The sequence below is a fragment of the Etheostoma cragini genome, chromosome 14 (assembly GCF_013103735.1).
Source record: "Etheostoma cragini isolate CJK2018 chromosome 14, CSU_Ecrag_1.0, whole genome shotgun sequence".
Classification (NCBI taxonomy): Eukaryota; Metazoa; Chordata; class Actinopteri; order Perciformes; family Percidae; genus Etheostoma; species Etheostoma cragini.
Window position 1 is genome coordinate 8,362,468 of NC_048420.1, and position 65,931 is coordinate 8,428,398.

Genomic DNA, 65,931 nt, shown 5'->3' on the forward strand with positions numbered 1-65,931 from the left:
AAAGCTGTTTTATGTTTCTTTTTACATTCTTATGGTGTATAAGGTATTTCATTTAAGTATTTCATCATTATTTTTCCTACGTGCTTGTTAATTGTTCTATTTCCAATATTTCTCTGACGTTTTGCATATCGTAAAAATATGTAAGCGTGTTTTGTTAGTACACAATAAAGTTATGATTAAAAAAAACTAAAAGATAAAAAAAACGGTCGAATCGGAAGCTGCGTCCCAACAACGTAACGATCTCTGTTGTGTGACGTCAGGACGTAATGTTGGTATACTTCTTTCCTCTCAGCTACTGCTCTGCTAGGCTAGTTGGCATGTGCAGCCTAGAATATAAAGCTTAATTTAAAATTTGCATTATCAGTAAATTCACCTTGTAATATTGACATCGACGGCGGCAGCATGAGCACGTTATGGATGGGAAACGTGAGTTGTTTCCAATTTATACTACACCACATTATTTAGCCGTGTTTGCTACACGTTACACAGCGTTAACGATATCTCAACATTAGCCTTAAGTAAGTTCTACGTTGTTTGAATGTAAAATAACTCAAAACTCCCTTTGAAAAACACAAACTTTTACATTGTAGGATACATGTAACGTTATGTATCGAGTAGCTGAAAGACTAGTAGTTAATTAGGGTTACTGGGCACAGCAGAAATGCAACACGTAGCTTCCTTTCATGTGAAGACGAGGTGTTTCCTCTCCGCTGCCGTTATGATACTAACGCTAGGCCCGGACGGGGGAATGCTACCTCCCTACCGTGATGGACTAACTACACAAGGATGAATTGGGGTTGAAGCGAATGTTAAGGGAAACCTGTGGAACTTTTTATTCAATTTGTGAAAATAAATGTGACATCGTTGTTTTGTTTTTTCTCTCCATAGAGACTGGAGACCACAAACTTACCAGGTCTACATTAAAATCCACTGTGCTTATATTTGTCAAACCTAGACTAGATTAGCATGGGGACTGTATAAAACCCCTTTTAAGATTGAAAACGGTGATTTTATTAAGATCGGCACGGTATATTAGATAAAACAATGAAACAGACCTTTTTCTGTTTTTACACATAGAATAAAGGTTTTACAAAAGGGAATCTTGGCTTTTAACAGCATTAAGCATGTTCCTATTAGGCCTAGAACTTGTTTCACAACTTGAAGTGACGTAATGATAGAGAATCAATCAGCTGAAATTGCAAATCAGAACTTGTGAAGCGGAAGCCATCCCACCCCTAAACACTGCTCTTTGTTTTTCTGCTGGTCTGTAGCTTGAGGCCTACATGGATGAGAAGTTTATCACCAGATCCTTTTCCACCATGGGGGAAACGGTGGTTAATGTGCGGATCATACGCAACAAGATGACAGGGTGAGAATTAAATCCACAGGCCGTTGTCCATTTTTGGAGTTGTGCTACTCTTGAGTTAAACAGTGTGTCGTCCCCCAGGGGGGCTCTGGGCTACTGCTTCGTGGAAATGAGCGACGAGGCCACAGCGGAGAGGTGTCTACGCAAAATCAACGGGAAAGCCTTACCAGGAGCCAATCCGGTAAGTGGATTGTTTGAACAGTAGCCATGTTTGATTTTCTTGTCTCCGTTAAAGAAAACTGCTGAGAAATGACATGGACAATCATTTTTCTTTCTCCCAGCCAACAAGATTCAAGTTAAACCGAGCCACCTTTGGGAAACAAGACAGTGGGTGAGTCCAAATGGAGAAGCCAGATATCCGACATGACTTTGACAAATTGATGAATGCTTCCTCTTTTAATTGAGCCATCATGTGTCGTTGTGGCTTTGTTTTCTTCCTCTTGTTGTAGTCAGATGTATTCTCTGTTTGTGGGAGATCTAACTCCTGAGGTGGATGATGGGATGCTTTACGAGTTCTTTTACAACCGCTACCCTTCCTGTCGGGGAGGGAAAGTGGTGCTGGACAGCATGGGCAACTCCAAGTGAGTATTTACACGTCTCCACACAACATGGAGGAGACATGCAACACATGAACGTCTGTATTTTTGGGACTGCTTTGATGTAGATGTGTTCCCGCCTTCTTTAAAATGTCTCTTAGAGAAGGGATTTAAGTCTTGACTTCCATGCTTCTCTGAACTTTGAGCCACCTGATGTGCTCACTGAGCCTTTCAGCAGTATTTATCTGACTAATGAGTCTGTGAGATGAGATTCCTTCTACAAAGTAGGTTCAACTAAGTTATCAATAAGATAACACTCTGCGTGATCTGACACAGCAGAACCAGAGTTATCGTCTTTCTTCTATCCCGTGCATCCCTGGTTCCTGTTAAAATCCAAAGTGCTGTGGAGTAAGGCCTGGCAACACTACAGATGCATTCTGGGATACGAGATAGGTTTTTTTGCATTTCTTGAAACCAATCACAATGGTCTTTGGCGTTGCTAAGCTTCAGACGTAGCAACAGTGACTCTGTTAAATAGTCTCCGGAAGGAACTTGTTTTGGTGGAATATTTGCACCCCGCAAAATAAAACACTGCATACAATATTAAATGACGTTAACTGTAGACACAACCCAATATTGTTAGCTAATTAAATTAGCTGATTTATGGTCAAACCTCAATATCTCTTACCAGTGGATCTTGGTGCGTACTTCATCCACACCAATCAGTCCCAATGTCCCAGTTAAAGAAGAAATGCTCTAAACATATTCTTGGTTAATCTTTACAATCATTCCCCGTAAGAACCAGGCAGGCCTGCTTTGTTGCACCATCCACATTTTCTTCAAAACTTGACATGTACAGCGTGTAGCTTGACAACACAGAGAGAGGAAGGAAAGGGACAAAGCCTGACGTCGGGCTTTCTGGTTATTGTCCTATACCAGTACTGATCTGATACCAGTGTGTTTAAAAAATACATATATTTTACTTTGTCTTAACAGCTGTATACTACTGTCCCTGTATAGATGTCTTATGATTCTATCTTTGTTGTTAAACTCTTTGAAAAACATGAACAAACACAAACCATGAACTCCACAGAGCTTCCTCTTATTATCCAGTTTGACAGTCAGTCATAAGGGAATTAAATCACTACTTTCAGATACCGATACCAGCATTTATATACCAGAATCAGAGGCTTTTTCTGATCCAGTATCAGTATTGTAACGGCTCTAGGTCCAACTAGCTGTACTCATCAAACACAGTACAGAGATCTGGTCAGCTGTTTTTTCCAGGGCGCCCTCTTTAAACACTGGCTGTTTGTGTCTGGCTGTAGGGGCTGTGGCTTTGTTCAGTTCCCAGATGAGCGGCTGCAGAAGCGGGCTTTAGAGGAGTGTCAGGGCGCGGTGGGACTTGGCGGTAAACCTCTGAGACTGAGCCTGGCTGCTAACAAGTGAGTTCTCCTCACAAATTCTTCTTTTTCTTCCTTCCCAGCAACTGGATATCTTAGTGGTAGGAGCACAAGCTAAGTGATTGGAGTTTAACGGTGTTTCTCTTCCTTCTCTTGAGTCTAAGGAACAGGCAACAGCAGCAGCAGCCTTCGGAGCACAAATCCTGGCAGTCCAACTCAGGATACAGACCCAGCTATGATCAGTACAGCCAGTACCAGCAGCAGGCCTACCCGGGCTACTACCCCTCCTGGGGCTACGACCAGACAGGAGGAGGCTACGGCTACAACTACCAGCTGCAGTATGATTACACCCAGTACCCCCCAGCACAGGTCAGCTGTCTCTGACACACATACACACACACACAGACAAACACCGACAGCCACTGGCCACACCTTGCACTCTTCATCACAGCAGGCATTCTAACGTGTGTCTGTTCTTTTTAGGAAAGTGAAGCTGTTCCGGAGGATGATGGACTTGAAGGTTGGTATTGGGATTAGGGATGGTAAATGACTGTTCTTTGCATAAAGGAAAAGTTCAACATTTGGGGAAATAACTTTAGAGTGAGACGTTCAGATGGACATCAATCTTATGTCTGTCTTAAGTATGGAGCTGAAGTCAGGCCATGGTTAGCCTAGCTTAGCATAAAGACGAAGCAGGGGGAAACTACTAGCCTGACCTACTAACGGCTCTATAGCTCACTCAGTGTCTAATTTATTTAGTCTAATATAAAAATTATGAAGTGTAAGATTTTTAAACTCTTAAGACATTTGTCATGCAAAATAAGTATATTTTTTGACTAATTATCACGTCAGGTCCAGATATTTCATCCTATATTCGATTTAGTTATTTTTCTGAATGCCATGTATTTACAGTTGTGTTCAAAAGAATAGCAGTCTAACATCACTAACTCAATAAATCATGTTTTGGTAGAAGGGATATTTCTACATGGCAAATAATTTACTAGTAAGTGTTGTTGAGTTATAGAAAACCAACAGACCAAAAACTCATGTCATGTGTGCTGCTCATTCTGTGTAATTGAATCTGTCATTGAAAGGTGTTCAAAATATTATCAGTGTTGTGTTCCATTAGTGAGGTGCTTGATTCTGTGAAGAAACGGGTGTTAATTATGGCCCATATCTAGGAAGGAAGGAAATACATGCTGTTATGGCGCATTTCACACTGAAATACTCAAAATGGGTCGTTTCAGACATTGTTCTTATGAACAGCGGACTTTAATTAAAATGTTGATTGGAGAGGGGAAAACGTAAAGAAGTGCAGCAAATTATAATCTGCTGAGTTTAAATGCCTTGAAATGGCAACCATAGCCTGAACGATGTGGGGGAAAATGGCGCAACATTCTGTGGACTGATGAGAGAAAAATTGTTCTTTTTGGGTCTAGGGGCAGCAGACAGTTTGTCCGACTAACCCCCCCCCCCCCTTTGTGCACTGACTTCAAGCCATAGTACACTGTAAAGATGGTAAAGCATGGTGGTGCAAAAATCATATTATGGAAATGTTTCTCGTACTGTGGTGTTGGGCCTATTTATGACATACCAGGGATCATGGAACAGTTTCAATACATCAAAATATTTCATGTTGCCTTATGCTGAAGAGGAAATACCTTTTGAAATGGGTCCTTCAACAAGACCATGACCCAAAACACACCGGTAATGGAGCAAAGTCTTGGTTCCAGATGAACAAGACTGATGTTACGCAGTGGCCGGCCCAATCCCCGGACCGCAATCCCATAGAACACAAAAATGCTGTTTCTGAGGCAAAACCCAGTAATGCAGAGGAATTGTGGGATGTAGTTCAATGGTCCTGGGCTGGAATACCTGTTCACAGGTGATAGAAGCTGGTTGACTCATGCAACACAGATGGGAAGCAGTTCTCAGAAATATTGGTTATGCAACTAAATATTAGTGCAGCGATTCAAAGTAAAGCAAACCCTTGAGACATTTTTCAGTTCATATAGTAAATGTTTTAGTTTGTAAAGAAAAATGAAAATACTGCTATTTTTGAACATCCTAATATTCCTTTTTCTTCACGTTCTGCAAAGGTAGAACACAAACTTGATCACTGTTGGTCATGTTTTGATTTGGAATTGAACATGCAGTGTTCCCGATGCATTAATAATATGGAATTAAAAGGTATTCTTAGTATTTTGAGCATCATTCACTTTTTTAAACACACTGCTATTATTCTGAACACAACTGTATTTGGTGTGCTGGGGGAAGCCAGTTGTGTCAGTTGATGTGATGCGGTGCGTGTGTGTTGCAGACCCTAGCCCCGAGCTGGATGTGGTGGAGGCCAACAGGAAGTTCATGGAGCTCAGTGAGGAACTGTACGACGCTCTGATCGAGTGTCACTGGCAGCCGGCAGACTTATCCACACAACAGGACCATACGACATCCAGCCTGCCGGAGCCCATTTACTGCTGAAACTCTGGACTTATCTGTACCTCGCTGGGACATTTATTTACTGTTGCCAGTTTTGACAGAATGGACATGAAGGAAATAAGTCATGGTAATGGATCTTACAACCAAAACATATTTTTGATTTACCGGTATGTAAGCCCCACAACACACACTGAATCCAACGGATAACATTTTTGTGTGGAGTCTTATGTTCAACATTGTCCCAAAAGGTTATGATGGACACAAAATGTGTAAAGTGAAATTAAACAAATTGTAAAAACTACAATGACATCAATATAAACCAAAACAATAGACATTAATTGTTGCTTTGATAACACTACACGGGTTTGTCAGTGTTTCTTGGCTATAGATGCAACACAGTAAGTCAGCAGCTCCACTTACTGAAGACCAGAGGCCTGTACTACGAAGCAAGATTTGCCGTTAACAAGGTAACTTCAGGTTCAACCCGGGATTTTGTGTATCACTTGTTACCGGGTTAAATCACTGGTAACTTATGCTGAACACCTAACCTGGTTGGGAGCAGCTTATATTGAAGAATAGAGATCAACCGGTTTAAAAGCACCGCCTACTGACCAATCAATATTGGCGTCAAGAGAGAGAGAGATGGGGAAGTGATATTGATAAGTGTAGTGATTTACACTTTTATATCATCCACTATTTCTTTTTTGCCAGCGTTCCTTCCTGGGTTAGCAAGCAGTAACTATTGCATTTTGCCTGTAAAACCGTGTCTATTAGCTTCATATTTATATAGAGTTATAATTTAAAATAGGCAGCTCTGTTTGCTGTGCAAACTCTGCCTCTTTTATGTTAACACGGGTGTCACTGGATTGGGAAACCCTGGGTAGATTGAGCTAGTTGTTAAAGGAGATTTCTGGCCAATTTGTTTTCATGTTAATCTTAATCGCTATAAATTTGTGAGTACAGTTGTAAAAAAATAAAAATTTAACGAGCCAAATTGGTGTGGCCGACACAGAGTAGCTGCAGCTATGTCCAAGAGCTTCTACTGAGCTAAAACAGCAGTTGTCGGGGCAAGTTTTAGAATGCCTTTGTGCCTCTTAACAGACTTAAAACGTCTGTGCAACATGAACAGGGCCCTTAGGTAACAACAAGGTGTTTTGTCTCTATCCTATCTGCTAGCTGCTATTGATAGGTGTGTTCAGCCAGGCTTTTGTGAAAATCATAAAGCAGAATTTCCGTGTGTATTTGTAGCTCATCCATTTTGTTTGTGATCGATCTGGTGTTAAGTCAGAGGCTTGACTATGTCCATTTTTATTTTCAGTGCTGTCCCACATGCCTGTTTCACATCTAATTCACTTATGGAGTCACTTTTTATGAGCTGTACATGATACATGCTCCAATTTACATGAGTATTGCATTGTGGAACAAAAGTGTTTATCCATTAAGAGTTAGTATAGTCTACGTCGAGTTAATCAACATTTTGAGATACTAGGTCAAATGGATGACTTGTCATCACAAGATAGTAATAATAAAACACATGAGAAAGTATTCTCATTTTACCAGGAGGAATTTCATCCAGTTTCCAGAAGGTGGTGCTGCTGCCGCCATCACAGATCCTATCAGCTGTGACACTGTGATGCTGTCAAACTGCCAGCAGTATGAAGAGATCTAATGTTCCAACTCGATGGAAGGACTGTCTGCAGCCGCTGAAAATGAACTTTGTGCAAGGCTTTATTTACACTGTGTGTCGTCCCTTGGCACCCATAGGTGGAGACAAATAGCCATGTCTTTCTCTTGTGACTGTTGGGATTGGTTGTGTCTATAAAGTTATATTCTATAGAAACACACTGAGCTAACTGATAACACACTAACGTTTCCCAGTTGGAAATCTATCTATCTAATTTGTCCATTCTATCTAATTTAATTCAATCACATTATAAATGAAGGGCTTAGTGTCTGTGTGGACAGAAAAAGAGTCAGATTTTTCAATTATCTATCTAAGAATTTGGTCAAGGTGGATTTTTAACAACATATAGGCCTACCAGTAACTTTAGATTTCAGGTAAATAAAGTGGAGTAAAAATTAAAATATTTTCCTCTGAAATGTAAGTAGAGTATAAAGTAAATAAGTGTAATATTAGCAAAGTGCAACTGCCTCACACGTGTACTACAACAGGCATCATCTTTTCTTTTTGAAATGTATGTGCGCTCGCTGACCAGATAGTGTGTGATTCCCTTGTTAATGTCCTCGTAACTTTAACATAGTTAATGTCAGCCATGAGCTCCCCAAATGCAGACCGTTATACTACAGTCAGCAATGCATATCCCATGGTCCCCTGCGCTGCACTGGGACACTCGGACCACGCCATGGAGCAACTGATTCCCTCATACAGGCAGAAACTAAAACTTCTTAAACCTATAATGAGACTGACATTTAAGAAGTGGACCAGTGAAGCTGTGGTGGACTGCACAGACTGGGTGGTCTACCACCAGTCTGGTCCAGTACAAAGAGGCTGTGACATCATACATCAGCCTCTGTGAGGACAGCTGTATAGCATCACGTGCTACGAACGGGTACAAAGACGACAGCTAAGGTTGCTGAAGGAAGCGGTGTTCAGGAGTGGGGACAGGGACTGGTTTAAAGAGTCAAAGTACAAGTTTAGCAAGGCAGGACGAGATGAGAGGATGGGAAGAACAGTTTTCAGCGTATCAGTTTCTGTCTTTAAAAGACAATGCTGTCCAACAGACCGTGCTTAAAGTACTTAAACAGCCAATTTGTCTATACTTCATTCTTTCCTTTATTACCTCACATTTAGACTACTGCAACTCCCTACACGCAGGCCTAACCCAATATAGCCTAATATAAACAGACTCCAGTTAGTCCAGAATGCTGCTGCAAGACTCCTCACTGGCACTATGACCACATGTCTCCCGTTGAAATTCTGAATTTTAAAGTTTTGCTTTTTGTTTTTAAAGCACTGACAAAGGCCCTCTGAATATTTTCGCTCTCCTGTTGACTTACTCTACCGCCAGGACCTTCAGGTCTACAACCCAACATCCTGTCATCTCTGGAATTCCCTCCCGCCCCATCTCAAGTAATAATCCTGTAATACCATTGCCAGTTTTAAATCAAATCTGAAGATGCATTTTTACTCTCTTGCTTCTAACTCCCCTTGATTCAGTGATCAACAACAACTTCAACAACTCTCTCCATTCAGGAAAGAAAAATCAACAGACAAAAAACGAAACCCCCTCAAAGCAGCTGGACTAGATTCTGTGTCTCCTTCCACCCTGAAGCCCTGTTCTGATCAGCTGTCTCTGCTGTTCACAGACGTCTTTAACACCTCACTGGAGACATGCCACCATCATCCCTGTCCCCAAGAAAACAAGGATCACAGCACTGAATGACTACGGGCCGGATGCCCTGACCTCTGTGGTTGTGAAGTTTTTTATGCCCCTTGTTCTGGTTCATCTCAAAACCCTCACCAACCCACTCCTGGACCCCCTGCAATTTGCATATAGAGCCAACAGGTGGGTAGACAATGCAGTCAACATGGCTCTTCATTTCATCCTCCGGCACCTAGACTCCTCAGGATCCCACTCCAGGATCCTATTTGTTGACTTCAGCTCTGTCTTCATATCCTCTCTTCCATTTACTCCGGAGGACGTCCCACGGCTTGACGTAACCTTTGATGGCCATTTCCTTCTCGACTTCCTGATAAATTAAATTCTCTGGGTAAGTCTCTCGTGTCCTTGCCCGTCCACTTACATCTGTCTTTAATGACACCCTCCACACGTGCAAACCGAGCAGAAATAGGTGTTGATATGGCTTTCCCTGGGAAAGGGAAGTTTGGGGTCCCCTACTGGAGCTGCTGCCCCCGCGACCCGATACCGGATAAGCGGATGAAGATGGAGAATGGAGAGCAGAAATACTAGGCGGAAATTAACTAAAACTCGTTTTGTGGTGGGTTGCAACCATAAAATCACCTAAAACTTATTTACAATTCATTATTTATTCGGCAAATAACGTTTCCATCAGCTTTTATCGCACAAGCCGTATTGATCAAAACAAAATTCAATGAGCCCAAACGTTTTTGTTTCAAGTCAATATTCATGAAATTTCATTGAATTTTTCTGTTTCCACAAGGCATTTTTCCTTTGATATCACTTAATTCGGATAAAAACGTGTGGATGGAAACATATTTTATGATGATGCACCTCTTTACTCAGGTAGGGTGGTATCTCCACGTAACTACGTAGCTACGTAGGCTACCCACAGTACGAAGAAGCATAAATTGGCCTTTATTCGTACATCCTGCATGAGGCCATACAGACTACCTGTCCTTTCTCCGACTTTTATTTTGAAAAACACCGTGTCTCGAGTGGAGGTATTAGTTGCTGCTGGCTTGACTGCTGGTCCATTTGAAGCTGGCGGCAGCAGACAGACTGCGGAGCGGGGCCATATGGAGCATGCAGCGGGAAGAAAGGAGCTTTCTGTCGGGCTGTCCGGAGGAGTTGGTGAAGACAGCGTATGATAGCGGTTGAGCAGAGTTAACATCTGGGTCGTGCACAGCGTGGAGACTATTCGCCACAAATGATCAGGATGTTATGTGTTCTCCAACTATGAACAAGCTGCAACAGGATCCGAGGAATACAGGCAAGTTTCCGAAAGTCCCCGGTGCAGGTTGTTGGGTTAGAACCAAGATTCAGCTGCAGTCCCACTGCTGCCGGACATCAACTCGGTTATTACTGGGACTTTCAGTTTAATAAATGACTGTGTGTGTGTGTGGGTGTGTGTGTGTGTGTGTGTGTGTGTGTGTGTGTGTGTGTTGTAGAGGAATGCAGCGGCACGTCAGTCAGACACATTCCTGTCTGTGTGTAGCCTCCATACAGCAGACACAGTTTTAGGAGGTAGTCCGGCACGGCTCGGCACGGCGCGGCAGTCCATCGTCAAGGTAAAGATAAAACGCCTTATTCCTGTCGAGTGAATAAGCTATAACCTATAATCTGATTTTTGACAACTGAAGCCTTGAGTGAAAATGATTTCAGGTGTCTGCCTGCCTCTGTTAGGGTTCATAAAAACAATTGCGGCTGGCTTGAAGAAAAAGAGACATGGGTATAGTAGGCTATGGTCCCACCCTCCCACAGCCTGCTGGAAGGGTGTACACGCATTATTTCCAGACACTTTATCTATTCCTATCGTGAAGCCCAACTTGTGGCTTCCCAGGAGTGAACTGGCACCAGTCCAGCTTCCTCTGCTGCTGGGTACCAGATGGACAGCATGATGATGGGTCAATGCAGTGGTGTTTTTAGGTATGAAAATGGCGGGGTAAATATGACTTTGGACACATGCAAAACTAAAAAAAATACACAATTTTGATATAATTTCCCATTTCCCACACAGTTTAACACCGGGGATAATCAGACTGGGCTCATACCTCTGCCCGTTTGTATGAGCTGTCAGTTTTGGTAACGTTAGGTTTGCTCCACTTTTACTTGCTTTCATTTTTGATAATCAGAAAAATGCCAAAGATCCTGAAATGCTCTTCTTGACCTCAGACTGTCTAAAGACTCTAAAGATGGCTGACACGTCTCCACTTCCTCACGCTGTAGAAAGTGAAGCCCAAAGCTCCCGGATACGGGCGCTGCCATCTTATAATTTTGGAGCCATAAGCTGTGTTCCAAACCATTCCCTCATTCCCTCACTCATTATTCCTCATTATTAAATAGGGAACTATATAGGGAATGGCCAAACCAGATTTTCGGACACTCACTGAAAACACATGGTTGCATCAGTAGATACGCCGGTGGTTTGTCTGACGGAGGCATCATGTAAACAAACCGGAACTAAAATACGTCTCAGGAGCACTCAGGAGTAAAGTAAAAGGTTGTATGTACAGAATGTTGCATGGTACATTTCCACTGTTAAGAAAGAAAAGTCCCCTCCATTTTTCCTTTTCAGTTTCCATGGGTCCTTCTGCCTTTTTTCCTCTGGGAAAACACAACCACGTTGCATTGTGGGATACGGGAGTAACATGTTGGGGACATCATATGTACACTCAAATCAACTGTGCATTGTTGGTGTTTTTAGTGGACAATATAGTGAATGAAATTAACCAAAGATGTGGAACACTGCTACAAAATGGCAAACACACTACAGTGAAAAGTATTTGATCCGCTGATTTTGTACCCATTCCCACTGACAAAGAAATGATCAGTCTAAAATTTTAATGGTAGATTTATTTGAACAGTGAGAGACAGAATAACAACAAGAAAATCCAGAAAAACGCATGTCAAAAATGTCATAAATTGATTTGCATGTTAATGTGGTTTTCTGGGTTTTGTTGTTGTTATTCTGTCTCTGACTTTTCAAATAAATCTACAATTATAATTGTAGACTGACATTTATTTGTCAGTGGGCAAATGTACAAAATCAGCAGGGGATCAAATACGTTTTTCCCTCACTGTATAGGGAACGGTTTCAAACGCAGCTATAGTCTGCGCAGTAGTCATCGGGCGGTGAAGCTGCGGGATCTAAGACCCGCCCATAGAAACACGCACAACGTATCACAGAAGAGTCAATCATAGATGTCAATCATGACGTCTCCATTGTTTTTATAGCATTAAGTAACTAATTAAACTAAACAGATCTGAAAAATGATATTTGGGAAACATTTATTTGATGTGTACTTTGATTTCTTTGTTTGGTGCATCCACTAACATGGAGCCAGCCACCAGGGGTGATCCAGATGTTTTGAAGAAAGAGGCATACTTTATTGAGCCCCTTGGGGCAAATTAACACATTTTTCATGACTTATACAGTCTATGCGGCTATGTCTATGTTCTTGAACCGATACCATCCCTTTCCAATAACACACACATCAGAAACAGCATTGTCTCCCAAGCTAGTTAGCCAGTGGTTACTGGTGGGCACTCAGGTGGTTTATGTGTCTAATGACGTTTTTCCATTACATGGTACCTGCTTGACTCGCCTCGACTCTACTTGCCTTTTTGGTTTTTCCATTATGAAAAAGGAAATTTCCTGCGGCGTCGCTATGACGACCAGCCGCGCTGGCCTCACACATGGCGGTACTAAATCTCCAATGGAAAGTGGAGCAAGGGGCACCTCGGTCGAGTCGAGCCGAGTAGAGCTGGCACTAGCAATGGGTAAGCGCCATAAGATAATCCAGATGGTTCATGGTGACCACAGTTACTATCTTCTCTTAAAAAAACTCAACTATGAGATATTGACAACAAGAGTAGTTGGAAAATTAGCCAATCAAATTGCAGTTGGGCAACAGGCAATCAGCCCCATTCTGTTTCCTTTTCTTTCCAACCGGGACATCAACCACGATCTAAAAAGCTCTGATTAAAGCCGCTGAGGCCCAGCCTCATCTGGACACGAATATTTACACAAGGAAGATGGAGAAATGAGCGAGCTGAAAGGCGTCTGACAGTTTACACTCAGGACCTCCCACAAACTGTTTTTCCATGTTTATGACCATGTGAGATCTCCAGAAGAACAGCACATGTGAGAGTGTTTCTAACTTTAGTGTGTACCTAATTTAATTTACAAGCTCCCCACAGACATAGAAGGTTTGGACCAGTTTGAGGAGTTTCACTCTAATTATTTTTAGTAGTAAACAACGTTGGAAACGACCTGTGCGTGGTAAACAGCCACTCGCTAAGTGGTGACCAATGTGAGTTAAGACGAGGCTAAATACGCCTCGAGTCCAGACATCTACGTCTGGTGTGCCGTGATGACAGATAAAATACATTAGAAGGAAAGTATTTGGTTGTATCAGCAGACTCCTTTTCTAAAACCAGATGTTTGCTTCTAGTTGATTGGTGCAGAGGCTTTGCTCCGGAGCTCTGTCAGGGAACGGTGAATTTAGCAGCAGATCACGACAGAGATACAACATGGAGACCACAAGAACTGATTGGTAGAGAATGTTATGGAAGGCAACATCCAGCAGTCTGAGAAACACTTATCTGCTTCTTTCAGTAACACACGAAATACAGTAAATCTATTTCCAGTACAAACATCTCCTCATTGTTATTGTCTCTCTTTATCATTAAGTTAACATGAATATACAAATGAATATATTGAATTAGGGTTGGAACGGTTCACAAAATTCATGGTTTGGTTCGTATCACAGATTTTGTTTTTGTTTGGTACATTGCCAATTTCAACATGTTTTTGATTTATATAACTGTTTGCCTTAACAAATAATGGCTAAAAGCATAAGAAACATTTCTTTATTATCAAATCTTCATGAAAATAATAGGTTTTCTAATTAATTATTTTCAAATGCAAATGGACACATTATAGACTGAATCACTGGGCTGTAACATGTCAGTTGTTAATGGAATTGTTAGTTTGTCCACATAAAGTTAAAGTGCAGTCTTTAAAATACAATGAAAGGAATATGATGGGATTTTTTTTTCATCAAAAAGAAATGCCACAGTGAAAAATAGAAAAAATAAAGCTATCAAGTTATCTATCAAGATAAACAAAACACACACTGTACACTAGGGATCGATCGCTATGGAGTATTTTCTTGTCATTAGCCTTAGCCGATGGCCGACGCGGGCTGCTGATTTTCTTGAGCCGATATTTGGAGCCGATACTGCTTTTGCTCCCTCAATTCACATCATAAAAATGTACAAAAACACAGATGAGTGTCACTTCTGCAATCATCTTAATTCCTATCACCCAAATGATGTGTGCACTGTGTATCATATGGATGGGTGCATTGCATGCGGTTAACTGTGCCAGGGTAAAAGGCTTTCATCAACATCTACAACACTTGCTTGCTGACATATAAGACAAATATAATCAGGTCATCACTAAATGTCCTTGTCAACGCATTTAAATTATCAGCGAATGCAGTAGCTGCGGATCAGCTGATACACGTAAAAACGCAAATATTGGCCCGATATATGGAACGGCCGATAAAATCGGTCTATCGCTACTGTACACTGTTATTCTATTTTCATGTTCCACTGCAAGAATTACACTTGGGTATTTACTGTGTTTCTGAAATGTCAGCGTGAAGGAATAGTATAATGCGGCTCATTTAATGTTACTTTAATTATATGATGAAATCTATGGAAAATAACAGCTGAACTGCTGTCTGCTCCGATCCACCATCTCTCTCTCGCTTGACCACACACTTGCTACTATTACAACAGGGTGGATTATACTCAAAGCATTTCCCCAGTAGCACTGCCAGCTTTAAAGCTGGCGTGTGACATCTTACAAGCAGTTCAGTGGTCTTCTGTTCTCAGTGGCATATTTCCCGGGCAGCGTAGAGCAGCATAGGGCACCTAAAGACCACGGGGCCACGAGTTTCCAACCCTCGCTGGGTTATAAAATGGGTTACAAAATTGCTACTTTTGGATATTAAAAATTTTGTTCTAGTAAATTGCAATATTGACTTGAATTCCAGTAATTGTTCAGCCCTACCGCTACCAATATTTTCTACAATTTGACATATACTGACATTGCAGAAGATTTCAGAACATCTCTATAGTTGCATTTTTCTTTCCTTTCTTTCTTTACAGCACATGGATCCTTGCAATATTCTCTTTGATTGAGTGATTGAATCATTCCATTCAAAAACCAATTCAAGGGACAAAAAGGCTAAACATTAATTAATAACATGGAAGATGCAGAAATACACCTTTAGATAAAGCCTGTAAAGATCTACAGTTTGTATAGAAGTTAAAAACGTTAGGCTTTGACTGATGTATTGTGCATTGTTATATTCAGACGTGTATGTATTTGTGTTAATAGATGCAACATGTAGATACACTGGTATTAAATCTTAACATTCCCTCCCTCCCATAGTCCTCTGACAGGGTGAGCCAGGAGTAGCAGCTCAGGACTGACCGCTGCCATGACAACGCAAAAGGCCCGAGGTGTAGCTCCAGCTTCCCCTCCTGCCCCGCGGAGGTCTCGCTTCACCTTACGTGGCCGGAAAAAGAAAGACGGGGTAATCCAAGGCAAGCTTCGCATGCGCTCCATCCCCGGAGCCTTCCTGCTGCTGGGGGTCTTGGTGGTGGTTGTTGGCACCGCTCTGGCCGTGGCAGGATACTGGCCCTACCGGATATCCAGGTCCTCCATCCTGGGAGCTGCAGAGGGGGAGAGTATCTCTGAGTCGCAGACTTCTGGCTGGAGTCTGGGAGCTAAGGGCCTCCTGTCCTCAGCAAGCCTGGTGCACAGTGACCGGATGAAGCTGCTGGGACCAGTCATCATGGGGGTGGGGCTCTTCATCCTCATATGTGCCAACACAGTCCTGTACGAGAACCGGGACAGAGAGACTCAAATGCTGCTGGCTCAGATGCGCAGTGTCCTCTGCTCTGTGTCGGCGGCTGTTCCCTCAGCCGACTTTCAAGAAATAGCAGTAGCCAACTCTATGGCCAGACACTACCAGTGGGTCAACAGTTTACCAGCTGCTCATCTCAACATCCTGTGTGTGCAGCAGCTGGCCAGCTCGGAGCCCCTGCTCCGTACCACACAGCCCGGAGAGCAGGAGGACAGGGTCTACCAGCAGGCTGTCCTCCAGACAGAAGCCCTCCACCACCAGGAGTCAGATCCCTCACCTTCCCTCTACTCCTCCCACTCCAATTCATGTAACTCCAGTCAGACGGACTGTGACACACAGTGTGGTGCTGAGCACGGGGGTCAGCAGCCGGCCAACAGCTGCCTGCTGTCTGCCAGCTCCATGTCCACCCTGGACCAGGGGGATGTCCCAGCGGTCCAGCCGAGGCGCTGCCACAGTCTGAGCTACAGGACTAAGCCTTATATAGCTTGGACTGATGGACTCCACACACGCAGAGAGGAAGGAAACATAAATCAGCCGGCAGTCACACGGAGAGATGCTCCTTCACAGGTTTATGTCGACATGCCTTGGCAGGCCGTTGATGCTGCAGAGGAGCAAACGCGCCGGAGCTGGCCTCGGCTGGACCTGGGCAGCGGGAGACGATACCTGAAACTAGAGAACAAAGAGGACTCAGTGGACAGACTGTTGGACCAGTTAGAGCAGCAGTGCTATCAGTGGGATAAGAGTTTTGGCTCTGGGCCTTTCCAGTGATAGCCTGCTTTTCATTGTCCTGAGGGATACAAGCACCGTGACAACCAAGGATCGTAATGATGTTTTCCCCTGGATTCTAAAACTGCACTGCATTTGTGTTTTTCCTGCGCAGAGAGAAAATATGCCCTGGAGCATTTGGAGTACAGTATTTCTCACAAAGATCTTCCAAAACTCATTCTCAATCTTCAGTGGAATATTGATACACAGATGGTCTTTGCTTGTCTTCCAATTTTGTTTTTGGCAGATGTTTTTATATAAATGAAGGAACAATGTGCTAGACCCTACACTGTCACAGATGAGCAAAGCATTTTGACAGACTGTTTACTTCCACAGCTTGAGTTGGCAGCAATGCGAGAAATCAACTTGAATCTCAATGCCAAAATATCATTGCCTGGTTCCAGGACACAGTGTGCACAGACTAGTCAAGGACTGATAGAAGAGGGATTGTTTTCACTGTGCAATCAATCCTGGGCCAAACTACCTGGACCACTGAGTCCATAAAGTGCTGTCAGCTCTCCACTAATGCAACTGCTATATAACGATGGGATTTCTTTCCTCAGCTGAGGTCCCATACACCAAATGCAATGCATGGCACTGATGTACAGTATGTCACATCTTAATACTTATGCAGAGTTATGTCATTGTGGTTTTATGTGTATGATAATGATAGTTAATAACTACTTGGGTCTTATTTTGTTGGTTTGGCCACTATTTCTGCACACATCTGTTAGACTATCCAATTGTGGTTTCTCGAGGGTTGCCGATGGGTCATCTGATCTTCAGTCTGACGGGCTTCAACACCAAATTGGAAGGAACATATTATGGATATGCGGATTGTCTTTCTCTTTCATTAATGGAACTACGCCGGCTCTGCTGTACTGCCTTCTGATTGGCTGACGTGCTGACATGCTTCTGTGATGATAGCATCTTGCTTCGGTAGTTCAACGCATTCATTTTTGTTATTTTCTCTCACTTTTCTCATTCACTCATAGTAAACACTTTTTAGTGACTTTCTCGCCAATTCCCCAGTTGTTCCCCAGCTTTGTTAGCTACTATAGTTTAGCAGTCAGGCGTCTCTCTCTCAGTTTCCGTCTCTCTGATGATCAGCAGGTTAAATGTTTAGGTATTCCTCTTCCTCCTAATGTGATCATTGTTGTAATAACTGTAGTTTGTCGTGTTGGAGGCAAAACTCTACTGATGACATTACCACAGACCATAGAAACCATAGAAATTCTGGGTAATAATGATTGTTTTGTGTGTCCTAGCAACTGTGTTTGCACTTAGGGCCCTTGGTAACACAGGCACACACAGCTGTGTGTGAGCAGCCCAAGAACACACTTTTTTTTGTGCACAACAACATGGCCAAGGAACCTTCACACATGTGTTACACTTCTGTTTACATGATATCAACCACAGTTGAGTTCAGTTTTTCTCTGTTTACACCATCAAACTTTATCTTTAAGAGCCAAAACAAAAACCAAGGGAGGGAATATAACCTCAAGACATGATAATCTAATGTAGAGCAGAGCCACAGCTATGAGCTCACAGCTAAACACACAAGCTCCGAGTCCCTGATAGCATGTAGTTCATTCATAGTTATTCCACAATAATAAGGAAATGTCCTGTACATGTTGGAAACATTGAGTGTAACCTACAGTTCAGAAGTGTTTCTAGAGGCTCTGATGTCAGATCTGAGATAAAGCATCGCATCAGAGAGTCCCCAACACTTCCCCACTCCGTGTCTAGCTTGCAAAATGTATCTTCTTTTTCTTTTGAAGCTTACCCTGTGCTGACCTATTCACAATGGGTTTTTACATGTTAAATTGCAGTGAACACTTCATAATAGCATTACTTCATTAAAATTGGTGGGAAAACTTTACTTTAAGTCCTTTTATTTAGCATCTATAAGCAGTATTTAATGACTTATGAAATGGTTTATAACTATAATGGAAATGAGAAGCATCAAGTGTTATTGATGTAGGAGATGAATAGTCAGCAAAACGCACTCCGCTTGATTCGTCTCCTTTGTGGCGCTGGGAATTAAATCCCCCCCAAGATTGATTTCAAACAGCAAGAAAATCAAAATTCCTCCACGCGCTTTTCACCTCTGCATTTAGTTTTATTCGTTCTTTCTTCAGTTCTCTGTTGTGTGACTTGAGAAAGGTCCCTGGGACCAAAACGTCAACAAATAAAACCAAATGCAGAGGTGAAAAGTGTGTGCAGGAATTTAGATTTTCTTGCTTTCTGAAGTGTTATTAATGTCTTCAACAACTCTTACTCCTGTCAGCATCAAGAAGTAGAGGCTGCTGTACGAAGAGATCGGATTGACAATATGATCCAGCACGGTTGAAAGAGAAATATAACACACAGCTGTGTGTACAACTACATGATAGTGTGTTGTGACAAGTTACAACAAGTTATGCAGGCTTATTAATGCTACACAGGAGGACAGTGCTCACTGTGTTCCCATACCTCAGCTATTCACTTCATTATTACAATGATGTTATTGATCAGAAGCAGGATGCCAAAACTTTGAAAATAAGACCCAAGTTGTAAAAAGATTGATCCTCAGTAATTAAGGAGATTGTCTTTGTTGTCCTTCTTCTGGTTGACGCGGTATTAGCTGTAATGGAAGCAGAATCCGATGGATTGTGCAGCGTGCAGCTCCTGTTTGATTGTGAGTTGACCAGTGTTACTGTATACAGCTGGGTGTGTGTCATAGAGAGACGAGAATATGAATCCCAGTCTCCTGGGGTCCCTGCTTCCTTGTCCTTCCCTCTCTCCTTTAGCACGGCGTGCAGATGTGCAGAGGCGACCCCTCCCTGCTCCCTCTGGTTCTCTCTGTGTCTGTGCTGCCTGTTCTGTATGCCATGTGTGACACTTTGTGTTCTAAATGTATAACAAGCAATATGAGCGGTGTACCAGAACAATCGCTGGCTGTGTTTTGCCTTGTGTCCGCCACAGAAATTAAACTACATTGCCATGCCTGTGTTCCATAGTATAAGGCAAAGCAAAAACAGCTCCTGTCTGCTGTTGTCTCATTTATTCAGACTGTCAAGGTAATGGCACCTGGTTGTATATGTATGCAGCATATAATCATCTCTCCAGGCCAGCGGCAGACAATCCCATTCCTCATTCTATCCATATTTCTCAGGCTGAAAACATCCAGCTGGGAGCTAGACAAGTGAGGCCCAAGGTTCACTTTATCACCCAATGGATGAAAATATGAAAAATTGAATTTCTGCCTGTCCTGCCCCACAGTACCAGCTCGATATTTAGAAGTGCTGCCAGCATCATTTGGACAGCACGTCATTGTTTCTGTCCATTACAGTGCCTCAGCAGTGCTGGGTACCGGCTCTTCTGATTTTATGTCCACAGCAGTACCCTTACTTATAATTGGTGTTAGAAGTATTCACATCATTATCAATGGGCTGATATTTACACTACAATAGGCTACATATCATGATTTATTGGGAAATAACAAACAAGCAATTCTATGTAGAGTCCACAGACACAAATATAGCGAGGAAGTCGTCAAGTTGGCAACACTGTCCGCAACGACACTGCTGCAGCCTCCTGAGTTCCCAAATACGGAGCGTTATCACAGAACGCGTGTGGGGTCACAACTTGACAAATTCTGGTGTTGCATGGGATTTGCATTAACGAGACTTTAAGCGATGTCACACGTGTTTTAGGCTACATTTGTTGTCACATACAGCAAACATATCCTGCCAAAATGCAACCCTTTTTGTGAATGTACCCAAGTCAAAACATTCGTTTAAAAGCATAATTAGGATGGAAGCACCACTTTTAAGATTTACAGTATCCTAATTTTTCCCTCCCCAGCCCCTGAGTACACCCAGTAGCTCTGAAAACAACTGCAGCTGGCACACCAAATTCCCAGAGATGCTCCCGGGGAGTCTATACAACGTGCAAAAACAACATGACAAGAAGTGTTGCCACACACAGTAAAAAGTTGACAATGCTGTGTGGTACCTCATAAACAAAGTGAGGAAATCCCTCCAGTCTTTTAAAGGGACAGTTGGATGACCTGGTTTATTGAATCCAGAAAGGGCCAAAGACTTAACGTAACGGTGGTTCACCATAATCAACTAAAGCCTTATTGCTGCCGCGACCCACTGGACAACACTAGGGCCCCGTAACAAGAGCCGAGCTTGACACCTATGGACGTGTCACCCCCAGCTCTTCTCCAATGCCCGCAGCTGAAGACAGCTCCAGGTTCACCTCATCAGATCCAGCAGTAACAATCCTGTAGCTGCTCCTTTTCACCACTAGGGGTGCAACAGGTCACAAAACACACGGTTTGGATCAAATCACGGGTTTTGGGTCCCTGATTGGATACATTTTCAGATCAGCACAAAAAAGGGGGACAGTTTTTGTTTTGAAAAACTTTTCATTTAGTACTTAAAGAAACGTTAAAAACACGTAAAGCAAAGAACAGTTAAAAACAACATTCAAGAAGTCCAATATTTAAATCTTAAAATTAAATAAGAAATATTCAGATGTTAAATTAAAGTGCATGCAAGGCAAAGCAGAGCTTACAATCAGGCGAGCTTACAACAAGGAAGGCTGAGGATGTCTTTATTGTCTGGGGTGCGGACAATGCCTTGTTGCAGTCATTATGTCCCCTGCTGTGGGGAATACTCTTGCACTAGGAACTAAAGTGACAGGCATAGTGATATAGCCTCTTGCTTTAATAGCAATCTGAGGGTACTTATACTCATTACTATTCCACCATGCCAGTGTTCCCAATCTGTGGACGCCTTGGAAGAAGGATGCATTATTGATTGCTAGAGACAAAGGTTCTATTGCTAGAACAAACAGTAATGGGCTTAAAGGGCATCCTTGACGGGTACCTCTATCAAATTTAAAAAGCTGGGATCTCATCCCATTAGTGAGTACTGAAGCCATGGGTGAAGAGTCTAAGAGAGAAATCCAAGAGACAAACTTAGTACCAAAACTAAGTTGTTTAAAAACCTGAAACAAATACTCCCATTCCACCCTATCAAGGGCTTTCTCTGCATCTAAAGAGACTACCAGTTCTGCTGTCTCCACAGAGGCAGGAGAAAGTACTATGTTGAGAAGGCGGCGTATATTAGAGAATTTTTTGTTGATTATTTGTTGATTCTCAACAAATCCTGTTATTATTATATTAGGTTAAATCAGCTTGAGGCGCAAGGCCAAAGCTAAAATGTTGTAATCTACTTTCAGGAGCAAAATAGATATGAAGTACATTCCAAAACGTCTTTAATGAAGTTAATTTGTTAATTTAGGTTCGGGAGCAGGGCCACGCCTAAACCACACCTCTAATCACCAGACAGACCTACATGTACTGTGCTGCGGAGCCAGCCTGACCCACCCTCCCATTATTCCCCCCCCCTTCATCCATCCGTCCCCCTCATCTCTTCCTGTTCATCCTGGTGCACACCTCTCTCATGTCTCATCTAGGTACAGTCTGGGGGTCTGTAAACTATTCGGGCGAAAACTGATTCTGAGACGGAACCCCCACTTTGAGTCTCCTCCACCCGGTCATCATCATACATCCTCTCAGACCAGCCATCAGACGACATCCACAGCTATTAATATATCTGCACAGTCATAATTTTCATTAAATCTTTAACTAACACATGGTTGTGGTGTGCTCCTTGCTAGTGAACCTTGTTTTGATATAAGAGTAATAGAGGCCTCAGGGAGCATTTGTGGCAAGGACCCCCGGCTCAGGGATTTGTTGAACAAATCGAAAAGAAAGCGGGTTAATTGTTCAGCACATGTCTTATAGAATTTGATTGGGTATCCCTCTGGTCCAGGGGTCTTCCCAATTTGAATTAGTTTTATTGAATTTGCAATTTTACTTAAGTGTATTGTTTGTTATGTTTTTCTCAAATGAGTGCCACTTATGTTGGGAAATTCCAAATTATTAGATTTGTCTGTAAGGTATAAAAATTGGAACAAAACCTTTTTAAAGTGTCATTATTAATATTTGGCAGTACTGTGACCTCGTCCGAATTTGTATTAATGTGTGGGATTTGCCGAGATGAAGGGATAAAAGACCAACTGTCATAAAGCGCATATTGTTGTCCCGTAAGGCCCTGTTCACGTTGCACAGACATATTAACTGCAGTCTCTGTTGAGAAGCAAGAGGAACTATAAAACTTGCCCCGTTAACTGCCATTTTAGCTCAGTGGAAGCTTGTACACGTAGCTGCAGCTGCTCCATGTTGCCTGTCTGTTTACAGTCAAAAAGTACACATATATTTATAGCAATCAAGATTAACGGAAAAATTGGCCGGAATTCTCCTTTAAATTTCAAGTAGTTATTATAACCAAACCACTATGTTTCTCTAAACTTAAACCAGATGTGTTAGTTAGCTTTTGCTGGATTGTTGTTTGGAGGAATGAGGAAATGTGACACTCTGATAGGCCAACCACGGATGTAATAGGCCTATATTAGAGGCCCATTCAGCTTCCATTTGCTGCCATGCTGACGGTAGTGGATGTTTAATTTGTGCGACAGCAATGACGTAACTTTTGATGTAGAGGAAATGACCTAGTAGTGTCCGATAGTGTTTTTTCATTTCGCCGATGGGCTCAGTGTATAGTCTTCTACAGCGAAGTCCCTGATGTAGTGAGGAAGGAGGAAGGAAGGAGGGAATGACTTTGGACACAGCTCATTTCAGCGGTTTCTTATGACTACAAGTAACTCATCAGGACAGGGAAACACGGAGGAAAAAGTGAAGAGGTCAATTTGAACTGAAATGAATGTGTGACAGATGGACTAGCAACAGAGTAAACATGCTACAGTAAGAATCCAAGCTAAAGGTTTAACGGTGACGTGTTACTTTCAAACATACTGAGGTGCATTTGAACAGTAATGAGACCACTTGGCTAAGGAAAAGGTGATTATACGACTGTGACTTCCACCTTTTATTTTTGGGGGATTTCAGCAGCTATGGTGCCATGTTTCAGTTCTAAGCAGCAAAGAAGTGTTTTGAATGTGTTACTTTTTGTCCAATTTGCACATCTGACTGACTTCTTCTTCATAGCAGTGGCAGCTAAAGCTCATGGGTATTATATTTTGAGCTGTGTGACAAACTCAGAAATAATGTTGAAATAATAAAAAATGGTGACCAAAACATAAACCTATAGGATGGTTACAATAGCTAGAAAGATATTGTTTTCAGACCAATATAAAATGGGAATACCTATGGGGAAAAAAAATTCCAGAACCAGCCACCCCTACCACCTTGCATCTCAAGGGTGTTTTGTCAATGTTGGATTCTAAAACTGTTCACAAACACTCCCCAAATTCCTGGGGGGTCTTATCAGCAGAGTCTTCTAACACAGCACAGATATCTGTAGCTGCTACCCCCCTAAGACTTACAGTTGTGCTCATAAGGATCCAGGATACTAGGCATCCTGATAAAGTTCCCTTGGCCTTTGGAATTAAAATAGCCCCATATAATCACATACCCTTCACCATACATAGAGATCGGCATGGTTTTATTTTAGTTAGACTAATAGCCGGTTAGATTTGCATTGAGAGATGATTTTATGGAAAGTTCCCCATGCCGATCTCTATGTATGGTGAAGGGTATGTGATGATATGGGGCTATTTTAATTCCAAAGGCTAAGGGAACTTTATCAGGATGCATTGGATCCTGGATCCATGAAATAACTGGCCTTTAATAATAAAAATCTGCCTGCCTCTATGGGAATTTAACACAGGGATATGTATACCTATGCCCCCTGTATTTTTAGGAAGAACATGTATTTACATGTTCTTCCTTAAATTTTCTTTGTGAATGACTAATGTATTGTAAATAAATATTTACAATACATTATTCATTCACAAAGAAAATTGGTGTCCTTAAAGGTTGGATTTTACCTCATTTTTTAATTAAAGCATTGAGATAAATGTCTAAAACAGGATTTTTTTATCCCTCTTTTTTATCAACTTAAGCATGGGCAACTTATGAGCACCACTGTATACGGTTAATACAGCAACAGACAACTCATACAGAGTCACACAGTGTCCTCGGTTCCACATTATCTGGAACCACATTGCTTCTATCTTCTTCGTGAATCGCTGCTGTCGTAAAGGTTTTAATCTTCCACATCAGTAATGTGGGAAGCTCTCTGAGGAGCACTTTGTTTCTGCTCAGTGAGATGACACTGTTGCATTTTAATGACCTCTCTCAGAGGAATGGGACTGGCAGAGATCCTTCAGATTCTATTGGTAAAAGTTTATTTTACATTATGATCATGCAGCGGTGTGTGTGTGTGTGTGTGTGTTTTAAGAGCGCAGCGAGTCAGTTATTTTCCCACTTAGAACACACCAAACCATGTGTGGCAGGATAAGGTTTTCCCCTCCCCCTTACCGGTAGGCCTGGCAAGCCCAGTTCCTTTTAAGGATTCAGGTTATTCTGAGTCATTCACTAAACTGGGTTGTGCTAGTCACTTGACTCACTTGATTCAGTATTGCTAGAGGCAAGCTCAATCCACGAGCCGAGCCCTAGCTTGCAATGTTACGGACTGTCTGCTCGACCTACTACATGTATACACCCAACCTACCGTAGGCCTAGCTAGGCTACGTGCAGAATATTGTATGTTATTTCAGAAGTGAAAGAATGGCTTTTGTTGTTTGCTTTACTCTGAGCTTGAGGAGAGACTTCACTCGCTCATCGCTGAATCAGATCCACTCATAGCCAGCTGATTAGTGGGATTCACTAATTGACGCAAGCATCAACAACTCACAAGTCACCGAGGGCTTGGGAGTCATTGAGGGTTTGTGAGTTCTCGAGTGAATCCCATGGTGTGCGAGCTACCTGCTCTGAGTCTGCGGGTCGGACTGTTTCTCTGCTCGCTCAGTTTGAGTTGACTTGGGGAGTTGTTGTTGCCTATGAAATTGTAAGTTATAAAGCTTTCTACAGCTAAGATGAGTAGGAACAGTGTTAACGTATATTGCAAGAGGTTTGTTTGTGGCACTGTTATAATTTAGATAAAATTTTAGTAGAACTCAACGGATCCAAGATAATGATACTAGAGACTCGCGATTTGTTAGTAAATTTAAAGTCTTGGGTTAAAGATTAGAGTGAATCACAACTTAAACAGGTCTACTCACAAGTTATGTTTTGATTTGCAGGTTTGAGAGTTGTACCAAGTTGCTAGTTTCCTTTGCTTTATCATTTTCTTTTAGAGAGGGGAACAGAGTCTAAAGTCGTCTGTAGCGAGGCCATAGCCCCGTCTACAAAGTTATGGACTAAAGTTAACATAGGAATCTTCTCTTATATTAAGGTACGGCATTAAATTAAATGCCGTTGGAATTACTTCCATAAATTTAGCTATAGCACTATCAGCTAGACTTCTAGTATAGAAACTTTTATCTAATTTTGTATCTAATTTTGTGTAAGAATTCAAAAGTAATAAAAGAATGGTCTGATAATTTAGGATTCTGTGGAATACTATAAAATAGTCTGATTTAGAACTAGACTTGATAAAAACTGAGAGGATTCAGATAAGAATTCATAATACAGACCAGGACCGCGGTAAACAACAACAAATCAAATTGGCTATAACGTTTTCCAAGTTGGATGTGAAAGATTAAGTACAAAGTTTTCAAATGAGTTATAATTTAGTTTAGGTTTAAGATTAATTAACAGGCTTGAGTCAAAGATGCTGCAACTTGAGCCTTGAGGAATCTGAGTATTAATATGACTGGGAAGAGTGGCTTCATTTATACTAACATATTCTTCATATAGACAGACAGGATAGACAGAATAGATCAATTTGATTATTAAATATCAGATAGTATACTAGAACTGCTTAAGTAGACCTGAGATCTGATATTAAATAGTCCACATTCAAATATGCTATTGTACCCCACTATTGCAGCAGTAGTTTTAATTTCCACCAGGTTTCTGGACACAGCTACTCTTTTGTCTAACCTTGATCTAACTGACTTGAGTTGGGGGACAGACACTGTGGGTATGGAACTATGAGTGGGTAACTGCTCAAATGGAAGCACCTATAAGCCTGGTTTCATCCAGGCTTCATCCAAAGTGGGATGAATGCCGTCTCTTCTAATCAGAACAGGTTTCACCCAGAATGCCTGTCAGTTATCTACCTAGCACACATTATTTGCTGGTCACCACCCCGACAGCCAGTGGTGGAAGGATGACATGTGGCTGTACATGTCATTGCTGATCAAGTTTAGCAGGGGTCCAGAGAAAAATCTAAAAATTGTCTTTGAATATCCACATACAGACTCAACATTAATTTAATGTGTAATCGGGTGTCATTGCCACCTATGTGAAGAATAATCATACTGTATTTATGATTATCTTTAGCCAGCAGTTTTAAATAGGATTCCGCATTGCCCGCTCTGGCTGCCCGAGCCGCTAACTTAATGTTTCACTGTGTGGAGCTCCCAATAATCAGAGTTCCCTGGTTTTGTATCCAGCCTAGAAGTCCAGAGTGTTTTGGAGTCTTTGTGGGATAAAAACAATGAAAAATTAAATCAAATTCAGGGGGAATCTCATCAAAGTCCAGCTTTTGCATATTCTATACTGCCAACCTTAATTCTTCAATAGTAATCAATTTGTCCAAGCTAGTTGATTCCTCTGCTGATAATTGAGGCAATTCAAGCTGATTTAACCAGCTGTCACAGTGGGAGTTATCCAAAACAACCTCAGATTCATACAGATTGGAATAAAATGTCTGAATGGATTTATTTAGTTCAACAGAGTGAGTTCTAATGTTACTGGGGATTTAGTAGCAGGAATATCTGCAAAACAATAAATTCAATTTAATTTAGTTTATTTAGCGCCAAATCACATCAACAGTTATCTCATTGGGCTTTTCATAAAAGAGAAGGTCTAGACCATACGCTGTCACTGGATCTTAATCTCATAGCGAGAATAAGTCTGGCACCCTGAAAGTAATAGTGCTGCCATGCTCTGTAAATTAGAAATGCAGAATTCTGTCTAAGAATGTTTATTACATTTATTTATTTCTTGACTAATGATCGTTCTAAAGCTATTTAGTCTGTAACATTTGTTTGTAACAATGAGTCTAGTCTGGTGAACTCAACTTCAAAGTTTTGCAGTTTCCGTGACATAGCTTTGCACACATTAGAGCAGAAAAGTATGGTGTTGCCCCTAATAAAACCTTTTACGCACAATATCCTGGGATCTTATACAGAGCCAATATTACTTTCTGCAAATGTAGAATCGACTGCCTGGTTGTGTAACAAAGCATGTTAAAAATCAAGGCTTTCATTCAGAGATGCTAGTTGACCATGGATAGCAGTTAGCTTCTCAGCGTGGTTCGAGGTAGCTTTTCTTTTCTCCAGTACTGCCACTTCAATAGCATCAGTATCACTCTGTTGTACTCTGCCTTTGTTTGCCTTAAGTAACTATATAGAGCATACAGTGGTAGAATACCGGAGCAGGAACCATGTAAAACTATTTGGCACTAAGTTGGATTAAGAGCTGCTCCTTAAGCTGCCATCTCTGTCCAGCCAATCATGTATTTCATACAATATGGTTAAGGAGACGAGGACATCTTCCTTTGCTAACTTTATTTCTTCCAGTAAACGTAATCCTAAAATACTTTTTGAAACCATCAACAATATGGTCAATCCTGCCCCTCCCAAAGTGCCACTTTTTTAAAATAACGACTGCTGTGATTTTCTCTTTTTCTTTTTGAATAAAATTAGTGATGTCAGAAATAGCATTATCCCCTCTACTACTCCATATGCGGTTCACTCATTTCCATGATGCCTTTTATTTCCAAAATCTTAGAAAAAGTTGTTGCCAAACAGCTCCTGGCTGTCTTGAATACACACTACGGTTTAGACAAATTTCAATCTGGCTTTTGTTAGAAACATTCAACAGAAACCGTTATTCTTAGAGTGTCCAACGATTTATTAATGACATCTGACATCTGCCTGAATGCTCGGTTTTGTTGCTGCTTTTGATACAGATTACAACATATTTTGATATGGATCCCAACATCTTGCTTGAAAGGTGCCTCAGGTTCACATCCTATCTTTCAGATATGAGCTTTTCGGTGTCAGTTGGTCCCTATTGTTCAAAAACTGCTGCCCTTGCCAAGGGGGGGCCTCAGGGTTCTGTGTTAGGTCTGATTTTATTTGCATTGTATATGCTTCCCCTGGGACAAGCCAATTTGTTATCACTTCTATGCCCATGACATCCAGCTGTGTGTCTTTTTTAACCTGGAAGAGACTGACAAAGTGATGAAAGTGCTTAAATGTTTGACTTCCGTCACAGATTGGCTGGGAAACTACTTCCTACAGCTTAATGAAGATAAGACCGAAGTCCTTATTGTAGCTCCAGATACTACAGTTTCCAAGGTTGTTCAGCTTTTGGGGTCCCTTTCATAGTCTACAGTCCAAACTGAGAAATCTTGATGTTATATTTGATTATAACATGTACTTTGATCAACATATGAAATCACTGACTCGCATATGTTTCTTTCACTCAAGTAACATCGCCAAACTTAGAGCTGTTGTTTTGCATTCCGAGCTTGAGATGATCATTCATGTTTTTATGTCATCCTGGCTTGATTATTGCAACTCCATTTTCACCTATCTCAGCAAGTCGTCCTGGGATTGTCTACAACTGGCCTAGAACTCTGCTGCAAGGCTGTTGTCCAAGTCCAGCGGGATGTCGCACATCACTCCTATTTTAAACTCCTTACATTGGCTTCCAATCAATTTCAGGATTCAAGTTAAAGTTCTTGTGCTGACTTATAAAGCTTTGCATGGTCATGCATCTGTTTCTCGGACCTGCTACATCGGTATACTACTAACAGGTCCCTCAGGTCTTCTAACCAGGGATTACTGCTGGTCACTTAAAACTCAAAAGGGCCGTTTCTTTGAAGCGGTGGCTCCAAACCTGTGGAATGCTTTTTCTATTGGCTTACATTCTGCAGTCTCTGTTGAAGCTTTTAAAAAGCAGCTGAAGAGACTTAACAACTTGTTTCACCCTCCTGTTGTCCTCGGGTCAAACTGACCAGTTTTCCCATATCAGTTTTCTTTTTAACTACCTAATTGTAATTACCAAAAAATAACATGATGGATCCCACCCAACGCTCTTTGGCAATTACAAATCTCTACTTTCATTAATTTTGGTGTGTCTCATTCAATTTTATAGCATTTGAAAAAAAAAAATGAACTGGATTTGAAATAGCATTGAGTAAAAGTTGACTTATTCCAGTCTGTGATTATCCATCATATAGTCCTTTATTTTAGTCTAAATAATTCCTAATTTCCGCTTTTCTAACTCAAACATGATTTCCTAAAAATTAGGTTTATTGACCATAAATCCCCCAAAAAACTCTAAAACTAAAGGTTAATAAGTAAGTGTTACGTAGTGTTGAAAACGTGAAAAAGAAACTGACAAACTTTAAAAAAAGATGGAAAAATGGGACAAAAACGTAAGAAAAAGTTAAAAACATCAATAAAAAGCGTCAACAAAAGTGTTGTTTTTTGGGAAGACAACACAAGGGTTAAATTCGCTTTTGACTCATGTTTGTAACTTTGGGTTTTAGGTTTGATCTTTTAAATGATTTTCATTAGTCTTTCAATTATTTTTTCCTTGCTTATTTCTGTTGGATCTTACTGTATTCATACAAATGTCTATCATGTGAAGCACTTTGTGACTTTGTCTGTAAAAGGTATTATATCAAATAAAGTCATTTATTATTGTATTTGGACCTTTTTTCATATCTGTGTTATCAGTCACATTCTCTATTTAGTTCTTTTCCTTTTTTATGTCATGATTATTAAAGGTATCATAATTATTAAATGTAAATTATAAACAAATGAAGGCCAAGTTTGAATATGGGTGTGGTCCGAGAAAGAAGAAGTGGAGATAGAGACATTATATGTGAACTGACCCTTTAACATTCTGTGCTGGAAGTAGCTCTGTGCTGGAGTTTTAATTGGCTGCATTCCTGTGTGCGTGACTTGGCTTTAAACATGGAGTCAGCATGCCGGGTCAGTGCTAGCCTCAGGAAGACTTCCTCCTGAGCATGCCCTTCATTCATATAGTCATACACTAGCTTCCATGTCCTAGCCTCCAGCAGACCAGTACAGAGACAGTGGGTCTCTCACTGTGCTCTCATAAACATGTTGAACTTGTATTAATTGGAAGATTATGTGCTGATCTGTGTTTATATTTGCAACTGTGGAGCTGGATGAACAAATCTGTCCATTTATAGGTTTTACTCCGTGTGTGGCCAGTGTGAAGAGGCTGCGAGGAGTTGTTTACCAGTCGTCTCAGGGTTGCAGTCGTGAAACTGCTTCAGAGCTGCCAAGGCAGGATGGAACGGGCGGGGGGGGGGGGGGGGGGGGGGGGGGGGGGGGGGGGGGGGGGGGTTATGCTATTCAAACAGAATATTCAAGCTGGATGCTTCACCAGTTTGCCTTCCAAGCCACACTTTATCTCTGCGCCATTAAGTGTCCCCCTCAGCCATTTATTAAGCTAATGAAGCTTAAACTAATAAAGCATTAAGGCTCAGACTACAGGAATTCTAACCTACGTTAAAATTGGGTTGCAACACTCACATAAGGACATGAACACACAACTATATTTGAGAGCAAGGTTGTTGTTAATGTTACATTCCATTCTAAAAAAAACGGAACAAAGTCTCACTCATCTGTTTTAAAATGTATCATACGTAGTGTTTTCCTTCCTGAAGGCGTAGTGACTGGAGTGATTGTAAAAAAATGTATGTGTCCTTGTGTGTCTCATCTCGTAACTGTTTTCGGAATTACTTTACAGAGGTCAAGCCAGTAGATGATGGGATAGGATATTTTTGAGATTTTTGTTCCAGAAAGAGCAATGCACCACCTCCAGGGCTGTAACGATGCACCAAACCCACTATTTGATACAAACCTTGATTCTGTTTTATTTTTTAAACTGGACACCAAAAAACAATATTAGCTCAGCAAATTATTAACAATATACCTAAGTAAAATAAATAAATACCTAAGTCTATTACACTTCTGTTTTATTTGTAACAAAATACTGTTGGAAAACAAACAGAACTAAACTCCACTGCAGAGATGATTTGAGAATGTTGAAAGTTCTTCTTCAATCAAGTTCTTTTACATTCACATGGCTCATTGTAGTTTACTGGTTTGCTTTCTTCATTTTTCTTTCTTATCTACTTTCAAGAAGATCACTGATCATATTTGGAAGGTGGGAGCATTCTGCACGCAATGTGTCCATCTGTGCATGCCCTTGTTTGTTACTCCTTAATATTATTCTTTTTTTCTTAAATGCCAAGATGGGAGTCAGTGTGTTACCATAGCAGTAAAATATATCAGTAACTTATCTACATTTGGAATATCTTCATATCTTTCCGTGCCATGTTTCTCATGTTCTAGCCTGCTTACGTCTCCACCACTTTCCTCCTTGATAATGCTTACAGTAAGGGCTGGCTAAGGAGAGTCCTGAACGATCCCTTAGTTTTGCTGCTGTAGGCCAAGACTGCTGGGGAACTTCCCATGATGCACTGAGGACCTTTCTCTTCCTCCTTCTCTCCATCTGTATGCAACCTCAACCCATTAATGCATGTTACTAACTCGACTTCTTCCCTTTCCCTTTCTCCACAAGCAGAAAAATAGATGTTAAAACTCCACTTGCGATGTGATCTTGTGATCTGTGACAGGAAGGACATCTCTTGGAGTTGGAAGGGGTGTGCCGCAATTCTGCCTTCTCACAGCTTTCGGTTTCGTATCGCATATCGCTATAGCCCTAACCACCTCACACCACTCTCTCATGTAATCTCAAATCTATTCAATTTTATTTTTAGTGTCATATCATAACAGGAGTTATATTAGGACACTTTACAGTTTCCCTCGGGAAACAGATATAAACGGAATGGAGGCGGAGGGGCATCCGCTTGCTGTAGTGTTAACAATGCTTTAAGTGACAAAAAAGCAAAGCATAGGCAACACCAGTGTGAATTGAAAACGTGGTTGGGGAGATTCGGTCAACACTGGTTATCTGTTCTTGGTTTAAGAGTTTCCCTCTCCTGCTTACCGTTTCTTTGCAATATGCTGATGCATACACTTTGGTTATTGTAAAAGTAATAACAATGTCACATAATCGCAAAAGAAACACACAGAGAACAGAAGGGGAGGGAAGTGTATGTCTGCTGATTCAGATTAACTTTTGTGTAACTCATGAATTTATGTGCTGGATGAGACTCTGAGACACCACAATACTGCCCTAAGTGTAACCTGCAAATTGGTTTATTTAAATTTTAGCATACTCTTTAAGCAGTTGCACATTTAGTTTTTCACATTTATGTTTTCTTCTTCTTAATATTGTTATTATCTTATGTATATTGTATGTTTGTCTATTGTATCCTAGTATTTCTTTTACAAATACATATACATACGTTTGCTGTGGTTTTTAACCCTCGTTAACCTGGATTCTGATGTTTTAAAGTGTTGTTTGTCTCCCTGTGATGTAATTTGGTTTGAGTGATTTTTACACTTGTTATTTATGTATTTGACATCGACCCTGTTCAGCACTTTGGTCAACTGTTGTTGTTTTTAAATGTGCTATAGAAATAAAATTGACATTGACATTATATTCTGTTCTGTGTGACTGATTTTGCTGCTGTCACACCATAATTTCCCATTTTTGGGATTGATAAATATCTATCTATCCATCTATCTATCTATCTATCTATGAAAGCAAGTAAAATTATGTTCAAGTGCTTCCTACAAGATCTAAATCTCACCTGAATATGAAGAACTGTTTAATAAGAGCACAGATTTCAGTCGGTTGTACTGTGAATCATTTGAGTTGGATAGATCAGAGATCCCCTTTCAATAACAGTATTATAAGTACCTTTCCCCTAGCTTCTGCATGCTGAGCAAACTGCATAAAGAGCTAAAAATACAAATAGAACTGCTGAACAGGAGGAAATATCAGCTACAGCAACCCCTTCACTTACTGTACATTGGTAAATTAAGGAGCAGAGATATTGAGCTTAGAGTCAAGGAAGATTTAGTGCCAAGTTACTTTAATACTCGTGTATCACAGTATTTAATGTCTGCTTGCACATCAGCAGAATTATAATCTCTCTGTATAGAGCACCCTAGTAGTAGTAGTAGTAGTAGTAGTAGCAATGTGGCATTTCTTAAAATTCATACAAGCTTCCTCAGTGTGATGCTTCAGTGTCTTGATGTTCACAGACAGGCTATACAACACAACTAACAGTGGGATGTTTCACAGGAGTCCATATATTGTCATGCACACCAACTAGGTTCACCAAGACAGGCCTCCGTATAAGTCCAACTGTGCATCACTGTGCTTAACTAGGCAACATCCACAGGATGTCACTGCGGGATTCGCCTGCAGTCAGCAATAATGATGTGCACTGAAACCTTAGAGAGCTACACAGTGCATGCGGTTGCGGTTGCACATCATTTATGAGTTGGCTTTGTGGATACTTAGGAGTGAACTCTCCCAGTCCTGAGCCCTTTGTGGCTTAATGAGCGGTTAAAATAAAGGACAACACTCAGATATGCTCTTACTGTGACATTAGGCAGACACTGAGGAAGCATGGCAGTATTTTAGATGCTATGTAACAACAGCAACAACTCTTCAAGCATGAATCTATTTGTCTTATCTTTGACACACATAATCTCTTCCACTTTTCTTGAGATGTTCTCTTTGACATGGTGTGAGCCACCTATATATAGTCCTAAGAGAGGAAAACAGATGGCTCTGATTGTCCTCCTTTGCCTGGCTTCACCTTTAAACTCACTGCTAGAAAGGGAGTGTTAGAAGAGACTCTGTTGAAGGACATATTGCCATCAGGCCAGTCCAGATACACCCCATTTCTGTTGCATCCACAGGGTAAAGGGGTGTCTCACACCTTAACATTATACCATGCAATAAGAAAACTAAAGTCAGAATCAGCATAGTTGTCAAATGGCCGCAATGAGGTAATACGTCCAAACTGTCTGCTTTTCTTTCAGTTTGACTGTATGCAACAGCAACATAAACAGATTCAGGGACATTAACACTCCACTCTACCTCCCAGTAATGACACCCAGATAACATAAGCTCTGTTTTCACAATACCTGATGCCATGTATCAAACCTGTTTGGGTGATCAGGGTATTTAAAGTTGCCTTCTTGTTTCCCTCAGAAAGATTGAGGTAGGGTATTGCAGTGTTTGAGTCCAGGTTGAGATCACAGACAAACTAAAATGTTTTATTTGCCATTCTGATATTCTGAAACAAAGATACTAGTACAAAATTGGAAAATGACTCTCGCCGGATCAGATCTGTTCTGTCTGTTATGATCTTCACAGGAAGAAGTTCAAGCTTTGAAAACTTTTCAGGAACCAGAATGCTGTTCTTGTAATGGAAGATGGTTTCCACTGTGTATTTCTCATTTGCAATGGCTGCTATGAGGAAACACAATTGGCTGTTGTTCTTCTGTGACATGGCAAAGTGATGGTAAGCATTTGCTTGTTTTCTCATTTTAGTTAAAACGTCATCTGAGTGGTACGTAAGTCCAAGTTGTTGGCCATCTCATCAATGTTGGTATCACCCTTTTCATGGAGGTGAAAACAGAGCATTGCACCTAGAGCAAGAACCTCCCTGTCTAGGGGATCTTTGTTCCCTCCATGGTGTCTACACAGGATCTGATGACGTTAATGTCTCTCTCTTAATGATACAGCCAGTTGTTTAGATGTTCATGACTGAATGGTGACTTTACTCTGTCTACAGATGGAGGGAAGTTTCTCTGCCATAATTGGCTGCAGGTTAACAATGGAGATTCATAACAATAACACAGTTTTTTGAAAACTCTTTAATTCTTCTTGAATCTGGGGAAGGTTATTCCACTATGTCTTCCAGAGAATCATTGCATCTCATTTCTACTTCCCTTAAATCTTCAAAAGCATCCTTCCTTACTAGTCAAATGCTGATCTCTCACATCAGCTTAGCAGCTTTGAAGTCCAAATTATTCAGTGGCTTCAGCCAGACCGTCATTGGAACAGCATTTTCTCCATTTTTTCCTGGTAGTTTTGGAATTTGAATTTTATGAATTTGAACAGTCTTCACTGTTTCTTCAAATGTGGGAAGGTTTATTTCTCAGTCGGAGCTTTTTTGTCATCAGTCAGCTTGAGCTGAACTTCACCCTCAGTATTAAATGAAGGGACATTCTTTATCGAAGCGTGCATGCTGCCCTGGCTGTCCTAAACGCTGCTGGCCTCTAACTTCTCACTGTCAAACATAAAGAAAGCATTTGCCCCATAAAGAATGCCTACATGTGTTGCAAGGCCCTTCCTAATGACGTCCATCTGTTGGGTGTCCATGTTTAGGTCAATCATTGGCAACTGCTCAAGGTGGGTGGTAGTTTTGTACTGAAATGTTACTCTGCTCTGCTCATGGAATTTATTATGATCACTCAGCCACTTGGCAGATTCGCCTTCAAGGAAGCTTTAGCATCCAGCAGAGTTCACTTGGATTCAGTGGAGTCAGATGCAGAAATGTCAAAGTGAACTGCTGTCCTGAGAGCTGTTAGTTATCTTATCCTGCAGAGTTTCTTCATCCCGCATGTCAAACCTGGGGAAAGAATTGAAAAACATCAGTTATCTGACAAAGCAGGAAAACCATTTAGTCAAAGGGATCATATTCTGGCCATTTCAGGTTCATAATTGTAGTTTATGTTTTCTACGTTATCGTGATTTCATTTTTTAATGTTCAACAAACACCATTTTTCTCTTTTTACTCATACAGTCTGTCTGAATGTTCCTATATTCACCCAATGTCTGGAACGCTCTGTTTTAACACCTGTCTATTCAAGCCGTAAAGCATAAAAGTAACCTTTTATGATGTGTCCTAGGCTGGGCTGTGTATTGATTTATTTGACCTTATGCTGATATATTTTCCAACGCGATATAAAAGTGGTAATAAAAACAACAACTGATCAATTGAAGGCGTTTCTGTCTGGAGCCTCTATTTTGAGCCCTCTATAATCCAGGTTTAGGAGCAGGGCACAGTTAACTGCTGGTGCTAAGTGCGTATGATTGTTAAAGAGGTGAAGTTAAATAAGTGTTACTGCGTCATAAAAAGGTTTTAGAGTTCCTCTAAGACGACAGGCCATATCCAGAAATATGTTCTAATAAGAAGGTAGTCAACACTTACCTGGCATCAGTTTATCTTTCCGAGCATCACAGAACATTCCCAGCATGCTAGGTCGACTCAGGGCAGCAATGTACATGATATCTGAGGCCATTTCTCCAACCTGGTGAAAAAAATAAATACAGCCTTCAGTACCTAATGTTCCCTCTAAAGACGTGTGTGGAGAGATAAGAGACAGAACGCCTGCCAGTCTACTGTGATTAGATAGAACGTATTTCCTTGTAGACTCTTGTCTAACAGTAAAAGTCTAAATCTGTTTTTCTAAATTTGTCTCTATGCACCCAGTTTATCCTCACCTGGTGAAGCCGTGTATATCATTTGAGTGGACTGCAGCTTCCAGTGTGATAAAGATTACTTTTATCCTGTCAGATACTGTCTTCTGCTCACTACTACCATGACACGTCCAAAACATGCATACACTGAAACACGTCATAGAAACTTGGACAATTCCTCTTAATCATCACACTTTGCCAACTTGTTCTAAAGGCTAAAGTGGAATGAAACAAAACATGTTGAGCTGGGCGCTTACAATTATAACGCTACTAATGTTCTTCAGTCTCTGCAGATCTAAACATACACACTTAATTGTCCATTCTTCCACAGACGCACAACTGTCACCAATAATAACACTTTCTTTTATATGGCACTATGTGCATGAAAAAAATGTTCCATCAATCCAGTGGTGTACAATGTCATTTTTTTTACTGAATTTTATTAACATTGACTGTTAATATTACAACCACAGTGTTAGTAACCTATGATCTTAAAAGTGCAGCGATCACTGTTTCAACGGAATAGCAGAAGACACAGCTCCTAGGAAATAGGACTCTGGACACCTTAACATGACCTGCAGTCTCATTTATGAACAGTGTTGGGCAAATTATTTCCAAGATGTAATACATCATAGATTACTAGTCACTGTCATTTGAAAGTTAGTTATATTACAATATTACTGTCTCTGAATTGTAATGTTTTACACTACTTTTGCATTACTTTTGAGTTACTTTAAACAAAATAACATTGTTGTAAAATGTTTGTTCAAAGCACTTGAATAAGAAATGCATATGGTTTAGTTTAAAACTAAAGGTACTCTAAAAGAAAAGGTCAATTATGGTGTGATTAAAACTCACTATTTACATTACTTACAGTACTTGATTTACAGCTGATATTTGAAAAGGTAAACAACTTCATTTAACAGTAATTTAGTTTTACTGCAAACTGCCACATGAAGTGCTTTTATTTTGAAGTAGCCTACACATACATTGTCTGCTGTGTACTCTTCCTACCTTACTGAGATCAAAGACTGTGTATACAGTCTCAACCAGGTTCTCGGCTGTTGTGGTGCTGCACTGATTTGGCACCGCATACGCCTCAGACCACTTTGTGAAGTTCATTGCCACAATTATGCAACGGTTGCCAGACTCTGTGACGGTGAAGGGCCCCAGGATATCTACTTCCACTCGGCCCATAGGGGGCCCCACCAAGTACTGCTGCAGTGGACCCACCCTTCCTCATCACTGACAGCCCCAGCAATGTTAACACTGTTTGGTCCTGTGCTTCTTGCCACAGGCAGTAGCGACACTCCAATGCCGCACATGGGCCTTGGGAGAGCGCATCAGCGTTGCCATGATGTCGCCTGGCTATGAAGGGGCTTAAATACACAGCCGTATTATTGCCTGTCAGCACAAGGGGAAAACAAAAAAAAGTAAATGAAACACTAAGCAGAAGAGCTGGTCTCACATTGAGCACAAGACTACACTTCATTGTACCACCCTGGCCAGCTACTTGGCCTTTTGGGGCCATTCAGAGGTCTTAACTCCACCCTGGTGTGACAGTACTCTAAATCGTACAATCTGACACTCATGCAGTTTTTAATACACTGCTTTCATTTTTCACCCTTCATCTGTTTAGCTCTGGAGTATATGGAAATAGTATTTTGTTGTCATTTTGCCAAGTCAGCTTCCTCTTGCACCATCATTGTCAACATCTTAAAAAACGTTGCCAGTAAGCACCTGGTTCTCTCTCCGGTCCCGGGCTGCTGGCTGGCCAGTCTGTGTGGATGTTCCATCACGCACTTTCCCTCTATCTCCAGCAAATCCCAAATCAACTCCACTAACTTGCTTGTTGGTAGATCAGCACCCTGTTTCTTGGCTGCTCCAAGATTCTTCACTCGCCTCTTTATCTTGAAGTGGTAAAACAGCAAAGTTCCCAGAAATCTTTGTTAGTGCTGCAAAAACATTATCAGTGTCTATCGTTTTGTCGTGAAACTGCTGCTTATCAGATCCAAGCAGAGCTCCGCCATCTTAGTCTTGGCTTCAGATGATTTTTAATATCCCCAGTGGCCAACCATTTCTTGCCTTTGGACATTCTTCACATGTTTCTCCTCCAAGTTAAGCACAAATGTCCCTGGTTACATATCTTTAAAAGGATCAATGTAGCAGTGCAATGCGGGGTGTTGTATGCTGCAAAGCCCTTGGCGCAACAATTTACAGTTTTTTAAAAAGAAATTCACATACTGAAAATGCACACTCTTCAATCCCCAGACATTAATCTAACATTAAAGCAGAGTTTTGACATGTGATTTGAACATGGACAGATTGCTGCAATCGCAGATGCATTTGGGGAGAGGGTTCCAGAGTGAGGGGGCAGCTATAAAAAAGGCTCTGTCAGCCCAGGTCCTGCATTAGTTATTTTTTGTTTAGCTACAGTTACATTCATTTGTGGAAAATACAGCATAGTCGCCTCTAGATCGTTAATCATGGGAGAGAGGTCAACGCATACTCAGGACGGCTGGACGTTAGCTCAGGTTCAGGACGGCTGGACGTCAGCTGAGGCCCTGCTCTGGTCCGCAGGATAACACGGATTCCGGACCACTGGACAACACGGGCTCCGATCCAGGGGACAACATATACGCCGGTACATTGGACAACACATGCTCCGGTCCACTGGACAACACACGCTCCGGTCCACTGGTCAGCATTGGCTCCAGGCTGAAGACAGGTATAAGGGGGTCATGGCGTTGAGACCCACATCAACCACTTCCTCTCTTGCGGCCTCCACGGTTCCCAGGGAAAATAACCAGGCGAGTACCCTCAAAAGACTTGTAGTTGGGATATCTGCTAAACGGGTATCTGATGTGCTGACAGACGGAAGGTCAGGGGAGCTGCTAGTAGCTGTACAAGGCTTTTACTTTCCTGGCCTCCTCAGTCTCTTTAACCTGAGTCGGTGACCGACAGGGGCAAACATCTTCCAATTTAAGAAAACACATGCAAATGGCAAAAACACAAGCAAATTAAGAAAACAACTTCATTAATTTGACAAAACGTATTTGCACACAACACAAGCAAATACAAAAACACGCTGCAAATACAGAAGCGATGAAAAAAGAAAAGCAGATTGCAACAACAAAAACGCTGTTGGCCTATAGGCTAAAAAAGCAAATGGCAATTAATAATGTATATAAAATCAGGAATTCTTTGACTAATTTGACAAAATATAAGACATAAGAGATAAATAATTGTCAACTCTGTAATTTTGAAGCTGAAGACAAATAAGGCGTCAGGCACGGATGGATATACTTTGGAGTTTTATAAAATGCTGCGGGAACCATTGACCCCACAAATAAAATATATGTGCAACCTGTGTAATCTTGCTTATAGTGCGAGATGGAAAGACATCAAAGCCCACACATCAACCACCATTCCAATACAAGCTATAATAAATGATAAAAACCTGGGCAGACACCTCAATGAGGAACTCAATCCATGGCTGGGTGTGTCCCTTAACATTTGGTTTGAGATTATAGCAAACAATAACCTTATAGAGCAGAGTAGGTTACTGCAGTAGATTGCACATGATTCAGATTTTACACCTATTACAATAGATGGGAACTTCAGAAGATGGGGTCGGGGGACCAACAATATTCTGAGAGCTCTTTAAAGAGAGGAAAATTAAAAGTTTTCAAGATCTATAGAATCAATTGGGTTTAAAACAAAAACTGGATTTCTACAGATATTTACAGATGAGGCATTCAGATCTGGGCTAGAAATGAATCTCAAAATTATATAAAGAGGTGGAAAATTTAAAAAAGGTCTTGGTACACTATGCATAAAAGAAAAGTGGGAGAGGGAGAGGGGGAGGATGTTGTCAAAGGAGGAATGGGAAGAGATCAGCGAACAGCAATGGAAGACAACATGCTCCCTCTCATGGAGAGAATGTGGTTGGAAGAACACTGTGAGATATTTTATCACATCAGCACAACAGAAATCTTAGGATAAGATATGTTGGAGACTATGTGGAGAAAGTAAAGCCAATCCTTTTCATGTCTTTTAGGAATGCCCCTTTATTAGAACGTATTGGCTCGATTTAAAGAAATGCATGGAAAAAAAATTGAAAATGGAACTTCCATTTACACTTTTGGATTTGCACTTGGGAAAAGGGAACCAGAAAAAAATATATTCAGGGGACAAATACTTATTCAGAGTAATGTTAGTGGCAGGTAAAAAAAGCCATCATCAGGAAGTGGCTGAAAGTGAGGTACCTAAAAAGGGAGGATTGGGTCAAAGTGATGTATAACATTTACAGGATGGAAACTTTCTTCGTTAGACTAGAATCAGATAAATTTAAGCATTATTGGAGTAACTTGTTTGATTTTGTAACACCATTGAGAACAGACTTTATTCGGTAAAAATGTGTCTTATGGAGCCTCTGGGTTCTTGCTACAAATGTGGATTGTTCAATTGTTCTTAAGATTGTGTTTGGCTTTATCCTTCACCAGGAGAGAAAGGTTTTGAATGAAAAGGTGGATTGAGGTCAAAAAATGTACTCATTTCAAGTCCACTGAGTTTTTGTCTATTGTTTGATCCCTGTTGTGAAATATTGGCATGCTCCTTATAGGTGGAAAACATATTTGAGATGTTAAATGCTAAGGGGACAATGGTGATTGGATTCAGTAAAAAAAAGTTAATACATTTTTTTTTTTAAATAAAACATTTCCTGTTGTTGGGTCTTCACACACTCAGATGATGGGAGTACCAAAAGCCTTTTCTGTTTTTACTTGCAGCCAACAACAGAATATTAGCCGTGCTTTGCTCCTACCTCTCACATTTTGGTGTTACTGTGGCCAATGACAGCAATGCAGACTCACATGGGGCGGGGATGGTCACTCAGCAACAAACCCCACAGGACTTCACACGGAACTGCGATTGGCAATTTGGAACTTGTGTTATCATAGATGAAGCAAGATGACTTAGGCGAGAATAAAATATCCAGGGTTTTGGTTACCTTTTATTTTAAGACCATAAAAAAATACCACTTGTACTGACTGAAAGCATTACTTAATTGTGATTATCACACATGCTACCTGTGCTGGTGTAATATGACTTTGTTTCATGCTGTGTCTCCGAAAATAGCTTGGTGCTGGTGATCGTGAAGTCAGAATTTGATGTTGATCAGAATAAGCGTGAGTCGTGTCTGTCGACTCCTCTGACTCAGCTCCTCTGACTCATCTCAGGCTGCTTAGCACACCCAGGGCTCACCTCCTCATGAAGACCATTATCTCCATATTGCTCTGACACTGGGATTAAACTGGTGTAGAATTTTTGACAGCAACAATATCAATGTGCCATGAAACGTAATCTGCAGTCAGTCAGAGCATACTGCAGTAGGTTTACTGTCAGAGAGCGTGGAACTGCTGCTGCAGTATAATAATGAAGATATTTCACAGCACGTACAATAGTGGAATGAATTTGCCCCAAAATCCTTGCTGCGGTTTGGACTTTCGTCTTGTCTTAGATTAATAGTATGACCTTGCAATTTGCAGAGGCTGTGCTGCTTGCTCACACCATCTCCTATGTTTCACACTATTAACAATATTGCAGCAGCACAGTGGTGATACAGAAGTGGTTGCTGTGGTTTGACTGTGACTCTGCAGTGGGATGGGAGAAGGGCTGGCTGTGTTAAATTGGCAGTGTGTGGAATTTTCAACAATAACCATGGCTGAGCTTCCTCGGATCTGTCCCTGCAAGGAAGCTGCTCTGCTCGCAGCATTACAAAGTCAATCTGTTTCTCCGATTAGGTCCTGTGGCTCAAGCCCCAGCCAACAGCAGCGTTGCAGCATTCAATTACAATCATACAGTGAAAATAATGCTACTTGGATTGATTCTATTGTGCCGCTCAACACAATAGAATCAATCCAGATGGCATTATTGTGAAAAGTCATTTCAGTGAGCACACTGCTTTTCTCCAAATTTTAAAGCCTTCATTTGAATCTGGTCTTGTTCAATAATAGGCCTATTAGGCGTATAGCTTATAGGCTCTGTTATCATTTGAATAATAATAATAATTTATACTTTATTAATCCCAAGGGGAAATTACAATGTACACTCTGTTGTTATTGCACACATTACAGAATTACACTCACATGCTCAGTACCTATACACGCACCAAATGGAGAGATGTCAGAGTTAGGTTGCTGCCCATGGAAAGGCGCCCTAAGCAGTTAGGAGTTTGCTGCCTTGCTCAAAAGCACCTTGGCAGTGCCCAGGCACCTATCCAGCTACTAGTCCAGCACCATACTTTGGTCCATGTGTGGACTTGAACCAGCAACCCTCCAGTTGCCAACCCAACTCCCTACTCCTGTGTTCACCCTGGATAAAGGAGGGAGGAGATCGCTCTGAAGTTGAAGTAATAATAATAGTGATAACATAAAGTAATAACTCAGTCTACACAGCTCTGTAAAGAAGGAAATATCTCTCTAATATCTTTGGTATTCTTACCAGAACATGTGTTGGTAGGTTTTATTCATTTTTCCTGAAAATGTCTTGTACTTGGGTTTTGTTTGTAGTTTAGTCTTTGCTTTGTCATTTATTAACACTGGAGTTCTTGTCTCATTGTAGATCGGCCTCTGCCTGACCGTGGCAAGGTCCCCTTTGTTTCAACAGCTGTAGAGCATTGCTGCACATTTTCTGTTGGTATTATTAGTAAATAATAAAGGCGATATAATATCGCATTAAACCCGTCTAATTACAGCACCATGTTTGTTAATGGTGCTTGGGTTGAAATGGCGTTCATTTAATTTCTATTAAGGACCCCACTGTTTCTACTTTTGGTCTAATTTAATCCAAAGTACGGCTTATTTATTATTTGGAAATTGTGCGGTTTCTAATTACAGCATCATTTAGGTAGATGCGTCTAAGTGGGCTATACGTGTTCGTTTACGGTGTAATAATGACCAAATTGATTTTAGTTTGGGTCTAATTTGATACAAAGTGTATGGTTTATTGGGGTCCAATACGTTATGTGCGGTTGCTGATTCAGGGAGAGCGGGGTGATGCAGAGGGGCAGATGAGAGGCTTGTGGCAGTGAACCAGTAAAAGGGATTTCCAGTCCAGTTAAATCCAGTTATCTAAGGTCCTTTGTCTGTGTTTGGAAGGTGTGGAGTGGAGGCCGGTGTCAGGTCCAGGTGGCAAACTGCAGGCACAAGAGACTTAGGGAATGATATATACAAATTAACAGCAGAACAGATCAGCCAGAACATAACTGGGAAGGATTGTTACAATGGTGGTGTAATGATATCAGTTTAGTGTCTTCTGAGTGGTGAGCCGATAGGGCAGATACTGACATGTGACAAGGGTTTGTGTGTGTGTGTGTGTGTGTGTGTGTGTCTGTGTGTGTGTGTGTGTGGGATAAGTCAGATGCACATGTGTAGAAGGGAGATTCTTGTCAGAGGCTCATTGAGGAGATTGCTTCCAGCTGGATGCAATGGAAAACAGCCTCTTGCGGGATGCTACCACAGTAACAAAATCTGGGAGAAAGACCGAAAACAAATTGCTTTCTTGTCGTCTTACATTCAGTCTTTTGTAAATACACCTTTTTAAAACAACCTAAACGACTACAACAAGGGAAAGCTGGGGCTGACCCAGTTGCTGTTGGCCAGCAGCAGTCTTTCCAACCGTGACCGTGACCATGCAACTGGGTACGTCAGTAGTAGTAGTGAAGACAGGCTAGTTAGTCTCATCCTCATGCTGATACTTCTAGCCACGCGGAGGGATATCTTTGAAGTTCTACTTCCGGGATTGCTTCGGTGCGGTAGGAAATTCTGCTGGATGCATGTGTTTTTGCCAATATCCATTTCCATCTGCTTTCTTCTTTTTTGTGATCACATTTATCTAATTTTTTAAAATATATTTAGACACTATCAATAGTACACAAACAACCAGAAACAATGCACACAACGCGTCACATAGCCAAAAAACACAGAGGAAAGCTTGGAGGGAGGGAGACAAAACAACACATGCAGAAACAGACACACACATTGTGTGTGAGAAAAACCTTGTGGAGAAAAAAAGAAACAACAATTTCACAGTACATAAACAGACACAAACACAGAGAGACACAAGACAAAGGACCAATCCCATGTGCAGGTTGAGGTCAAGGCTATACCACAAGGCTACAGCTCAGACCTTCAGCTTTCATCTTGTTGGAATTTTAAACTCTGGTGGATTTATGAGGACTGTACTAAACCGCTTCTCAGATCTCTGCAGGGTAAAATCAAATCTGAGTTTTCTCTCGCACAACAATTTTACAGCAGCTCCTTGTGGAGCTTAGCACCGCCCTTGACAATTGTGATTGGTTTAAAGAAATGCCAATGAACCAGAAGACGTTTTTCTCCCATCCCGGAATGCTATGTGGACGAGCCAGAACTCCCGTCGCTCCGCAGCATGTGGATGCTCTGGCAAAGTGAGACTAGCCTCCACATGGCCCTCACAGACCACTTTCCAACCTGCCAAATACTAACAAAAACAAAGAACGGAGAAGCTCAAATTCCAACTCTCAAAGAAGGGGTGTGACTTCATTCTCTGCTCCACTATATATTTACATAGCTGCTATATTAATGTTCTGAATATTAAGTGCTAAATAATTGTTCTTTAACTCTTACTGGAAACATTGACAAATCCTATTTTTTTTATTTTTATAAAAGCTGCTCTAAGTAGCCCAGCAAAACCAAAAAGTGAGGGAAACTGGGAAACAGCACAGGCTGTGCTGTCGGGGGTGGTAACAACATTTTTTCCATTTGAGTTAGTGTGTGTGTGTGTGTAGGCTGTTGACTGTGTGTATTTGCATGTGTGTGTGGGTTCCTGCAGATATGCGTCTGACATTTTGCCACTCCAATGTAGCTGATGTTGCTTCTTCCCTCTCAGTGTTTACATTGTTTGGACTCTGGTTACATAACCCTCAGCCTACTATGTTTCTACACTTTATACTCAAACAAACTCATTTAATCATGGGGAATTCTCAATCAATGCTGTCACTCTTCAGTTTTTTGTCCAAGGGGGAAACAGACACTATAACCCTTTGCCATTTCCCACTTTGTGTATCCCGATTCCTCTCCTCAATTCCTCTCTTCAAATCTTAGTCCCGCCCACAGGAGAGAGGAGTTGAGCCAACAGAACAGGCTTTTAAAAAACATCAAACATCTTTGCAAATTAAGTATAACGTGCTGCAGTGTTTTAACATGCGCTTTAATAATGTACATATGTAGCGTGTGCGCATCCGCTATATACTGTACATAGCCCTTATAGGCTATTTTAGTGTAAAACTGTTTGCATGAAAATGACTATACAATTTAAACAGTAGCTATATTATACACACACAAACTAACTATATTATTTACTCTTTGCTCTATTTGCTCTGAAGGGAAGCAAATCACCACAACACAACAGCAGATCACAACATGACAGCAGATCGCACAACAATCAGGACGAGGATCAGTGCCCTACCCTTTTCGTTACTGGCTCACCAATGCTCTCGTGTTGTGCTGAATTGCTCGCCATCTTGAGCCAGGGTGGAAGTTCCAAATGTGTACCCTCACAAATTGGACCCTTATACCCCTTACCTCATGGCGTCTTCTTCTACATCTCCTGTGTGAAAAAATATTTTATGCATTAACGGTACATAAAACTTATCAGGGATATACTGATTAAGAAGGTTTGCATGTACTTACAGGAGTATGCCTAAAAGTGTGTGCTGAACATCCTTGGTTAAAATGTGTGGTATTTTTCAAGGAAAGGACCACAGTTGTGTTCAAAATAATAGCAGTCCAACATCACTAACATCATCAATCACATTTTTTGGTAGAAGTGATATTTCTACATGGCAAATTATTTACTAGTAAGGGTTGTAGAGTTATAGAAAACCAACATACCCAACAGTCATGACGTGCATGCTGCTCATTCTGTGTAACTGAATCTGTAATTGAAAGGGGCATGTTCACAATTATAGTAGTGTTGTTTTCAGTTAGTGAGTTGATTGATTCTGTGAAGAAACAGGTGTCAATTATGGCATGCTGGTTATAATGCAGATGCATGGTGGTGCAAAAATCATGTTATGGGGATGCTTCTCATACTGTGGTGTTGGATCATTGATCAATTTCAATACATCAACATACTTGAGAGGTTAGGTTGCCTTATGCTGAAGAAATGCCTTTGAAACGGGTCTTTCAACAAGACAATGACCCAAAACACACCAGTAAGCAAGCAAGGTCTTGGTTCCAGATTAACAAGATTGATGTTATGGAGTGGACTGAGGTCCTTTTCCTTCCAGGGAAAGGCTCTCGTAACCAGGACCTGACTACAACAATAGACAACTCTGTGGTACTAACCACCCAGACTACAAGAAACCTGGTGTGGGTGTGACACTTGACGGCCAACATTGCTGTAACATTGGGGGGTGGGGATGGTGAAGTGGATATGACATATGCCTTTGGTGTGGTCGATCTGGGATCGATTCCCACAGTGATAAATCAACCAAAGAGCAAGTCACTTAACCCCTAGTTGCTCTAGAGGCGTGCAACCTCTGATATATATAACAATTGTAAGTCGCTTTGGATAAAAGCGTCAGCTAAATGACATGTAATGTAATGTGTATTTAACATCAGAAGGATACATCCCTTTCTTGCATACAGTTCATACATACTTCCATGTTGGAATATCAGGGAATAGCAACTCGTGGAATTCCAAGTTGTAAGTGCTCCTTGACCAACATAACATCTACTTTGAAAAATTTGTGCTGACGTCAGAAAGTGTGAATTATTAACCAATAGAACAACAAACCTGTAATTTCCATTAATAAAACAACTATGTAAATTAGCATTACAGTACCTACTAAAACATTAAGGAAGGAATACAAACACATTGACAAATCTTTAAACACTGTGGAATGCTCTGGAATATGGTTATCAGTAATGTAAGTCCAGGATAATAATTTGTTGCATGAAGACTAAAAGTGTATCATATATGAACCAGAATCTATGCATTTAATTTTAAGATGTTTGAATACATATTTGGTAAATTTGTTTTAAAAGCAGTGGATTTAATTCTTACAGTAGCTCTCCCTGTAACATGCTATTGAAACACTGCTTCAGATGCTGTGATATCATTACCCATACAGTACATCTTTCAATAGGATACTATTTGGTTATTAAAACTGCCTTTTTGCACAGCCAATACAAGTGTCTAAGATGAAATAGGTCACTGATTAGTGTTTGAATTTGTCTAATCCTCTGCAACTGTATAATACTAGAAAATAATCCAGAACAGGATGACAGAAATGTTTCCCAGTAGGATGTCTCAGCTGTACACTGCATCCCTATACTTATCTTCCAGCCATAACTACTACTGTGATGCTGTGAGACTGCAGAAAGAATTTGACAGTGCAACACACACACACACACACACACACACACACACACACACACACACACACACACAGCGTGTGTAAGACTGGACGTATTGGTAACTCAGTTCACATCAACAGTGCATGAGGATAACCTTATTCTTGTGGAATCATTTAATTGGAATCTAAGAAGAAATATATTTGAATTTATTTTCAAGTCCATAGGAGGATCTGAAAATTAGCTAAATGTAGCAGGAAAGTCGGCAAGTTGGCAACACTGTCCACAATGTTACTGCTGCAGATTCCTGAGTTCCCAAACTAAGGAGCGTGATAACAGAATGCACGTGCGTTAATCATGTTAAAAGGAATTTGTGTTAACTTGTTATTATTACGTTGATTTTGACAGCCCTGAAACACACTGTATATTATCTCCCTCTCTCTCTGGCACTATGCAGGACAAGCCTGATGATTGAGGATCCTGGAGTTGAGGAGATACAAATTTGGGAATTAGGAATTGCCCCAAGCATATCAAGGAAAGGATGGTGGTAACAAGGAACAGGTGCAACATTTCAGGGTGGGGTAGACAATCATACACGCCAGAAAACAAGACAGCAGAACCTACAAATTAAACCGGTATATAAAACTTAAACCAATCACAATATCGATAGCCAGTCATCTTCATTTATATGGCCACTAGCAGGCCGTTCTAGCAGGCCAGTAGTAAAACAACGTGCTAGAGAGCCTGGGCGTCCATGTCACATGGTAATTTTTTGGCACAACACCTTCCGCTCACTGCGGAAACATACTTGACAAACAGCAATTTTCAACAAAAATGTCAACAAACAGCTGATGAGGTCTTTTTTCATAGAACAATGTTGTTTTGGAGCCCAGCTTCAATGTGCACACACTTTGAGTCAAACACATGCAGTCAGACATTTTCTGGGAGAAGAGGGAAGGATTAGCAGTCAGTCCACTTAGTGAGCGGGGACCGAGCTGAAACCCTGATCTCACTCCAGCCGACCATCAGAGGAAACACACTCTCTAAGCTCCTTACAAAGCAGCTCAATATTTCTGTACAGAAGTCCGACACATCCTCTCTCCTGGACTGTATCCCCAGCCCTCAACTCTTTTCATAAACAAAAGAACATAGCAATTGTAAAAGTGTGAAGGATTACGCAATGCTTCAGGTTCCTCCAACATCCCTTTTAGAGGCACTCAATTTAATTTACTCCTCTGTGCAGCTGTTTCCTGACAATAGGACTACTCTTACATAAGCAATAGAGCAGATTCTAGAAGTTATGAACTTTTATCGGCCAAAGGGATGTTAATGCTGTGCTCACTTACTTAGTCTCAAAAACTGCATTGTATGCTATTCAGACATTAGTAATTCGTTCTGCTCGGTCAGCGCAGATGTGCAGTAATCTGACGTAGTGTAAAATGAGAAGATGTCAGTGTGTAAATGTGCTGTATTTATATGGCGCTTTTCTAGTCTTAACATCTACTCAAAGCGCTTTTACATTTTACAGTATACATTCACCATTCACACACATTCATACACTGTGGCCGAGGCTGCCATGTCAGATAAACACTCACACACATTTACACTCTGATGCGCAGCATCGGGGGCAACTTGGGGTTCAGTCTACCAACACATAATCAGTATTGGACAAGTTGTAATGGTGCTTATGTGCCAGCTGATAGCAACATATCAATCTATAAAAAGAAAACAACGTTGCTCTGCACATTGCTATGATGATGCGGATGCAATTTGCCTTTTATTTTCCCTCCGGTACCACTGCGAGACAACTCGATTTTGAGACATGTCTCTCTGTTTGAGCGCCTTCCATTTACTCCGGAGGACGTCCCACGGCTTGTCGTAGCCTTTGTCGGACATTTCCTTCTCGAGTTCCTTGGTCAATTATGGCATTTCTTAGATTTTTGCTGTCTAAAATAGCGGAAATTAAGGCAAGGCAAGGCAAGGCAGCTTTATTTGTATAGCACATTTCAGCAACAGGGCAGTTCAGAGTGCTTTACACAAAATCAGTTAAAAAACAGTTAAAAAAATAAAAACTGATAAAACAAGTGAATCAAAAATAAGAACATCAAGACACATAAATCACAAGAATAAAAGTTACAGTGCAGCGTAAGAAATTAAACATGAAAGAAATTAACAGTCATTTAAAGGAAGGCAACATCAAAAATAAATGTCTTCAGCCTTGATTTAAAAGAACTGAGAGTAGCAGTGGACCTGCAGGTTTTCTGGGAGTTTATTCCAGATATGAGGAGCATAGAAACTGGATGCTGCTTCCCCCTGTTTAGTTCTGACTCTGGGGACAGAAAGCAGACCTGTCCCAGATGACTTGAGAGGTCTGGGGGGTCATAGTGTAGTAGCAGATCAGAACTCAGAATTAACTAAAACGTCTTTGTTTTGAGGCGGGTTGCAACCATAAAATTACCTTAAACTTACTTGCAATTCATTTTATTATTCGGCAAATAACGTTTCCATCGGATATCGGATGAGACTGAACGTATCTTCTTTGAGTTGATTTTCCATTCCATTGAATTTTTCTGTTTTCCATAAGGCATTTTTCATTTGATATCACTTAATTTGGATAAAAACCTGTGGATGGAAACATAGCTACTGACAGAGCTCTCTAAGAGTAAAAAGCACATACTGGAATCTAGAGCTGCAACGGGAAATTGATCCACATTTTTCACAATTTTCTGACATTTTAGAGACCAAACAACTAATCCAGTCATCCAGAAAATATCCACAAAATAATTGTTAGCTGCAGCCCAACTGGAATCACTTCTTCAAATCATACAAGACATTTTATTTCATAAATGGCTTTACTGTTTAGCTCGCTGAAGAATAATTGGTGTGAACCAATCTCGCACCACTTATTCTTTCTTTTTTGGTTTCTCTCATGTTGACTGGAACCATTGATAGGATACCGGTAGGGGTTTCATTAAACCTTCACAACATTGCAAACTGAACTCTGCTTTGTGTCATTTTTATTTTTATTCTTTATTCTCCGAGCGCTTGTAACTGCTTTCAGACTCAACTCACAGAGGTCAAGCCAGTAGATGATGGTTCGGATGGAAGTGGTGGTCTTGGAAAGACCCTCAAAACAAAAAGAAAATACCAACAGAACCTGGGAATTTCACCCAGGGAAAGAACTAGACGGACTATTAACATTTTACACGAATGTTATGCTACAACAAAGACTCCAGTCTGCCGTGGAGTTTCATTGATATACCTGAGAAATTCACGATCACATTAGGATTCATGATCAAAGAAAGTTTTTGTTTTGTGTTTTAATTCTTGTTGGGTTTTGAATGATGTGGACACAGGTGAGCCATGGTGACGCCTATGAGGGCGGCTGTGGCTCAGTGGTAGAGCGGTTGCCTGCCAATTGGAAGGTTAGTGGTTCGAACCCCGCCCGTGTAGTCATTGTCGAAGTGTCCTTGGGTAATAAACTGAACCCCGAGTTACCCCCGGTGCTGGGCATTGGAGTGAGAATCTGTGTGAGTGTTTATCTGATGAGCAGGTGGCACCTTGTACGGCAACCCCGGCCACAGTGTATGAATGTGTGTGGTTGGTGAATGTTTCCTGTAGTTGTGAAAGCGCTTTGAGCAGTCGTTAAGACTGGAAAAGCGCTATATGAATACAGCACACTAACATTTATGAGTTTTATTCACAAAGACTCTTGAAGGCAAGGCCGGCAGGTTAGCCGTGAGCAGGAGTCAGGCAGCTTAGAGCAGACTTGACTTTGAGCACAAAAGACTCAACCAGGCCATTTTGAAGCAAACTTAAAAAGTGAAGGGTAGTGACAAGCTTATACACAAAACTCTAGAAGCTAATAAGTAGAGTGAGGTACTCAACCATGTTAGGTGAGGAAGAATGTTCCAGCGAGTCACAGGAAACCTGGAGTCTTTAAACCATAGGGGAGCAGAGCAGTCTGCCAAAACACTGCCCTCTGCAGCTTAACAATTGTCTCATGGCAAAGCAGCTCTCTAACCAAGCCATTCTGTCTTTGGCCACAGTGATGCTATTACACTGCAAATAGCCTGAAGGCAAGACAACATGACACGCACGCATGCACGCACAGGCGGTGACTGTAATTCTTTGCTCCAGGGCCACCCTCCACTCGTTACCTGTCATTTATATACAGATTACATAAAGAAGCCAAGAGCAAAAAATGAGAAAGAACAACTAACTTTTGCATTTAATTTAGTTTTTAATTTGAGCATTTCACAGGAATTCATATTTTCCCTTTCTGGATTTAAAATTTCTCTTTTCATATTTCCATTTGACCAATTATCGATTTCTCATTTCAATATAATAGTTAATTCACTTATTTCTTTTTAAACATTAATTATGGTCTGACTATCCTGAGAACTAAAACACAATACTAGTTTATTTGTCATTTTCACTTTTGACTTTCCATTTTCTTTTTAAGTTTGAGTAAAATGACCCTTCATATATCATACTGAATGTGACAGAAGTTAAAGGAGGGTGGTTATTGATGAAAACGTAAGCACTGTGTATAGAGTGGGTGTTTTTGGATACTGAGCAGACGTCAGCCCTGGTTGTTAATGAGAGATTTATGCGATAGTATTCTTTTTTGACTTCGTCCTAATATCATAATATAAATTCTATATTTTCAGAATACATAAATCTTTATGTTTTATTGTCATATTTCAAGTTTGATCTTATGATACAAAATCCCCTAATAGCTCCATTCTTTTTCTTATCAAGTCCAGAAATCAGTTTTGCATTTGGATCTGGATTTGGATGAACCTTTAATTGTGACAAAAAAAATCTGCACTAGCCTACCTTTAAAGGCCCCATAGCATGACAATTTCACTTTATGAGGTTTTTTAACATTAATATGAGTTTCCCCAGTCTGCCGATGGTCCCCCTGTAGCTAGAAATGGCGATAGGTGTAAACCGAGGATACCTGGGTATCCTGCTCTGCATTTGAGAAAATGAAGGCTCAGTTGGGCCAATCTGGAGTCTTGCTCCTAATGAGGTCATAAGGGACAATGTTACCTCCCCTTTCTCTGCTTTTCCTGCCCAGAAAATTTGGCCTACCCATGAGAGAGATGGTTCCTGGGAGTTGAGCTGCTGGTTTCATGGTTGAGTGTGTGTCAGGATGTGTTAGCAGGCAGGCTAGCTGGACGCAAGCTTCGGGTCAGATGATTGAAGACTGGTTGAGAGAAGCAGGCCAGCACTGCAACAGTGAAAAAACATTCCAACTAAATATTCTATTGTCAGGACCACTGCTACCTGAACCTATGCAGAAAATATGCTCTATAGCTTGTTGGATAGTTAATTACCTAGCTTGCAAAGCAGTCAGAGCTGCTCAAAGAATGGACTTCTTCCCTCCTGTAGCTAATTATAGCAACATGGTCAAAGCGATGTAAAATCTTGGCAGTGCGTTTGCGTCTTATCGCCGTCGAAATGAACTGAGTGCAAAAAGCATGAAACATGTTATATTTGTCATAGTTTATTATATCTGCTACTGCAATTGCCACTGTTCATCATGTCATTCAATTAGACCCACTGCTGGGTCATATTGCTGTATCTCTCTCTCATTCTCCCCCTATCTCTCTCTCTCTCCGCCACCCACCAAGAGTCAGTGTCCGAGGTTTCTGCCTGTTTCCTCAACTCACCATATACTTGCTCTTGTGGGGAATTGATGGGTCTCTATAAATTATAGAGTGTGGTTTAGACCTACTCTATTTGTAAAGTGTTTTTGAGATAGCTCCTGTTATTATTTTATGGATTAAATTGTATTTAACCTGTCTCCTTTGAGCAAGAGTTCCATTACGTAACCTTTCTAACTAGAGAGGTCCAAATGAACCAATGAAATAGTTCCTGCCTCCAAAGTGTCTATATATAAAGTGTGGGCATGTGTTTAAAACGAAGAGTTCACTCACTGCAATCATCGTTCAGCACTTTGACAGCCTGCTGCTTTCATGTGTCAACACAACAGGAAATAAATTACCATGGATCTTCCCTAAAGCTCTCAACGGAGCCAGACGATTGAGTTATTTAAACTTTAAAAACTTCAAAGGTTATGTTTGACAGTGGCTGTCTTGGTGTTTAGTTTTTTAAATGGAGCTGGTTCTCAGAGCAAGGGCTGGAAGCCAGGACTGACAGAACACACTATAATGAAATAAGACAGATGGGCGATTAATCTTCATTGAGAGCAGAGCTACACTTGAACTGAAATAATGTAAGAAACAAAACATTGGGGACAATCTAGGTGTTGACCTCAACTGCCACTGGAGTGTCTTCCAGGAAACATCTGTGCAAGCCTTTTTTGAAATGCACCTGTAAGCTTGAGCTAACCACAAAGCTCAGAAAACATGGTATCATGATTAAGAGGAGTAATTCGGCACAAATGCTGTTGGGGTTTGATGAAAGGCTTTGCAGAACCAATATATTGCAGGCAGGGAGAGCAAGAGATGTTTGAATCAGCACGTTGCAACAGAAAGTCTTATATAACTCAAGATGACAAGGAGGGAGATGCAAATTGCAGTAGATAGTAAGCTTGTCGTGTCCCAGAGCCAGGAGGCCTGAGAGCATATTACACATCACACAAAGACATTTCAGTGCACTAAAATATGCCTTATATGCCATATGCCTTAGATTCATTACAGCACAAGTGAATTGCTTGGACTGCAGTTCCCCTGTGTACAACTGTCTACAATGGTCAATGAGGCTTAATGTAGAGTCTCCCCAGGCCAGACTATTGAACTTTTGTCCATCAGTTTTTTACTCAGTGTAACTAACCAGTGCCAGAGAACAGAGCATTAAGAGGGAGAATGATGATGTGGTTCAGTAACACTCTTTCAAATCAAGGTCGAAGAGAACCTTGAGATTTTGTCTACTAGAGGAGATGAGATTTGCAAAACAAGACGCCATTGCATCTATAACCTTCTATTAAAAGTTCTTTAACATAAATGTGATGAACCTGGAGTTTAGTGGACTTCCACAAGCATTCCACCCTCTGGCATTTACGTCTAAAACAACTGCTGCATCAGCCTTTTATGAATGGTTGTTCCCAGACTAATGTTTTACAACCTCAATGCTAGTTCCTGTGATAAAGCTCTGAGATGGAGGTTCTCCCTCTGCATCCATGCTGTTTGCTCATTGCATTGCTAAGGCTGGAATGGCATCTTCATTTTTGTTTCAGAGCTGGTTAACTTCACGGTTCACAACGGTCGAACAGCAACACAAACAGCAAACTCCAAAATGACCAAAGTTAAATTAATCCAATCCAATCCAACTTTACTTGTTAAGCACTTTAAAACAACCACAGCTGGCCAAAGTGCTGTACAGAAAAATACAAGACTACAACATTAAAACATGAGTAAAAATAATACATGGGCAAAAAGAGCAATTAAACTAAATAATTAAATGCAGTAAATGAAGTCAACATTTTACTAGGTGTCAAAAGCCACATAGAAGAGGTGGGTTTTAAGACATGATTTAAAAACAGACAAAGAAGAAGCCTGTTTAAAGTGCAAAGGCAGATCAATCCACAACTTTGGACCCAATACCGCAAAGGCATGGTCCCCTCTGAGCTTCCACTTAGTTTTAGGCGTCATCTTCATCTCCCACAGAAAATTAACAAGTAAAATTGTTTCAACAAAAAAGGAACCTTCCTGAAGGGATGTTTTATTGCAGGGATTTTGTATAAGACTGCATTAGTTTTAGCTTGGTGTACACTAACAAGTGAGTGTATACTCAAACTGGGATTTGTCATTAAACTTTGTCCTACAGTAATACCCACAAACACAGTGTAACACCACTGTTTTCTCTCCCCAACAGCTAAGAAAAGATTGTTTGAAATTATAAGCCTTTTCAAACAGGCACACATATGCCTGGTGCTAAGAATAATAAGCCCATCTACCTTGGTTAGATGAAGCTTTGGCCCATTTTTTACAGTGGCCGACAGGGACAATTTGAGAAAACACATGCAAACGGACAAAACACAAGTAAATTAAGAAAACAACTTCATTAAATTTGACACAACGTATGCGCAGCATTTAGCAAACGCGCTGCATATACACGAAACACAACCAATTACACAAACGTGCTGCAAATACAGAAGCATGCAAAAAGAAAAGCAGATGCAACAAAAAACGCTGCATTCCGATTTAACAACAGAAGTTCTCCAGGCCTCCAGAGGCAGCGCTAGGTGGAAACGGTTGATCTTCGACCATCTCCATCTCAGAGACTGCGCCGTCCGGGCAGCCGACCGAACATGGGGAGCAGGAGCCTCTGGATCAAGGAATAACAGCAACAATTTTGAGGTGCCATGCACCATCACAGTAATATAACAGTGATATAACGGCACAGTCTCTGAGGCGACGGGCAACGGCCCAACACCTCGGAGACTTGAGTTTTTCTGTCTGATTGTTCTGCCCCAGACTGTTGTTTCACCTGTTGTATCACCGGTCCCTTGTTTGCTTCCTATTTCTTGTATTTAGTCTCTGTGTTTCCTTTGTCTGTTGTCAGGTCATTATTTTCTGTTTTGGAGTTCTGTGTGTTAGTCTACCTTTGCCACTTCATTTTGGATTACCTTTCCTGCTGTTTTCTGGACAACTTTTGTTTGTATGGATTTTTGTTAATTAAATATTCAAGCTCACTACTTTGCTTGGCTATCTCTGCAACTGGGTCCAACATTTTCTGAAGCTATACTGTGTGCTTATTATGTTACTACATATACATATACATATGTTAATCTGGTTTACAGTTTGTATATTTAGTTTTTTCACTGAATTCTATAGTATTGAAATGTTATGGTTTACTATATTATCTTGTCTTAATTTTTGTCTAAGTAAGTGTAACTAAGTTGATAATGGAGGCCTACCGCATATGTGGTGATGACGAGTGGGACAAGGTTCAGTATGGCAGGGGATGTGTTCTTGTTGTAAATTGTATGTTTTGTATTGTTAAAAAAAAAGTTGATTCCCCCCCCCCAAAAAAAAAAAACAGTACCCGCTGCTTCCTGACCTGTCAGGTGGGAGCAAATGACAACTACCCACAAGAGAATCCTGAACATAGATACATACTACATGCATGGCTGAGACAAATTGATGCACATAAAAACTCCTGTCAGAGTTAAATAGTGCAAAGAAAACCCCAGAAGTAGCAATTCTGGTTCTACAGACAAACAAATAGTCAAATGTTTCTCTGCAGCAGGTTTTGCCTTGGCTATTAAATAACAGACCTCTCAAAATGATTACATCAGAGTTGCTGGGAGGTCATCAAACAGGAAGCAGATTTATTGCATCTTTGACTGCTTCATTTAATTTCCCAGAGGGCTATTAAAGTGGATTGCAATTCATTTATTCATGTCATGAAGGGAGCTCAATAAGACTAAATATAACAGATTTGCTGCGTCACAAACTGCATGCTTTGTTTAGAAATACCATTTTGGGCCATATGATGCTCTAAAATCCACATTCAGCTCACACTCCCATCCCTAAAGAATGAATGTGACAATACAAGGCCTCCGTTATGACTTTATTGAAGGATGCTTGAGTTTCTAAAAATACAATATATGCATCTTGACTAAAACTTTCACAACTCTGGAGGCTCAGTACACAATACCGATAGTGTGCTCTCTGAAATGTCTGCCTTCTTAAATCTTTGAAAAAACTGCTCTTTCCTCTGTGCTGACTGGGGCTGCACTACTCTTCAGGACAAGTAATAAGCTCAAAAATGTTTAGAACTTATTTAGTAACACCTTCTTGTTACAGCAGAATAAAAGTGCACTATTCTCAACAGTGTCCTGCTACATCCTGCTTTGCCCTGCAGTGCCTTGCTACAAACTACTACAATTACTATTTCTAGTCATAGTTCAATTATCTTCATTGTGACTATTATTACCACTGTTCATCACACCCCACCCAACCGGCACATTCAGACACCGCCTACCAAGAGCCTGGGTCTGTCTGACGTTCCTCCCTAAAAGGGAGTTTGTCCTCGCCACTGTTGCACTACATGCATGCTCTTGGGGGATTTACTGGAATTGTTGGGTCCTTGTAAATTAAAGTGTGGTCTAGACCTACTCTATCTGTAAAGTGTCTTAAGATAATTTTTGTTATGACTTGATACTATAATTTTTTTTTAATTGAAATTCTAGTAATGCCTGCATCATCTAAGGAAGCTGAACAAAGCTTCGGTGCCTTCACGAGACTCAAGACGTGCTTTCTTTCCACAACAGGACAGTGTCGACTGAACCATGTAGCTTTATGTCATATACATAATGCTGAACCTTCATTGCCTTCAGTATGCAAAAAGTCTTACGATCTAGAACCAACAACTCCAGTAACTGTCTAACAGTACTTTTCAACAGTACTTTTAAGATTGTGATATATTGATCTACTTTAATTTTTGTAATTGTTATAGTCACAATTGTTTTCAAATATTTTCACAACATATATTGAAGTTAATGTGTGTGCTTACCATATTAACATGAGTAATACAGATTTGAGAATTTTCTTTTTCAGAAGTACACAAACACAGACATCTACTTACAAAAACCCAGTACGGGACTCGTAGGAGCAGCTTAATCCCTCATGTGAAAATACAAATGGGATTTCTTATGATTTTGACCGACATGTCTTTTATGTCGATTTAAACTTCGAAGCCTATGGTTTACCAAGATCTCATTCTCCAATAAATCCCGAAATGTGTGATGTTTTGAATTTGCAGAAAGTTTTTAACAAACAGTAGAATTAAAAACAATAATTAATGATAATAATGTTTCCTTTACATTAGTATAGCTCTCTCTGTCTTGTTTAACCGTTCTGTTACCCATGAAATTAAATGAAGGAGCTTTCTCAGAGACAGTGCTGTTTCTGATTTTTGTCTTTGTTTTTTATTTAGTAAAGGCTATTTATTAAAAAAATGTATTGCATTTTATTTTGTTCAGCCTGTTTTAATAAAAGTGCTTGTTACATCTCATATCTGGCTTTGACTTTTAACTGAACATTTTGCCCACTTTGTAGAAAATACAATACTTAATGTACAGAGTGTATCGCCATATCTAGCTAGACCACTTGGGAGTTTTCTGTGATTCTGAGCATGTTGTTGATCTAACATGAACTTCCTCTACTGGTGCCGTGTCAGCCTCCGCTTACATCATGAAACTGCAGTGCCACACTCTTTTGCTACTGATAAAAATACATACTGCAAAGGCTGCATTACTGAAGCAGTGATGCAAAGCTGACAATCTGTTCCACTGCCCTGCCAGTGGGCAGAGAGGAAATAAAACACCAGGCGGCACACGCACACAAAAACACACACACACACACACACACACACACAGACACACACACACACCATTTTATAGTCTTTCCACCTGTGCAAAGACTCAAAAGGCGTGTAATAATTAAATGAAATCAGTGAGTTGAAGATAACATGTGCAGCATTTAGCCGCTGTACATTCAAACACTCAGTGTAGTCAGAGAGCGCTGTGCAGAGGTCCAGAGGTGTGTGACAGCTCCCGCTGTATCTCGTCTGCCAGCTGCTGCTTTATTTGGCAGTAAACAGCCCGATTGTGACCATTCATATCTGGTTATGCTGTGGCTGAATGGGACAGGAAAGTGGAGGGATTTTGGTACCGTGGTACATATGGATGGAAGAAGTGTCAGATGTGTGGAAGACCGCTGATTGAAATTAACATAAACCAATAGAGCTCAACATTGTGATTCAGAAAGTGAAAAAGCTTTTTATTCTCTCCAGAAGGCTTTTGATAATCTGTCAATAAGTCTAAACCATCGGAGGTGGACAGACAATGAGCTGTGAGGTTGTAAAAACAAGGTTTCTGCTCCTGTAGAAGACACATCTGCATTAAGATTAAGATTTATTAATCCCTCAAGAGGAAATAACATTGTTTAACTCTCTTGTTAGAACACATATTACACAGAGGCCCAGAATACACACACACACACACACACACACACACACACACACACACACACACACACACACACAAGCCATGGACCTATGCACTGATGAGGAGATGATGATGATGATGACTGATGAGTCAGAGTGAGGGGGCTGCTTCTGAGCAGTTGGGGGTTTGGTGCCTTGCTCAAGGGCACATTGGCAGCGCCCATTAGGTGACTGGCACCTCTCCAGCTACCAGTCCCTCACTTGTCTGTACAGGGACTTGAACCGGCGACCCTCTGATCTACTGCTGCCCCACATGAAATCAACCTTGATTTAAGGAAGCATTTTTATTCATGAAGTCATGGAGTAGTACTACACTACTCACACGCGTAGCAGCGACGTCTCTGATTGGTTGAGCTTGCTGTTGCCATGGACATGGACACCTAATGAGCTGTACAGTCTTGTTGCTTTGACTTCTTTTTAGTTTCTATGACGTTCTTTTGACCTGAATCGGATTTTTTTTGGTCACAGTTAGTCTTGGAGCTTTTTGGCTTGGTTCCACGCTTAAAACAAGTCCGGCTCACGGCCCATTGCTGCATCATTCTCTGTCTTCAGCTGTCCTATCAAATAAAGGCCAAAAATGACAAAAAAAATCTAAATCTTTAAATAAGTATTTAATGAAAAATATGTGGAGATTTTGAATGGGAAAAATCCCTTTCAGAGCTCTATACTGTCCTTCATTTTCTCTGTTGTTTTGGCCACTTCGGAAAAATGGGATTGGGTTGTCTATGGGGAGTGTAAGTCTGTGTTCCGTGTGTTTGTAGGCTGAGAGACAGAGGAAAGGAGAAATGGAAACAAATCTAAGCTAGCAGCGTGTGGAGACATTTTCTCAGTAATAATCACCACTTTATCTTCAGGCAATTCAACTGGCAGTAGCAGGGCTTGGGTGGAGGCCAGCTGGGCGAGAGCAAACAGAGGTGATAATGTGGGGATTAGAGTTTCAATTCTGCAGTTATTTCTGAGAGACTGAGCTGCTCTGGATGCAGAATGAATCACTTTGGTTATGCTAAACCTCTGTGGACAAGGTCATAAAGAGGAAAGTTAATACAATTTTCAGAAGGCAGTAGGCTAATTGCAGTGTTCAAGTCAAGACCATCTAAACTGAAGTCAACTCCAAGACCAGAGTGTATCGAGACAGAGTCAAGACCAACCCCAAGGCAGGATGAGACAGAACTCATCGGCAAGAACTCAGGAAAGGCATTGCTAAACTTTTGCTTCAGCCTAAGGATAATCCTTTTCAGTCACTATTTATGGTTTAGGTTTAAACTTGGATATGTTTAACCCTTGTGTGGTCTTCCCGTCAAAGTTGAAAATCAACACTTTTGTTGATGCCTTTTATCAATGTTTTTAACGTTTTGGACGTTTTCAACAGTACGTAACCCTAACTTATTAACTTCAGTTTTACTGTTATTTTTGGAATGTATGGTCTATAAACCTAATTTTTAGGGAATTAGACCTAATGTTTGAGATAGAAAAGCAGAAAGTTTGATTTATTTAGAATAAAAGTAAAGGAATGTATGTTGGAGGATGATCCCAGACTGGAATATACTCAATACTATTTAAAAACAACTTAAATTTTTTCCCTGAATGCTATAAAATTCAATAAGACACCCCCAAATGAATGACAGTAGGTAATAGTGCCCCATTTGTGCTTGGATTTCTGAGCTCAGAACTCAGACAACCTTGGGTACCCCGAGCTTAAAATCCAACACAGCTGCTCCTTGCAGCTGTAGTAAAATACTGTAATTAGCACATGTCTGTCTTATTTGTGTCTCATTAAGTCAGTAGTACACAAAGTACTGTCCAACTTCTATCTGTGGACATGTTGCAACTCTGTTTACATGCACAAAACAGTGTTATGCGTTGTGATTAACTGGTATTTCTAACAATGGCTAACCTGACTACAGCTAACAGAAACAATGAAAAATCCCGACTTGTAAATGGAACACATTCAACTCTGGCCATTGCCAAGTTGAGAGGTAAATCTAACACACGGTAGAGCACGAGAGATACTAAGTGCCTTCCCTTTTTGGTAGATCGTCATGGGACCCTAGTCATTTTAATGCCATCATTTCCTGCTAAAACAGACACCTAACACACAGGGTGAAAAAAGGATCTGCAGCAATGTGCAGTGCAACAAAAATATGTTTTTTTGGAAATGAAAACCTATTGTGGTACAACCTCAAAATACAATTATGAACCTGAAAATGAGCATAATATGGGCACTTAAATGGCATTTCCTATGTAACTGGGCCACTTTGAGACTGATAAGTGGGACACGGTGATACACTGGTAAGAGCTAATGAGGTTTAACCATGTAACAGCTAATCTAAAGGTACATCGTCTAAGTTATTTCTCCCATCTAAATATTACATGATGTACCTTTAAATAGCTCATATTGCTGTATCGTGTCAACAGTTAACTTCATTTAATATTGTATGTGGAGTTTTCTTTTGCAGGGTGATTATGGAGGGTGAGAAGGGGATGTTAAATGTAAAAGGGACTGTATGGATGGTTTTCTGCAGAAACTCCTCTTACAGTGCAGGTCCCAGCCAGAGCTCAGTGTTGCTTCAATAATGTCCCTGTGTCCCGTGACTAAGCTTGACTGTGACAGCAGAGACTGCTTGGAGCTTCAGTTAATGATGCAAAGGAGACCAGTGTCATAAAGATGCTGGTCCTCCTTGATTTCAGACCAGCGCTGTGACATGTCATGGCCAAGAGCAGATTACCACTTGACCACCTGATTAGTTTTGGTATTGCGGGGGGGAGAGACCCATGGGAAACCAGATAAAATGCCATACAACTTCAAGCATGCTTGCTGTGGCACTATGTAGCTAGTAGAGCTACCCATTAATCCTTCCAGTACAACCAATTACAATTTTTGACAAAACTGAAAATTAGAAGATTAAAAGTTAGGGCTGTAGCTACCGTTAAGGAAACTGAGCTCATGTTTTAATATTTTTTACAGTTTGGCGGTTTACATTATAATTTAAAATAGCTGCATTCTATGATTACACACATTATATTTATTACCCTACACACATTGGTTTTTAAGGCTAGTTCAGATTTGGTTATTTCTAGAAATCCTAATCACAGTAGGACAGCCACAGCCAGCGGGAAGGGGAGCCAGAGAACAAGAGAGAAAGCCAGAGAGAACACCGTGTTAGAAGGAGGACCACGCTATCTAATCACATTGTATCATAACCACCACCACTTGAGTACAGCCTGTAAGCAGGGACATATTTTCAGTAATGGGTGCTGTGGGGCAGTATGCACGTTCACAACAGCATACCTGCATACATAAAATCCTGAGTGATTGGCTCAAACATTGTTCTGTAGTGCTACTCGTGGTCAAACACTCCACTGGGTATCTTTAAGGTTAACCCTCAACATTTCTGTTCTGTTAATATGCAGTTTCTATTTACAATGAAAGCCATACAAACAATTCTGCAATCCTCATTGAGGAATGTCCCATTCCGATGCATTTACAGTGAGGAAAATAAGTATTTGAACTCCCTGCTATTTTGCAAGTTCTGCCACTTCAAAATCATGGAGGGGTCTGAAATTGTCATCGTAGGTGCATGTTCACTGTGAGAGACATAATCTAAAAAAATAAAAATCCAGAAATCACACTATATGATTTTTTAAAACTATTTATTTGTATGATACAGCTGCAAATAAGTATTTGAACACCTAAGAAAATCAATGTTAATATTTGGTACAGTAGCCTTTGTTTGCAATTACAGAGGTCAAACGTTTCCTGTAGTTTTTCACCAGGTTTGCACACACTGCAGAAGGGATTTTGGCCCACTCCTCCACAAAGATCTTCTCTAGATCAGTCAAGTTTCTGGGCTGTTGCTGAGAAACACGGAGTTTGAGCTCCCTCCAAAGATTCTCTATTAGGTTTAGATCTGGAGACTGGCTAGGCCACGCCAGAACCTTGATATGCTTCTTACAGAGCCACTCCTTGGTTCTCCGGGGTGTGTGTTCTTCGGGTCAGTGTCATGTTGGAAGACCCAGCCTCAACCCATCTTCAATGCTCTAACTAAGGGAAGGAGGTTGTTCCCCAAAATCTCGCAATACATGGTCCCGGTCATCCTGTCCTTAATACAGTGCAGTCGCCCTGTCCCATGTGTAGAAAAACACCCCCAAAGCATGATGCTACCACCCCATGCTTCAAAGTAGGGATGTGTTCTTGGGATGGTACTCATCATACTTCTTCCTCCAAACACGGTTAGTGGAAGTATGACCAAAAAGTTCTATTTTGGTCTCATCTGACAACATGACTTTCTCCCATGACTCCTCTGGATCATCCATATGGTCAATGGCAAACTTAAGACGGGCCTCGACATGTGCTGGTTTAAGCAGGGGAACCTTCCATGCCATGCATGATTTCAAACCATGACGTCTTAGTGTATTACCAACAGTAACCCTGGAAACGGTGGTCCCAGGTCTTTTCAGGTCATTGACCAGCTCCTCCTGTGTAGTTCTGGGCTGATTTCTCACCTTTCTTAGGATCATTGAGACCCCAGGAGGTGAAATCTTGCATGGAGCCCCAATCCGAGGGAGATTGACATTCATGTTTAGCTTCTTCTATTTTCTAACGATTGCTCCAACAGTGGACATTTTTTCTCCAAGCCGCTTGGCAATTTCCCCTTAGCCCTTTCCAGCCCTGTGGAGGTGTACAATCTAGTCTCTAGCAGAGGTGGGTAGAGTAGCCAAAAATTGTACTCAAGTAAAATTACTGTTACTTCAGAATAATATGACTCAAGTAAAAGTAAAAGTAGTCATCCAAATAATTACTTGAGTAAGAGTAAAAAAGTACTTGATGAAAAAACTACTCAAGTAGTGAGTAACTGTTGAGTAACGTCTGATTTATGTCTTAACACAAGCATCAATCAGACAGACAGAAATACAAAATAATCATATTTAGGCAAATTATAGTTCAATCAATAAAATAAATTAAAATTAATTTATTAATTACAAATTAGCTTACTTGAGAGACTTGTCACATCAAATTTGGATGGATACTGCATGTGTAAAACATTCTGTATGTAACCTAAAAGGCAAACATCCACCTCTCCACAGCAAAAACTAAAACTACCGCTACGTCTCCTCAGTTAGAGGTTGAGTTGTTGAACGCTCACGTGTCCGTTTGTTTGGTCAACACAGAAGACGCCGCTTTCACTATGAGGCCGGGGGGGGGGGGGG

At 40.8% G+C, this 65,931-nt stretch overlaps 2 protein-coding genes and 1 pseudogene across 6 annotated transcripts; 2 read left to right on the forward strand and 1 right to left on the reverse strand.

Annotated features, from left to right (window-relative positions):
- The first annotated feature begins 202 nt into the window (after positions 1 to 202).
- LOC117956592 (tRNA selenocysteine 1-associated protein 1-like) lies at positions 203 to 5,948 on the forward strand. 4 transcript variants are annotated; one of them, XM_034891717.1, is made up of 9 exons: positions 203 to 426; positions 1,272 to 1,369; positions 1,433 to 1,547; positions 1,648 to 1,697; positions 1,816 to 1,947; positions 3,231 to 3,347; positions 3,464 to 3,674; positions 3,789 to 3,825; positions 5,626 to 5,948. In XM_034891717.1, the coding sequence occupies exons 1-9, from the start codon at positions 403 to 405 to the stop codon at positions 5,784 to 5,786; spliced, it is 945 nt and encodes a 314-aa protein (XP_034747608.1). In that variant the 5' UTR covers positions 203 to 402; the 3' UTR covers positions 5,787 to 5,948. The 4 variants fall into 4 exon arrangements, with proteins under 4 accessions (XP_034747608.1, XP_034747609.1, XP_034747610.1 ...); XM_034891718.1 differs by having other exon boundaries at positions 3,470 to 3,674; XM_034891719.1 differs by having other exon boundaries at positions 1,448 to 1,547.
- Positions 5,949 to 10,138: 4,190 nt separating this feature from the next.
- Positions 10,139 to 18,356, forward strand: tmem200b (transmembrane protein 200B). 2 transcript variants are annotated; one of them, XM_034891712.1, is made up of 2 exons: positions 10,139 to 10,397; positions 15,594 to 18,355. In XM_034891712.1, exon 2 carries the CDS (start codon positions 15,643 to 15,645, stop codon positions 16,837 to 16,839), a length of 1,197 nt encoding a protein of 398 aa, XP_034747603.1. In that variant the 5' UTR covers positions 10,139 to 10,397; positions 15,594 to 15,642; the 3' UTR covers positions 16,840 to 18,355. The 2 variants fall into 2 exon arrangements, with proteins under 2 accessions (XP_034747603.1, XP_034747604.1); XM_034891713.1 differs by lacking the exon at positions 10,139 to 10,397 and adding an exon at positions 10,449 to 10,695 and having other exon boundaries at positions 15,594 to 18,356.
- A 17,164-nt stretch (positions 18,357 to 35,520) lies between these two features.
- Positions 35,521 to 37,158, reverse strand: LOC117957166 (annotated as a pseudogene).
- Positions 37,159 to 65,931: the final 28,773 nt, after the last annotated feature.

Excerpts from the sequence above, each read along its gene's own strand:
- LOC117956592 (XM_034891717.1), top strand. The coding sequence starts at position 403 with ATGAGCACGTTATGGATGGGAAAC. Across the intron at positions 1,370-1,432 it reads ATACGCAACAAGATGACAGG|TGTGTCGTCCCCCAGGGGGG; the intron begins GTGAGAATTAAA and ends TGAGTTAAACAG. Across the intron at positions 3,348-3,463 it reads CTGAGCCTGGCTGCTAACAA|TCTAAGGAACAGGCAACAGC; the intron begins GTGAGTTCTCCT and ends CCTTCTCTTGAG.
- tmem200b (XM_034891712.1), top strand. The coding sequence starts at position 15,643 with ATGACAACGCAAAAGGCCCGAGGTGTAGCTCCAGCTTCCCCTCCTGCC.